This window comes from Sinohyriopsis cumingii, chromosome 9 (assembly GCF_028554795.1).
Source record: "Sinohyriopsis cumingii isolate HCF-2022 chromosome 9, ASM2855479v2, whole genome shotgun sequence".
NCBI lineage: Eukaryota > Metazoa > Mollusca > Bivalvia > Unionida > Unionidae > Sinohyriopsis > Sinohyriopsis cumingii.
Genome location: NC_142969.1, coordinates 105,616,649 through 105,688,737, shown reverse-complemented (window position 1 = coordinate 105,688,737; position 72,089 = coordinate 105,616,649). Strand labels below are relative to the sequence as shown.

Sequence of the window (72,089 nt, the reverse complement as noted above, 5' to 3'; positions counted from 1 at the left end):
CAAGCTTTCAGCGACAACCACTTTCTCCTCATCTGTACTCTTCTCAACTTTATTGAATATATCGGCCCCCGATTCTGTGCGACTAGTTGTGATGTCCATGCTCGTTTTTGGCTGACCTAATGCCTGAAGGGTTTCATGTTTCTTTGGGAACTGAGCAAATGATTTCAGAGCTTGTTCTGCGGCATCGTATTTGGCTTTCTTCTTTGATGAACCTGTACCTTCAAATGTTTGACCGTTCACTTCCACAGACATCACAAAAGTTGGTGCATGATCTGGTCCGGTCCGAGACACAAACTGGAACTCTAGTCCATTTTGAATTTCATTAAGTTGCATCAAGGCATTTTGGGAAAGTGGTGGTTCATTCGTCTTTTGCTTTTTGTTGCCAAAGAGTATGCTTTTCTCGTTAGAAAGCTTGCGCTTCAACAGCCCCAGCATTTTGTCTTCTTCAACCTCTGGACTCTCCGGATTTGTTACCGTGGCACCTAAGGGGAGAGAAGAGATTAAAAGAAATTGATATTTAGGTGTAACGATTCATAAATATGAACTGGTATCAGGATAGTGTTTGCAACAATAAATGCAAACTAAATGCATATAAATTGGGTTGAGAGGAAAAAAAAGAAAACCGAAGAACATTAAGTCACTTCATTTTTTTTAACAAGTTAGTTTTGTTTTCGTTGTTGTTGAATTTTCACCAGTGAATCATCATCAGTCTACTAGACAGAATTTTCCCTGATGAGCAAAACAAATTCACCATTCTCAATGACTAAACACCATAATTACTTAGAATCAGAATTGGCTTTGTCAAATAACAAGTGAATCATACGTTGAACACTTCTAACTTTTGATTACAACTTCGCATATGAAGAATCTTTTTACATTTAATAACAATGCCTAATCTTAACTTCCAATCCAACAGTAGCTGAGCCTATTGTTGTTTATAGCTGTGAGGAATACATTATATTGGCCATGTGTTTGTGCTGTTTGCATCTGGGTGCATGTTATACATGACAGAGTCCACAGGTCAATGATGTTTGCACCTAGGTAGATGTTATACATGGAACTGGTGATGAGTAAATTGCTGCGTTCACCTGGGTCATGTAACACATGGCGTAGGTCATGGGTCTATGTTGTTTTCACCTTGGTACATATTATACAATGCATCGGTTATCATTAGCGGTATTTGCACCTCACTTCATGTTTTCATTGCACAGGCCATGTTTCTATTGGTGTCTGCACCTGGGTACACGTTGTACATGGCATAAGCCGTCAGTCGGTTGCAATTTGCACCTGGATGCATGTATTAGTACGGACCATCTGGGAATGGCTTTTGCGCCAGGTGCGTGTTATATATGACATGGATCATGAGTCAAGTGTGATCTGCTCTTGCATTCGTGTTAGGCCATGCAGATATTAGTGTTTGCCCTGGGTTTGTGTTATAATTGGCATAAGCCACAAAGATATACTGTCTTGTAACTGGGTGCATGGCATTGTCATGGGTCTATGCTGTTTCAAGCTGGGCAATATTATAAATGGTAGAGGTTATGGGCATATGCTATTGGCACCTTGGTGCATGTCATACATTTCACAGGTTAGGTCTATTGGTGTTTGCACCTCACCTGTAATAATGTGGTATATGTCATAGGCCAATTGTCCCCCATTTATTGATAACATGCTTGGTTTTGTACAGAAAATATACAGATTTCCATACAATGCGAATGACAATCTATCTGCTCCATTGTATCGAAAACAATGAACTTCGGCCACAAAGCGAATCACGTGACCATTGAATGGAAACATTATCTTGTATGTTCTTGTACGGTGGATGGACATGCAAATGAAAATGCCCCATTGTGCCTTAGTACTCAATGTTTTGTTTCTTGTTGGTGGGTGGTGGTGGTGGAGGGTCAATTTTTGTGGGCATATTAATCGCAATAACAAAATTTCAGATTGCACAATTTTAATTTCGGACCAGCAAGACATTATAAAAAGTCTTCTGGTGAATACCCCATGTGGATATGACTTTCAGTTTTCAAGGAGTAACAACAAAAATATTTTCAAGATGGTTTGATTGCGTTAATTTATAAAGATTATTCTATTCTCTGGAAATGGCAGTATAAATAGTTTACACCATGCTATAAAAAAAGGTATCAAAGCTACGAAGATCAACCAGTAATGATCTGCTATCACATTAAAACAGTGTTTGTTTGGAGAAATACTAGACTGACGAACACATAAAAACACATATACGACGAGTGAGTTGGACGCAATCTGTCACGTCTACTGTAACGAACTGCATTGAAACAGAACCATAATGTCCCGTGGCGCCCGCCCGAAGAAGCAATCTGGATTTTTTAAATGTAGCTTTAACAATTTTTCAGTCATATCACTACGATGTCTGCAGTGTGACATTTTATAGTGATGTCTAGCACTCGGGCATCATGCCGCAGACATGTAGCACCATGTCCCACTCAGTCACTTTATCCTGACACCAGCCCGACCAGTCCTGAAACTAACCTCTTAATGCTGAGTGCTAAACGAGGCAGCTTTTAGTACTCGGTCGGGTTCGAACCGGCGACCTCCCGAATTTCAAGACGGACGCTCTAAACGCTAGGCCACCGGAGCGGTCCGAGTTTGAAGACTGAAAAGGAACTTAAGATTGTGGATATCAGCAACACAGCCTTGTAAGAATGATATCATTCTCTCGCCGAAGAAAGCAGGCAAGAAAATAAAACGGTCGTTTTGCATCAGGGATGAAAAATAATAATGATTAAAATGTATTTCTTAAATTTTCATAAAAGCATATGTTACAGCCTACAGGAAAATGAAAAAATGACGGTATATACACTTCCAATAAAGATGTAATCGAAGATTTATTAACAAATTCATATCTCCGTCATGATGAAAGATCAATCGAGACAGAAAGGTTTCATGATAAAATATAGACTAGAAAATGTTTCTTCATTATAAGAAATACCTGCTTAAATCCTATTTCAAAAAAGCCATCGATGAAATTGAACACTACAAAGGCTGATATAGCCGCTGTCGCCACAAGCAGTAGTGCCCTCTCTCTCTCTCTCTCTCTCTCTCTCTATATATATATACTTTGCCTTTCATCTCTGATATGGACTGACATGAAGACGGACTCTAAAGTGATCGCTGTTTCGAGCTTCAGCCAAGGCAGACTAGACAAAAATTACATCTAACGGATATTGGATTTCTAGAGCATAACCGTGAAACCAAATTTTAAGATGGAAGGTCGAATTATTGTAATTACGCCATTTGGGCTTTACACAAATCACTTTCTTTGGCATCCCGCGATCACTTGCTAAGAGATATCTGCTAAATTTTAACATTTGTGAAATATTAAAATTGACCTGTTTTACTACTACTGCTACTACTACTACTACTACTACTACTACACACACACAGCACGATAAAAGGACAGCTCCCCCGATTAATAGTTTCTACATGCTGCATACATTAATTGTATTGCTTTCAATAACGACAGTGTAGTCGTTGGGTTCATGTTGGAGTGTGTTCATATACGGAAGTTTATATTGTGCATAGGCAAGTAAATAGCTTTGCCCCAGTGGCGTCAATGGAGGGGGGGGGGGCGGATCGCACCAAAATGACTGTCTATATAATAATAAAAAAATTGTGTGTTGGCAGGAGGTCCATGGGGGTGACACCATGAGTTACCACACTGGGTGACACCAACCCTAGTGACGCCACTGCTTTGCCCATACATATTTTACACGTCTCTTCTATAGTCATGGTCGTTAGTTTACCCTCCAAGCCTCTAATTACAAAAACTGAATGATTTAGCAGGCATATTTTCTTTCCTGAAAAGAAGTTTAGGATCAAACTCTTCGCGTGCGTCATCCCTTAGGTATTGACCATTGGAATGAATACATCCGCTGAAAGACAGTAAAATGAAAACGCAACCTAGATCATGACTTGCATAGCGAGTATCTTTCTCCGAATTTCATTACATTACGGTATTTCCAATATTAATAGGAAACGTTGTTCATGTGAATATCTGGCACACAATATGGCCACATAAAACTACAATATCATAAGCACTGTCACTAACTTTAGGCCCACATAAGGCATTAATAACATTGGTACTGTCGCCAATATATATATATATATATATATATATATATATATATATATAGGAGAGAGAGAGAGAGATTTGTGTGAGAGAAATTATTTGATACTTACTCTCTTCAACAGGAACTATTATTTATTACGCATGAACCCGTTACATATAGGTATCTTTCGCAAAATCACAGGTCAAATGAACAGTTAGATATCACTTTGAAGTGAAACTGAAACTAGATTGTTGTTTCCGTAATTGCATTGACACCAAAACATATCGAAAAAACAATGAATAATTTATCAGGACGACCCGACTATCAGCTAGACGAGATATCCGCCTTTTTCAGCTTTTTATCAATAAATATTGATTAGGACATGAAAGTCGAAATACCTTCCTAAACTGGATAGTGATAGATAGTATGTAAATACAGACTAAGTGGAGTCACAATTGCTCAAGTATGGTAAAATAATTTCAGTATAAAAAACGAATCCGGTGAACATGCTATTATATGCTTTTACATGTCCTACATGTTTGTTTACGAGAGTGGTGTGCGAGCTTGTATATGTTTTCATTACATACATACATACATACATACATACATACATATGTTCATCACGTTCATAGGGGCGCCGAGTGGATTAAAGCGCTCACCGTTACAGATCACTGCCATCTCACCTCTGTATGCGTGTGTTAGTCTCGGATTCGGCCGATGTCGGTATGTGAGAAAACTTGCCAGTAGCTTCTCGTGGGTGGGTGGTTCTTTTGGGGTTTTCCCTGGTTCTTCCTTCCACCTTTTCTACTGGCCGCCTTCTATAGCCTATCTTGTGCTATACATACATACATACATACCTACATACATACATACATACATACATACTTTTGTTTTTAAGTTTTGACTTTGAACACCTGTCACATTCGTCAGACAGAGAATTACATACCTTCCAGCCACACAAATCCAATAAAAGTTTTGAATGAGGAACACAACCACAGAGTAAGAGGGTCTGAGAATTGAATACTCATTCCCCCACCCCCCATCACACATACCAAATAAAGCATGAGAAAAAAATAGTAAGGAATAGAATATTATGTAAATATAGACGATTGATCAAGTGTGGTAAATATGTTCATCATGAGAAATGACTCTGGTTTACGTATATATATATATAGAGAGAGAGAGAGAGAGAGAGAGAGAGAGAGATCCTTTAGATGGTGTATGGGTCACTTCTTATGTTTTTTTTAAAAGGGATATGGGCATCTGACGGGTTTATGGAAGTTTTATCGGATTTTAAAACGATGTTGATTCAAATGAATTCGCTGACTGTGATTTTAATTTCTATCACCTTAACTCCATATACCCACAAACTTGTTTGCAAATAAGCAGTTATCTTCCGTGGACCAAGCGATGTGTTTTGGTAAAGGTCGGTCATCACGCGTAGCTCGATTATTTTTTATAACTTCGTTCGTAACATGGCAGGTGTTATCGTTCGTTGGATACGATGGTTACGCAAAGTTCAGAAGAGACTCCATTGGTTTTGGCGCAAAAAATTGAAATATCCTCGGCTTTTTCCGTCACACCTTGAAGTTTTGAAAAGGCGCAAGAGATTGCTACTTCATGTCGTTGGTAAGAAATCAAATTTATTTTAATGTAGGCTGTATACTTGAAAATTGACATAGTATGTAAATAAAGAGATGTTTGAATATGCCTTGCTTTAGGGTCGAAAGATATAGACAGCTCTTATAAATAATTTGGAAGAATATTGCATGTATCTTGTACAATACTGTACTCTAATTTTGAGTCTAATGTCATGTGCAATGTGTATAGGTTACTTGAATTGGTTCACGGGGCCTCAGGTGGCAGGGCGTTGGCTTTTATAGATTACTCACACGTCATCTCATCTATGTGCGATATAGATTCTGGGCTCAGCTAACTTGGTTCATGAGAAACTCTGAAAGCTTGTCAGAAACAACACGTTGGTAGTTGGTTCTTGCCAGTTTATTCCTCCAATTATGCTGGCCATTATGCATAGTCTTTCATGTGCTGATGAATGACGTTAAAGCTAAAAACAGCAATTTCAATGGTTAACAATATTTTTGTTAATAAATACACAATGCTGAATAGACTTCCAAATATGCACAACTCGATTTTAAAGCTTTTTTTCCCCCTTCTAATGTCTTGTATAGGCCTAGACGTTCTTTAAACAACTTGTAACTGTGCACCTAATCGATATAGAGTGCATATAGATATTGTTGGCAGCCGTTCATGTTACTTTGGCAAAATCTGCAAGTATGTTTAACTGTTCTGCAAATCGTTTGTCTTTGAACATAACTCATTTTTTCACAGTTCAAGATAAGAAAAAATGCATGCAACACAAAAGGTTCTGATTAATACATTGGCCTATGGTCATTGGTCATTTACAATGGTTGTTTTCACAGACATCACGAATATGTAAGCAAATACCCACAAGGCAATGAGCGCGTATATTGCACCGCTATTTTGAGTCCCTAACAAACCTTTATCAACACGAGTCATCATGTATATTCAAGATAATGATTTAATTGTCACCGTTCAGGATAATGTGACTGGGTGGGACATTATGCTACATGCCTGGCATGATGCCCCAGTGCTAGACATCACTATAAACTGTCACACTGCAGACATCGTAGCAATATGACTGAATTTTGTTTAAAGCTACATGAAAACTCCAAATCACAAACACACACTGATTTAATTGTCAATTAGGATATTTACTTAATCGAAATGATACATAGATTATACGTGAAATTATGTGCCCCTATAGCACAAAAATAAAAATAAAACTTAAGTTATCTGGCCTATATCGAAAGACAGAAGAGTGAAGTTGAACCGTAATCGAGCATATTGCTATCAGATATAAATACAATTATTTTTTATACAAACAGACAATATTGTCTTTTCTTATATAAAAAAAACTGTGTGATGTCCCTAAGCATGTCATTCCTGAAAATGATCTTCGGGATACAATAACAGTTACGGAAATAAAATTTCATAGCATGTGTATTGTGCCAGAACTTTTATGTACAAATGCTTTTCGCAAACACGTGTATGTGCCAAAGACGGCTGACAAGCCAGTTTTAATAAGTAGGGACAAATATTTTATCTGTGGTGGAGATTATGGACTTAGAATGATATTGAATGTTAGCGATAACCGTTCAAAGAAACTTCGTCTTTGTTGGATAAAACCAGACTGGTCATAATAGCAGATACAGAATTAAAATCGATAGATACATGCTACTAAATTAAACTCTTAATAGCAACTTGTAACAGATCAAAATTTCACAGCGTTTCAAATCCGCATAGTGGTAAAGGCAACATTTCACACTAAGACATGAAAACTGAAAATCTCTTCACATATAAAATAAAAATGTAATACTTACCCCTATAACTCTAGAACAAAATGGAGAACATATACTCCTTGACAAGATCCCAACAGACCAATGTATCAGTCAGAAAAGAAATTTGCCTTAAATCTACAGGAGAATGAGTATTAGTAAGTGTAAAATACCCTTGCATACTGTGCTTTTTGTGTCTCTCGCTGCCATGACAAGATACATGCTAGTACAGTCAGTTAACTAGAAAAACAATTATCCACTTTGGTAATGTTATATACATGTACGACGAAAAATGATCAAATCTTTCTAAGGCGAAACCAAGTTATTTCTTGCCTTATTCTGTGAGATATATATATATATATATATATATTATAGTTTTTGCAGAAAATATTGATACCAGTTCATATAAAAAAAAAATACTTTTCATGATGGCAATATTCTTTTCATCCTTTTTTCTTTCTTCTTTATTTAGATAACAAGATAGAAAAACCTGAGGATGCAGAAGGTGAAGAAGACAAAATGAAGGGGTGTTTCAAGCGCCAACACTCTAATGAGGAAAATGACCCTTTTGGCAAGAAGAAGCAAAAGACATATGGACCAACAGTTCCCAAGAATGCCTTCATGCAACTCAATGAAATTAAACCTGGGCTTGAGTTCCAGTTTGTGTTTCAGACTGGACCAGTTCATGCACAAACTTTTATGATGTCCGTGGAAGTCAGTGGTCAAATATTTGAAGGTAAATGTTCATCAAAGAAGAAAGCCAAACTCAATGCCGCAGAACAAGCCCTCAAATCATTTGTTCAGTTCCCCAATGCTTATGATGCCCATCAGGCAATGGGTCAACAAATAACGAGCGTTTATTTCACAACTAATCTTGCAGAGTCAGGGGCCAATGTGTTGTTCAATAAATTTGAGAAGAGTCCCGATGAAGAGAAAACGGTTGTCAGCAGAAGCTTGAATGTAAATCCAAATGGCTCAAATCTTTCTCCAGGTCGCAAGTCCAAGGTGCCCAGACAGATGGTAAAAATCCACTGATGATTTTGAATGAACTACGTCCTGGTTTGAAGTATGCATTTGTGTCAGAAATTGGAGGATGCCATGACAACATTTTTGTAATGTCAGTAACTGTGCATAATGAGGTTTTTCAGGGCTCAGGTAGAAGCAAGAGGATGGCCAAAGGCAGAGCTGCTCAAGTGGCACTAACTAAAATCTTCAATTTGGAGTTCTCCTTTCCACCTGGTAGGTATCATTGTACATGTATTTAATGTGATTGCGAACACTGAATAATTCATATATATTTTACGGCTCTGGTGGCCTAGTGGTTAGAGCTTCCGCCTTGGATGCGGGAAGTCGCAGGTTTAAACCCAGGCTGATTAATTCCAAAGACTAAAAAAAAAATGGTACTAATAGCTGCCTCATTAGGCACTCAGCATTAAGAAATTAGTGTTAGGGCTGGTTGGCCTGGTGTCAGGATAATGTGACTGGGTGGGACATCATGTTACATGTCTGTGGCATGATGCCCCAGCGCTAGACAATACTATAAACATTGCAGACATTGTAGTGATATGACTGAAAATTTGTAAAGTTACATTTCATACCTGCCTGCTAAATGGTCCTGATTGTGTGAACTTTATCTTGAATTATTTATCTTCCATATATTTGACATGCACTTCTTGGGTTGAAATTTTTATCATTTTTGTCTGTGACAGCCATGTTTTGCATTTTAACAGACATAACTTTTAATATCTAATGATAGTTATTAATGTTTTGTGCGCAACTATCAAAGTTGTTTTTACATTGTAACCTAATCTTTTGTATTCTCATAATTTCTCTTGTGTATTGAAAGAAATCAGGATTCTTTTACATATATATTAAAGCCCATGATGCAATTGCATCATTCCGAAAAAAATATTTCCCAAGATAGTCATATTTTCCAACTTTATAATAATTAATAATATCTTTAAAGACAAGAATCATAACGTGTTATTCTGTTTCCGTGTTTCTAATCGTTTCATATAGTTTAGTCAGATGCAAATCATTTGGATACAGCTCTGTTGTCTTCACCATCCAATATCTGATACACCTTGACGGATGTAGCAATGCATTTTCAAATCCATGAACATCCTCCGTTAATTGCATATCTATCAGACTAGTGACACGCTATCATGGTTGTATTTTAGTGTCCTATCGACATGATCAATTGAAGTGCTCAACTTAACAACTTAAAAGAAACTTACATCATCTTCGTTTCTCACATCCAGTGAAGCTTTTTTTTTTATAAAAATCTATTCAGACAAATCCAGGTATACGTTTCCTCTGCATGGCCGATATCAATCCATGAATATTGTTAAATATTGTGTCGAATGTTCAGCTGATACTTTCATTATTTCACATTCAAATTTGGTAGGCGTAATATGGAATAGATGTTCAATGATTTCTATTTCATCCCTTTTCATTATGTTAAATAGTTCTAGTTCTATGGAACATGTTTCTTGAATCAATGTTTGCTTCCTCTTTGGTAGGTCATTTTATAAATCTAATCATTAAATCTAATTTAGTTATGACAAATCCGTGCTGTCAAAATTTCAGTTGATGCTCTTATTTATTCTTGGTTCAGTTTCATTAGAAAATCATATAAATCTTGATTCTTGCTTCTGTAGAACCTATATGCATTGATATATATATTTTTAAGTGAATTTGTTTCACGCCAGACAGCAATAAGAAAATTGCCCGTCCCCCATGTGAGCAGTAAGGCCATTCATTTTGTCACATTTCGCGGTGTATGTCACATTATGAATCGCGTTCCATAACCCCGCTTCTATAATAGATACATGGCCTATGCCATGTATAACACGAATCCATGAGCAGATGACGCTAGATAAAAACATGGCCTGTGCCATGTAAACATGCCGTCAGGTGCAAATACCGCTAATGATAATGATAACCACGAGCAGATGACGCTTGACCCATGACATATAACACATGCCTGGTGCAAAAAACCATTCCCAGATGATCTGTGCTATCTTTAACATACACCCAGGTGCAAATTACGATTGACTGATGGCTTATGCCATGTACAACATGCACTCTAGGTCCCAGATGCAAACACCAATAGATTCATGGCTTGTGCCATGTAAACGTGCTGTCAGGTGCAAATACCGCTAATGATAACTGCTGCATTGTATAATATGTAACAAGGTGAAAACAACATAGATCCATGATTTACACCATGTGTAACTTGACTCTGATGGAAACAATTGATTCATCACCAGTGCAATGAACAACATCTACCTAGGTGCAAAACACCATTGACCTGTGTACTCTGTCATGTATAATTTGCACCGGGATGCAAACAGCACAAACCCATGGCCTATGCAGTGTATTACATGCAGTTTGTTACAAGCAACAATAGGCTCAGCTACTGTGGGATTGGAAGTTAAGTTCTGGCATTGTTATTAAATGTAAAAAGTTCTGTCTAGTAGACTGATCATAATTCAACAACGAAAACAAAATTAACATGTTATTTTCAAGAGACATAATGTTCTTCAGTTTTCTTTTTTTTTGTGTACCTTAACTGATATACATTTAGTTTGCATTTATTGTTGCAAACAATATCGTTAATGCCAGTACATATTGATGAATCGTTACACCTCAATATCGCAGTTTCTTTTAATCTCTTTTTAGGTGCCACGGTAACAAATCCGGAGAGTCCAGAGGTTGAAGAAGACAAAATGCTGGGGCTTTTGAAGTGCAAGCTTTCTAACGAGAAAAACATACTCTTTGGCAACAAAAAGTAAAAGATGGATGAACCACCAGTTTCCCAAAATGCCGTGATGCAACTTAATGAAATTCAAAATGGACTTGAGTTCCAGTTTGTGTCTCAAACCGTACAGATCATGCACCAACTTTTGTGATGTCCGTGGAAGTTAACGGTCAAACATTTGAAGGTACAGGTTCATCAAAGAAGAAAGCCAAATACGATCCTGCAGAACAGACTCTCAAATCATTTGCTCAGTTCCCAAAGAAACATGAAATCCCTCAGGCATTAGGTCAGCCAAAAACGAGCATGGACATCACAACCAGTCTCACAGAATCGGGGTCCGATATATTAAATAAAGTTGAGAAGAGTACAGATGAGGAGAAAGTGGTTGTCACTGAAAGCTTGGCTGTAAATCCAAATAACTCAAATCTTTCACCAGGTTGCAGTTCCAGAGTGCCCAAACAGCCGGATAATAAAAATCCATCGAGGCTTCTAAATGAACTACGCCCAAGCTTGAAGTATGAGGTTGTGTCAGAAACTGGAGAAAGTCATGCCAAAACATTTGTAATGTCAGTGACCGTGGATAATGAGATTTTTCAGGGCTCAGGAAGAAACAAGAAGATGGCCAAAACTAGAGCGGCTCAAGTGGCACTAACCAAAATATTTAATCTCCTTCGCACCTGGTACGTTTATCTACTTTTTTTAAAGTGATTGCAAAAACTTCTACGCTTATTTACTTTTTTTTAAAGTGATTGCAAAAACTTTATGTATCATTTATATTTCCTCTTTTTTCGTCAAGTAAACTTGATATGTACACATTTATTGCTTAGTTTTTTAGGTGAAAAAAGTGAAATGTTTGATCTTGGAACTTCCTATCACTAGATGTATTTCTGATAGGAATTCAAATATTGTAAATAATGTGTGGCAGTGTATTACATTTTATGAACAACTTCAAGTTTGTTTTTTTTACATGGATTCTTGAAAGTTTAGTTTCTTAGCTTACATTCAGTTTATATGAAGTCAAGTTGATAGTAATTCTTGGCATGGATAGGCCACACAGGCAATTAAACTGGAAAGGGTCACGTTCAGAGAAGCTTGCATGACTCATCTTGGCTAAGCCTCATTCTGATCAGCAATGTACTTGTTAACTGACAAAAACACTATTAAACTAAGTCTTTGTTTTTGCAGAGTATTTGCTATAATGACATGCATGTAATTCGTTGGTATAATTAGTGAAAACTTGACAAAGATTTCTCCCAAAGCCTGCTCCAGAGAGATATATTTTTCTGTACATTTACATACCATGTCCCCACACGGGAATATGGGTGGAGGGTAGCATATAGTGCAATGAACTTATCAGTCCATCCATCATACATTTGATAATATTATTATCCCCAGGAGTCGTTAAGAGATCTTCATAAAAATTGGTATACTTATGTCATGTAAGTGTGGAGTATATCTTAAGATTTATCTTCATTTTTATTACAAATTGTGTCTGTCTGTCAATTTTGTTGAAGTACAATCTCCTGAACCTTTTGAGATATCATCATAAAAAAAAGTATGCCTTTGTATCATGACAAGACATTGCTTCAGATATCATCATGAGGGCTGGTATGCTTTTATATCATAACAAGACATTGTCTCATGTGAAATAAGATGGAATCTGATCAGCGATTTGAGGATTATTCCTTGGGCACTCACTTGCTGAAAATTCTTGAATGGCCCTGTATGTATGTGTAACATTCCAGAAAATCATGTTTGATTTAAAATCTAACCATATCAAACAGGAGAAGTAACTAAAGTTAGTGTTAATTTTTTTATATTTATGTTCTCAATAACAAACAATATTTTGTTTACTCCATTGATCAGAGACCATAAAAGTTTACTGGATTGCCTGTTGTCCATCGCCTGTTTATTGACTGTTTGTTCATCCGTTACCATACATTTGTGATCATGTACCTCTAAAACTACCGGGAACGTTGCCATGAGGACACACACACATTCCATGGTTTCGTTGGTCCTCTGTGAAAATGGTGTTGACGTGATATCTCCTGATCAGAGACTATATGAGTTTATCGGATTGCCTACTGTCCATCTGTCGTCTGTCCATTGTCCGATTCTTCATCCGTTAACATAAGTTTCTGATCATGTTCCTCTCAAACTACCCAGAATGTTGCCATGAGGACACACACACACTCATTCCATGTTATCATTGGTCCTCAATGAAAATGGTGATGCCTGGACATTCCATAGGGCCACCAAATTTCTATGTTGATCAGTGTTTCCCTTCACGCACATTTGTGCATCAGGGACGCAGGCTGGAGAAAATTGACGCACACATTTTGTTACCGTGCATTTTTTTTTTTTTTTTGACACAAAGGATTTTCATAATATCATCATGATTTATTTAATACCCAATGCATTGGACAATGGATGGCAGCGTATATACTTCGCTTATAGGCACTGACTGATTCCCCGCTTTGTTTGTTCCCTGCCTTGTGTTCCTCTATTCGTATAGCAAAGTGCAATGCAGGAAACATATCAAACAATGAACCAGACTAGCATAGGCAATGTTATGACGGAGTAGCTTCCCCTAATCTTGCGAGCTTCTCATGATTTCCATCGAGCTCAGCAAGCTGTTCTAGATATTTAACATCAAGCCTCGTTGCACTAGAAAGTGATCGCCAGATTAAAACGTCATGCATTAAAAACATTAGCGAAGAAAGTGAAAGAAGCAGAACACAAAAGAGTAACTGTGGATCTAACTTTAATGAAAAATGGAGAAAATTATTCCCTTGATTGGAATATTCATTATGATTACCGGTGTGACTTCTGATCGCGTGATTGCAAAGACTGCAAAAGTGAATAATCCTTTCGTGACAGGATTTTAGAATTTTTAAAAATAGGCCCTCGTTCTCCATAAGATATCTGGAGAACACATTATAACCTAAGACATTATTTCACAACATAGAAATCAGTAAACTTGCAAAGACAAAAGCATTATTTGGATTACAAAGTCAGCGGGTCATTGCAGATTTTGTTGGTTTTTAACTTTTACTGCAATAAAAGAAAGATCTTAAAGTTGAAGTATAACTTGTTATAAAGAAGATGAATCAGTATCCTCCTTGATATTTGGATAAATGTGTTCTAGGACAAAGTGCAATGAAACCTATGATAGTACACATTTGATGAAAGGCAGTAAATTAACTGCCATTTGGTTAAAAAGATTTATTTGGCTTATATGTAATGTGTTGGGCAATAATATTGTTGAGGAGACTGTTAAAAGTACGACTTTAAAAGAAAAATGAACTAATACAATTATTCTTTGAATGGACAATGCATTTGTTTGTTAATTGTGCATGTTGGTGTATTTGTATGTTGAGAGAGAGAGAGAGAGAGAGTATGTTGTGCAAGTTGCAATATCCTATTTAAAGCTGAAAAAGTATGAGTCGTATGAAAATTTGACAGTACATTTTTGACCACCCACCCCCCCTTTTTATTTGACCCCTAGTTTTGACACCTAGGTTTTTTTTGTACCCTCAATTTTACACCCCTGGGGGATACTCTGGTTGATATTTTTTCTCTTGTTACTATTCCTGAATTCTAGGTCGTATTAGCATACTGTATTCGCTGGGAGACTTATTGTGATGCAATGAAAATAGTGCCAATTTGACATTTAATATGGCCACCATTGCCTTATTTTCTGAATCTTGATATCCTTCACAAAAGGACATATCAACTTGCAAGTATCATAAAAAAAAATCTACCGATGGTGTCTAGTTGGCTCTGAATGAAAATGTTGCCGATTTAACCTCCAAGGTGGCCACCATGGCAGCTATCTTTACACTTGTGTTATAGCTACTTTTCCAGCATTGATTGTCATGCCAACTGGCTTTTTTCACCATAGCTTTTCTTTTTATGTCGAATTGATCCTAGATAAAAAAAAAAATAATGCCGATCAATGTTTGGCCACCATGGCATCCATCTTAAATATCTTGGCAACACCAGTTCTAAACAGAAAGTCATAATGACATGATGTTTTCACCAAAATACTTAATATGATGTCTAGTTGGATCCAAAAGATGGTGATGCTTTTACCTTCAATATGTCTGCTATCAGGCAATATTGAAATCTCTTACCACTCAAGATTTTCAAAGATGGTTCAGTACTCTGCAATTGACAGGTATAAACACTGCAGACATTGTAGCAATGTAACTGAAAATTGTTTAAAGCTACGTTATATATCCAAATCACACACACACACCTTCTAGCGTACGATGGATTAATCCTGCCTGTTGTAAGCTAAATCAGTTCATGAATGATGTGTATTTGACAAATTTTGTTTCTTCAAAAGGACAGCATTCAGACCACATGCCAAACGTGTGATCGGTCTAAATAGACTAACATATGACATTTGTCGTTGTCTGCGGAGCTAGCAGTGTTTATTCCCAACTATCTTTCAATGTAAATAGAATCAGGAATCTGACTGGATAAGTGACTTCAAACTGCAGTTAGTCTCGTAACAGAGCAGTAGATACTGGTTCAGCTTGCTATGTAAGTCAAAAGTTGATGTGCAACGAAGTGGATTAATGACCACTGTGTAACAAGCATGTATAAATTGCTGCATATGATTATAGACTCATTTTTATGCAGGTCTTGCTAGTTCCTAATATAATCTTACAATTATCATATTCATACATTACTGTTAAAATTATATTTCAGGCAAAGCACCAAACTTTGCAGTCAACTGGTGTCTTGGTGACTCGGGCTTGGAAGTGATCAACACTACGACTGGAAAAACAGAACAAGGTTCATCATCTCATCTATGTAAGCAAGCCATATTTAAGTGCTTCTTGAAACTCTATGGCCAACTGGTGTCTTTCATCAACCAGGATGCTGCCAAAAAGCTACCACTGTACTCCGAAGTCAAGGCCATGGCGACAGATTATCAGACAGCCAAACTGCAGCTATTTCAGGCTTCAAAAAATCTGGATTGGGAAAGTGGGTGAAGAAACCCATTGAGCAAGACAGTTTTCCAGAGGACCATTGTATAGCTGTTTAATTAAGAGCATTTTAAATTACAATTTACCGTGAGGTGTGTAATTATTTTACAGACTTTTAATACCAGTCTAGAGTCTGTTCATCTTTAGACTCAGGTGATACCCTTTAATGATGGTAGATAAGAAAGCATAAAAAGTTTCTGCAAAATGGACAACTTTGTTATAAACATAAACAGAAAAAATACAAGATCAACCACAAAAGTTACATGACTCCGATAAACGGGGATACAGAAGCAATTATGTAATTAGATTTTTCCCACTCCAAAAGAATAGTCCTACAAAGAGAAGTTAGGTCTTTGAGGCGAGACTTTACTGTTTTAAGAATATTCAAGCAACAGGACAAAACAAAACATGATCAACTTTGATTTTTATGATTTATTTATAAAATGTAATTTTTTATCTTTTAGTTCTTAGACTACAGGATCTTTTTTTTATTATAAAGCTTATGCATGAATTTTTTTTTACAAAAATTTCAGAATGCTGTTCATGACATTTCAGCTGAAATTTTTTTATATTATAATCAAGATTTGGAGAAGCTTCTGTTTTAATAGATAAATCATGTTTCCATCAATATTTTCATCTGTCAGTAATGATTCAGTAACTAATTTATGCTTTGAAAAATGTATTGCTTGAAACAAATATTTGTGAACAGAACATAAGTTATGTTGTATACGTTTATCATTGCAAATTATCATGATGCTTGATAAATCCTTTTGTTTCAAATTTGGTTAAATTCTCATTATTGATAAGATCATATCCTAGTAGCAACACACTGTGACCAATTTTCATATTAACCAGCTTTTGCAAATGATAATGTCATTCACCTAATTGAATGACCGAGAAAAATGCCAAAGTAACCAAACTGGCCCCGGGTAGTCACTGATTGTCCCTATAAAAGCACTGCTATTTTTTATTATTTTGATTGCTATCAATGACAGCACTTAATAATTTTCTATTGTGCATCCTGCATTCATTTATCCAAATGCGTTCATCAGTTATATATCAGAGACGTAGTAAAACATTTCTTCTTTTTCTGAGCTATTTTCTGTTCAGTATAATGATTGATTTGATGCTAAAATAAGTACTTATTTAATTGTGTTGATTGTGTCATAAATTTGACCTTGAAATGTGTTATTCTTCTGAACTAATTGTCGTTAGCAAATTTGCACTTGAACTCAGCAATAAAATAACCTGTCAGATTTTCCATTGCCGAAGTTGTTATTTTAATAATTAATTGCCATGCAAATATTATTCAGCCTTTGCCAATTGTTGCTGTTGCTGGTGCCAACATTTCTTTCCGGTTTCCAAACATTGTACAGTGAAACTCGCTCCGTTGTAACATGAATCTGGATAAAACATCACGGGGTGGCTATACATTTCTTTTATAAGTTTCACAATTTTTTTGAAGTGGTACAGTTTTGGTGCCAAAGTAAACAATAATTTTATTTAATACTTTGGCTTGATGTTTTGTATGTTTGAAGATAAAGATATGGGTAAAGGTGTTACAATTGTCTATTTGTGAAAGTTCATTTCAGTTGTATCAATGTCCAATGACTGCACGGCACTGTGATCTAGTGCATTTTTTCCGACCATTGTTAATATAATTATTTTTAAACTAGCAACAATAAAGGCATAAAGTTTCTTTGTATTTGTGCTCTGACAGTGCATCTGGTCTAAAATTGTTGCTTAATCCAGGATAAGCAATAAGTATTAGGTGTTTTTTCTGTCATTTGGCATAAACAGCCAAGCACCAACTAATATGATGGCCCAAAAAAGTTCCTCACGCAAATATATCAATTAATTTATCTACCTAATTGCAAATCATCAATACAAATTTCACTGCCTAAGTCTGTCAGAATGAGACACACTGTTGTATAAAGTGTATAAAATGAATACCTCAACTTGTCGGAAACTCTTCATACAATCAGTCAATCGGTGATTGTTGAATCATATAGTTCATTATCCATACCCACCCCCAAATGACCCTGTTTTTGTTTGCAATTATTCATGCTTCATTTAAAAAGGGCATATTTGCATCCAGGTTTGTATGGAAACTAAATTGTGTACAGACAATGGATAATGACCTAGCCATGTATACATGCTTACATACAGAACCTTAAATCTTGTCTTACATGGCTTTGGATGACTGATTTGATCTTGGATCCAAAATACATCATGATCTTTGCCGACATTACTTAATATGTTTACTTTGTCGCCCATATTTGACAAGGAATTTTTATGAATTTATTGTTTTTGGATGCAATCGGACAGTGACTACAGAATGCATCATGTATTGATAATTTATCTGTTTAGTTTATTCATGTAGGTACTAACCCATTGTTCTGTTAAAATTAAATGTTACATATGCAATCAGTGTGTTTTCCCTCATCTAATATGCATTAAGTTACAATGCCATTGAAGGATGTGACTATGCGCTCGCTTTATAGCCTTCCAACAACCAGTTATGGGATGCACATGCATAAAAGATGCTTAATAAATAAGGGGTCAAGAGACCAAAGATCAACTAACTCGAAGATTAATGAGTTTCACTTTAACATTTATTCAAAACTATGTTCCCTGACCAATATACGTTTATGGCTTGCACACATATTGATACAACAAGCTGTAAAGATCGGGATTTAAATGGTAATGGTAAAGTACACGTTAAGTCGTATAAGAAAATAATAGCTTCTGTTTAGTAGTTTCAGTTGAGAACTGCATACTTTGACCAATTCAAAGGTTGATGTCACGAAATATGTTGGTCAATATCTCAGTCATGACCTGCTAGTGTGTATATAGAAAAGTGATAATGCACACATTGCATATAATGTACCATTGGTGGTATTTTTGTATTTTGTCCTGCTTTAATCTCGCGTGTTTGGTAAATTTGTGGGCAGCAAATAACAGGATTTAGACAAATTGTTTTTATTTCTTCATAAATTATACATTCAAATGGACAAAACATAGTGTTACATTTAATAAACATTCATTGGTAATTTGTAATAAATTAAATATCTGAATCTTTATTTTAAAGGTAATGAGATAAATGGTTTTAAATAAAAAGCAATGAAGGCATTCAAAAGCATTCCAGTATCAATATAAGTTTCTCTGAATGCTTCAGCAATATGTCTTGATCATCTGAGCAACCAAAATCAGTCTTAGGGGTGACCATGCTCATAATTTGTCTTATCAATAATTAATTTAACGTCTTCATGATTCTGTCTGAGAAATAGTTCAGCTCAACCATGTAACAGTTGTATCATTGTAATATCAAGTAGTTTCTCTGTTTTGTCAATAAATATCTAAAGTTTCATTGAATTTGTTGTGTTCGTTGCTTACTGAAATGCTGTAAAGAAGCCGTTGTTTTATTGCCTATTATTACCGCCTTAGACTAATTTCACGTTCGGATTTAGTGCATACATAAATATTTGGGAATATGGTAATATTTGTTGCATACATTTTGAAGATTCCAGTTTCACAATTTATCAATTTGGTAACATTTTACAAAATATCACTCTGTTACAAAAAGATACAAACACTTGTATGGATATGAACATGTATTGTTGTCTCACCTGATGATAGGTAGATGTCATCTTTGCAATATTAGCGACAGAGTAAATTGTAGGGCTTTATGTTATGTTTTGAGTCAAAGAATTTGTAACTTGGATTCAGGCAAATTACTGTATCGAATGGGCAATAGATGTGAGACCACTTTCTATATCTATACAAACTTGACCATCTTACATTTCAGACCACTTCCATACAGTCTGACTCACTAGTTGTGACTGGGATGCTGTACATCAGTCTGATTCAGTAAGACATATTGGGGCAATTTTTCGTTCTTATTTGAGGTCCAAGTCAGGAAACACTCTTCAGTGTGATTCAATGTTATTATTTGGGGCAACTTTTTTCTGTCAAATTCAGTATGTTTAATTGGAACGTTTTGCCAGATATGACCAAAAATGCGAAGGCTATGATATCCAAACAACCTTGCTTTATTACACCGAGTTCATGATTTCACAATATGTTGTAAAATTATATAAATTGAGGAAATATATAACCAAAGAGAAGGTGATACAAATAAGAGTCACAACAAAACACAATATATATATATATATTAATAATATTAAGTTGGATCTTAAAAAGTGCTCTTTTTTCAGCGGTGGTTTTAATATCAGTTTGCAGCATGTTACAAAACACAAATCAATACTGAGGTATAATACATTTTTACCATATTTATTGTTGAACGATGGGACAACATAATCCCTGTAAGGTTGTAATTTTTTATTTGGAAGGCTGTGAAGTTATGGGGATATTGGACAAAAATGGTCCTTCTTATTAGCTCACCTGGCCTTAAGTTAAAATAGGGCGGTTGGCATGGGCCTGCATGCGACATGTCATCCATTGTGCATCATACAGAAACATTACAACCTGTGGCTGGCCTAGCCATAAGGCATTGTGATCCTATGATGCGTCCATTGTCCCTCTGTCAACATTTGCTTATTTTCAGTCTGATGGCAGTGATTTGATCCGGTTAAGATCAGATAAGGAGTAAAAGATTATATCATCAATATCTGGCAATAGTTCGAGTATGATCAAGATCTTTGCATATAAATGAGATCATCTTGCATTTCATTGGCTGAGCCTGTCACCACTTATGATAGTGATTGAGAACCATGCGTAACAATGAGGTCAATCTCCACCTGTTAACTGCGGTGTTACAAGTCTGGAGTCCATATGTTAAATCAATTTTAATAGTAATAGTAGGAAAATCTCCCTATAGATTACTATGCATCTGACTGATTTCAATAAAAAGACATATAGTTTGTTCGCAAGGCCTGCTCCTACATCCATACATACATTGTATGGAATTGAGCCAGAACGTAACTCCAGTCCATCAATGCTAATGAAGCAGAAATAGCTGGGACGACAGAAAAGCAAAATTTGTCTATCACAGATCAAGGAAGGAATTACACGCTATTCAGTACTGTGAAGTCCTTTTAAGAAGATAAGAAAGGGATCATTATGTATGATGGCTCAATATCGGAAAAGTACATCTTCGAAGGTTGTATGAACCAGCCGTGTGTTCATGCCCCCATGCTGTTCGGTATCTTCTTTTCCATCCTGTTCAAGTGTGCTTTTGGGTCAGCCACAGAAAGTGTAAATCAGACAGGAAGATTTCCAACCATAACAGACTTAAAGGCGACAATGAATGATCTTCAGCGACTCATACATCTTTACACAGACACACAGGCACTTTTGGTTCAGCATCAGCCTAAACAAGACATGGGTGACAGGGTGTGTCTGATCCTCCATCAATCAGCTTTCAGGACTCTGAGTTTCAGGTATTTCATGAATTCGTGTACTTGAAGTTAGTAATCACAAGCAATCCTTGCTTTGAGTGTGAACTTAATAGGTGCATCAGGAAGGCTGCCTCCACACACTCCAGACTGACAAAACGAATATAGCCCCATAGGCGAGCTAACAGAACACAACAACGTCCAAGAATAGAATGCTTGTGTGGTGATCACACTCCTATATTTGAGTAAATCTTGGGCTTTGCATACAGGCTCTTCCGTAATATTTCCTGGAGAAACAAAGTTTCCAATAGCACAGGGGTTGACAGTGTAGGAATCACAAGTATGTACACCCTTCTTTGGCAACAACACTTGCATTGGTTGGGCTACGTGTCAAGAATGGAGGACAGCCGCATTCCTAAGAACCTCTTTTTTGGGGAGCTGAACACAGGGAAAAGACTGACTGGAATACCTCATCTATAAAGATAAATGCAAGCGTGACCTAAGGCACATGGTATCAGAACAGATACTTAGGAAGAGGTTATCGAAGATAGGCATGTGTGGCAACATGAGGTACAAGAGGGACTCGCAAAATACGAGAAGGATCATATTCAGAAAGTATAAGAAAAAATGATCATAGAAAGGACTAGCACCAAGGAAAACACAACTACAGGACACAACAGTGCAACAACGGTGACAGAGACTGCTACACTCGCATTGAACTCTTTAGACACAATAAATACTGCCAATCAAATGTCAAAATCCATTGGCGCAGGATCCACAGTCTAGTCAGCCTGATGGATGCTTACACACACACACACTTACATATACATGTGTGTGTGTGTGCACCAAATTATGTGATATTCTCACAAAAACGTATTCACATTAGTGAAGGACAAACTTTGTGATCTAAAGTGCATTGAGTGCCGTATCTTTTCTGTACAGTTTCTAATGTTGCTAGAACACTGTAAAAAATCAGTTATGTCACGGTCATCGGTGTTCAGAGCAAAATGTTGTCATGAGTGATCATTTATTTATAACAATTACTTTTCTGATTTTCCAATGCTCCAACTGTAACATTTATTATAGCCGTTTACTGCAGTTGCTGTTTTCTTATAGTATGCTATACGAGTCTGCTGTACAATAGTGAATGCATGGAGAGTGCTAAATTTATAATTATGGATTTATTTATTTAGCGAACAAACAATGCAGCTGTACAAAATATCACTATGATCCATACATCTCTATAAGTGCACTATTGGCTTGTTGTGTAAATACACGAGACCTGGTTGGTGGCAGCTCATAGTAGATGATTTTTCAGCGTGGTCAGCTAAATCACGTCCCATGTTTTGAAGTATCATAAAAATGTTGGGCTTTTATTGAACGTAAAACCACTCGAAATGACAAGTTTGGCTTAGAATGTAATGGTGTTTTAAAAGATACTGACTCAGTGTCATTTATATTACATTCAAATTTGTTACATCTTTATTCTCATTTCACACTTTGATACTTTATGCTTCTTTTTTATATCGACCTCTGTCATTTTTCTGAGAACAAAACTTAGTTTTCTCAATATGTGCAAACATGAGGGGGTCTGGGCCCAGGGTAGCCGAGTGGTATAATGCATTAGCTTTAACAGATCACTGACATCTCACATCTGTCTGCATGGGTAGGAGTATCTGGCTTGGCCAATGTGAGTATGTGAGAAAGCTTGCTAGTAGTTTACGTTATGTCGATGGTTTGTCCTCCTCCTGACATACCGGCTGCCATGCATAGTCTGTCATGTTCTGGAAAATGGCAGTAAGCCCACAACAACGAATTCAAGTTTTAGTTTCACTGATGGTTTAATCAAATATAAGATATTAGTGTCCAAATTGTGATAATTTAGGTGCTATATCTTCAATTAAAAATATCTAAGAAAATAATTGTGACTGAATCATCATTTATTTTGTAAGTTTGAAACATATTATGACTTGAATATCCCCGTGAGAATGTCAATATATATTCCTTGGAGCCTGTCATACTTTTTTATCATTTCATGTCAGTGTCCTATCAGAGGCGCAAAATAATTATTAAAATAACCATTATCAGTTCTGGTCTTTTGGGAATTCAAATGCAAAGTGGTGGATTTTATTAGGAACTTGGGTTGTTTGTCTGGTAAGTAATATTAATAAATACTTATTTTCACCCAAAATGCCAATCATGCAAGACTAAATTGGAGACATTATCTAGGTACATATTGTATTTTCAGATTTACAAAATGGCAACAATGAAAAGGGATGAGATTTGTTTGTGGTGGTACATGGGTTTGTACTGTATCGCTAATATTTTCTATACAAGCTCTGTGGAAGTATATATTTGCAAAATAAATAATCGTGTGTTTGCGTAAAAAAAAAAGACCAGATGTTAAAATCTAACCAGAGCAGGAGATTTGAATTATAGTTGTTTTATTTTTAAAGTAATGACAAAAGATATATCTTCAAAAAAAGATTTTGGACAATGTAACATCCAGTCATAAGACGCTGCAGTTTTGTGTATGTTGATACCACAGACATGGCCGATAACATTCCAGTTGTGACTTTATGTCCTGGTATCATGGTACCAATTGTTTTTCTATATACATGTACCTCAATGCTAATGTTTTGTGAAATAAATATACTTTCTATCCTACCTCAGCATGCATGTCACACACTCATAGAGAACAATGCTAGATTGTCAATTTGACAAGGACAAAACCAGGTCCTCCATTGCATTTAAGAGAAACTACAACTCTTACATAATGCACCAGTCACAGCTAGTGTTGTTCTTTATTTCTGAATGCAATGTTCCTACACCTTAAGTTCCACCCACCTGGACTTGCACGACAGGACACAGAACACAATTAATTTTACTATATGTTCTCACATTTGTTTCTCAATACTGACCTTTCCACTGTGACAATCAATACAAATCATACGTTAATCTAAAATACCTTCAAAGGTGACTTCACGGTGGAGTTCTCGTCAAAGGTTGACCTGCATTTTTTTGAGAGGCTGGACTGTCAAAAGAGCAGCATGTAAACAGAACACAGATTTCACTTCCGGATCATCACCAAGGCCTTATTACTCACTGTGCACTGTTGCCAAAATACACACGGAACACCACACCCTGAGCTCATATTCTCAAGAATAAAGAATTACCTTTAAATCCCTACCAAAAATGCATAAATATAACTCTTCTATCACCATCAAAATGAGAGGAAAAAATGTTCTAAAAATAGACTAGAACTACATTCGTGGGTACTGAACTGGAAGTACTAATTGTGACCTGATTCCTGACAGACCCCATTTTTTACGCCAATTTTAGTGAAACTTTTATATTTGCATACCACACCTATTTCAACTTTATACATGAAGTCTTTTTTAGTTTCCTTGCAAACAAAACATGTGACACCTGTCAGAAAGTATGAAGTGCTGGTGTTCCACAGGGTGCAAGGTTTGGTTCAAGTGTTCTTGAGAAACCAAAACTAATTTTGCTATATCTTCCTTAATTATAGGAATTTTTAAATGCAGTAATAAAAAAAAAATACTTGTAATACAAGATAAGGCCTATCTGAAAATATGTTTGAAATTTAAAAATATTGATAAATTAAATTTTAATGGCAATTTTAAAAAAAACATTTAAATTTTAAAACCTAAATTTTATTGAAAAATTCCATTTTCATACAAGTTTTAAAACTCAGTTTGACAAATTTTATATAGAAAAGTTAAACTAATGAATTGTGTTTAAATCAAATGGTAGTTTTGGTCTGTACAACTGATAACATTTTTCCCAGGGGTAATGAAACAACATAGCTCATAGTGATTTTGGCAGCAAACCACAATCTGCCTGTCCAGATGCATATAGGTGTACACACTAAAGAAACAATGACAGGTGCTATGTTGCACATTTGTTGTGTCAGGTACTTGTGCAGTTTTTTTGTATAACTAATGTAGCACTCAAATTTAAAGTTCTAATGGGACCACTACCATGTTTTATAGCAAAAATGCATTCCATTTCAATGTTGATAACTACAAAAGGTGACACTGGGATATGAAAATAGTTTCTAGGGAGGCTCTATCTTACTGAAAAATGGTGCTAATCTCTCTCATGAAGACCTAAGCCATGTTATTGAGGTGCTATATATCAGTGTGGTGATATGAACTAATCTTGGTCACTTATGGCAGTACACTGCACATGTCCTTATGAAATCTTGTTATCTCCAATGGACTACTAGAGAGCTTCCAAGCTGATCCAACTCTAACACTTTGTTCCAGATACCACGCTTGACCTGAAAAGATACAACATGTTTCACTTAATTCTAGAAAACAGTAAGATGTAGGTCAATGAAGTTAAAATGTGTTAGATATGGTGATTTCAAAATAACATTAAGATTGCAAGCATGAGAAAGAATATTAGACTTGTCAGAGTGAACTCAAAAATGTGAAGTAATGGTCATGTATTAAAGTGATAAATTCATGCTAAAATATATGAGGTTTCTAGATGCATATTTAGCCATTTACAAGTTAAATAACTAATCAGGTAGACTATGTATCATACAGTTTAAGGCAATGTTGGGGTGGTGAGGTTTAATCAGTGGTGCAAACATTAGTACATACTAGTATACAGGAATGTCGAGTGACAATATACTAAATTATTGTTGTTGTTGTTATAGGGTTTAATGCCATTTTTCAGCACAAGATAGGCTATACAAGGCGGCCAGTATTAATGGTGGAGGAAGAACCCGGGAAAATCCCAGAAAGAACCACTGACCCACGAGAAGCTACCGGCAAGCTTTCTCATGTATCCACATTGGCTAAGTGCACAAAATTAAAATATATTACTATAAGCAGTCTTATTCATGAGGTAAATAACAATTTTGGATATTGCAGGTGAATACAGCCAAATGTGGCCACACAGATCAACTATAGGTACCAACAGATCCTATATAATCAACTAAATATGAAAATCTGGTCTCCAAAACTTGTAAACAAGGATGGAAATTTGCATATGTGGAACATATACAATGTACTTGTTAAGATCAATGTGCAAACATAATTCAAATGATCTGTTTGAACATTTATAGTGTATTTTTAAGAGTGTTGGTTACCAATTATTAATCTCATTGATTTAGTGGAAACAGATATCATCTGATGCTACAATACTGCACTCTGCCAAAGTACTAAATTGAAATATGTTACCATACAAAGGCATATTCATGATGAAAATAAAATTTTGGAATATTTTCATTGATTCACAGACAGAAATGTGCCTTACAGATTCACTATAAGTACAATGTCAGCCTATATGATGTGCTGAATGTGAACTTTGTATCCCAAACATACTAAAATATATGGATAATTGTTCATGTGGGATATGTAACCATGTTAAGATCAGTAGTTGTTAATGTGGTTATAGGGTTTAATGTCATTTTTCAGCACAAGATAGGCTATACATGGCGGCCAGTATTAATGGTGGAGGAAGAACCCGGAAAACACTCATAAAGAACCACTGACCCACAAGAAGCTACCCGCAAGCTTTCTCACATATCCACATTGGCTGACTCCGAGACTTGAACCCACACAGACAGAGGTGAGATGGCAGAGATCTGTGACAGAGAGTGCTTTAGACCAGTAGTACAAAGTTAAATTCAAATAATCTGTTTGAATATTTCTTATGCAATCTTTAGAGTGTCAGTTAACAAATATTATTAGTAATTAATAGTGCATAAAGCAAGATGGATCATCATAACATCATATAGGCCACAATGCAGCACTACACCAATCAACAGCTTAACCAAATGGAACAATAAAATGGAATGCATTTTGTGTTCAACTTTCATCATTTTGACATTTTCTTACATCCAAGGGTAAATATACCTGGGGAAAGTATATTTTATCCCTTTGACCTGTAATTCATTCTCAGACAGTTTAAAATAAGTTAGTAGAGAACTTGAGTAGGTTATAGTATAAAGTTTTCATCTCTGTCCTCTCACTAAATACCCTATAACTATGTTTATAAACAATTACCAAAGGCTATACAAGCATATATGTGTTACTGAGGAAGTGACCTCATCATAAACACATAAAAAGAAAATTAACTGCTTGGACCCCTAATAAATAGTTTAAATGGCCAATACAAAATATAATTTTTTCTTCGTGTATTTTAAATGAAGGTCTGATTTTGACTTACAAAGATATTTTCTCTGACAAGATAAAACTCCAACATTGGAGCTTGTATGAGGTGTAGCAATATATACAGGCTGATATCATTTAATATGATTCCAAAAAATATTATATATGTGCATTTGTTGGGGGGGGGATTATTTTATATAAACATTTTTAATTTCATTTAAACTTTTAACATAAAAATTATTTATTTTTAATTTCATTCTTATATTTTCAAAGTCAATATACATAACATATTCAAATTTCATGTCTCTATCATTGATAATAAAGATTTTATACCAATTTAAATTTTACTCCAATACTGCACTGACAGGACATAGAACCCAATTAATTTTACTATATGTTCTCTACATTTGTTTCTCAATACTGACCTTTCCACTGTATGACGATCAATACAAATCATATGTTAATCTAAAATACCTTCAAAGGTGACTTCACGGTGAAGTTCTTGTCAAAGGATGACCTGCATTTTTTTGAGAGGCTAGACTGTCAAAAGAGCAGCATGTAAACAGAACACAGATTTCACTTCCGGATCATCACTAGGCCTTATTACTCGCCGTGCACTGTCGCCGAAATACACACGGAACACCATACCCTGAGCTCATATTCTCAAGAATAAACAAGTACCTTTAAATCCCCTGCCCCCCCCCCCCAAGGCATAAATATAACTTTTCTATCACCACCAAATTGAGAGTGGAAAAAATGTTCTCTGGAAGTACTAATTGTGACATGATTCCAATTGGTACCGTTATACCTCCTATCGCTCTCCCAAAGTAGTCCATATTCTCTGACTTCCCTCCATTCTGTTAGGTCTCACTGGATAGTTTCGTATTTTGACACCACCACCCCGTATTTGTAAGGTAGAAGGCATGAATTTAATTATCACAAGCCTAACATTAATAAATTCATACATAAGCTAAATCTATAATGTGGTTTCGATTTACTTTGAATTAGGCTTGGAAATAGGTTGGCTTGTTGGTGACTGCCTGTCACCGATGAACATTGGAGATCAAATGCGTAACTCGAGCTGCAAATGAGCTGCCAACTTGGCTTACGTATTTATGTGTGTCTGCTACAGAGGTAAATATCTAAAAATCTAGATGGTTGAGGGGTGATTACAAGTATGCTAATTTATTATAGTACTAGTGAACTTTGTTCATGCATAAGGCACATACTGATTCTTTTAGCTGTCTTGTCACAGGAAAATATTCAAAATAGCTATTTCTTGTCAAAAATGAGTGTACAATTTAGGGGTTTGTGGCAGTGTTGGTTCAGTATAAAAACCACCAGTTGCATCAGGAATTAACCTGATTACCGCAGTCAAAATCTCACATGTATGCTTTCTAAAAAAAATCATTAGTTTGTTTTTATTTGTATCTTCAGTGTAAAATTATTCCCATTTTTCTGTAATTGGTAATTGTTGGATGAAAATTCACCAAATAAACTGTCATGTGAGACCTTACTCTTCAAGGTGGCAGGGTCCAATTTCATATATTGGCCCCTGGCAAATTTCTTAACTTCAGGCTATGGTGTTACTTTTTCAGCTATTATTGTTTACTATTTATAGATATGGATATATTTGTGAACTAGGTGTTTTGGGCTTGTGTTGTTCTTGAAATTGATGTCAGGCATGTACACCTTCCATAGTTGGTCTGCAGTATGTTGATAGTGAAATACCAATAGTTGGCTAGGAAGAAGAGCTAGCCTCCCATAGCAGTAGACACGTGGGTTCAAGGCAAGCCGAGTATCTCAAAAACGGCTTGGATGACAACTATTCTGAATTGCATCAAACTATTTAGTAGACAATGTTTTTCAAAATTTTCATCCAGGGAAAGGGCTTGCGTTTGCACTGTGAGCACTACATGCTGTCAGAAATGGCATTTGGATGTTAAAAATGCAGGTATAAAATAGGGGTTGGGGTGCATAAACCTCTTCTGCTATGAACTGCCATTGACTTCTCTGGTCAAGTGAATACTATTCTTATGCTTTGTTTTAATATAGGTATCTAAAAATATGGACCTTTTTGACCTCACTTGTGTATTTGATTTTTTATGATTGTTTATACTAGGTCGCTGATTGCGGCATTAAATTTGTACGTAAAAAACTGGACCCTGCCCCCTTAAGTGTACCATGTGAACAAAAGAAGTTCCAAATATAGTTCGCGAAGTCTCCGAAGTTTTTCGACGATTGCTGTCTCGACATGAAGGTTCCGATTGCAATATGTCGTGTTTATCATGTGACATTCACATGACTCGGGATAGTGGCTTACCGGTCGACAGCATCTTTTAGCAGCTAAATATTTTTGTTCGAAACAATGCTATCATTTCAGCGTTTATGTTTTTTGATGCCCTTTTTGTTAAAAACTACACTGAGCAACATTTACGTGCACAAATTTGAGCAAATTAATGAATATAATAGCAAACATCTTCAAGAAAACACTTTAGGAAGCCGATCCATGTACTACTCTACGGAGAAGGAAAATATCCTTTCTCGAATGCCAGTGACAGTAAGAAAGAAAATAGCAGATAGGAATCTCGGATTTAGGATCAATAAGTTGCATTCAGAAATCTTAAACACAGAACGCATTGGGGATGGAGAAGTTATCAATTATAAACCAGGGGACGCTGCTGAGACATTTATCATTTACACGTTAAATGGCATTATGAATTATTCATCTCAAAGTTATAAAAATACTTCATTTATATTTCATGTTTTTGATCCTGACTCTGGGTTTCTAGAGAACATGTGGACATCAGATGATGGTATAGAACCCTTGTTTAACTATGGATCGCCTGTCAATAACTATGTGTTTATTCCAAAATCTGCCCATGTGAATGAAAAGTATGGTGCAATATGGATGAAGCAAAGAGTCATGGAAGTGTTCGAGCAGCTTCAGAAAAGGTTGATAAAGCCAGTCTCCATCTTCTTCCACTCACCTTACTTTGCTGAAACAAATTAAAGAAAACTTCTAGCATTTATTTTCTTCTATTTAAACATAATAGGGAGGGAACACATTAGCTCAACTGATATAGAATATGATAGTTGGTTGCGAGTTCAAAACTAAATACTAATGGTCCATTTTGTGTACCTTTAAACGAGTTGCCTTAACTCAACCTAGCCTGATAGCTTGCGTAATGACTAATAAAACTTGCTGAAAAATGACAAGCCACAAGAAAAAAAAAAAAAAGAAAAAAATTGAAACAGTAAATTCTACATGTACAAATACATCTACATGCATGTACAAAATTATGAACATGTTCCTTCTGTACTTTCTAAGTGAGGTAGAAAAAAAAAAAGTTTGTTACACAGATTGTGGAACAGTAGATTTGATCTCTTCATTAAATATGTCTTACACTTTGGTGGGAATGGTGAAGGAACTATGTGTTAACGGGGATCTTATGTCTGCCATTGTTCCCACCAACCTAAAACCCTGGGTATTTCATACAATAATTTCAAATTTCACACCTGAAAATTTCTAAATTAATGCATGAAAATTTCACATTACACATGCATAATTTGATAAGAAATTTGCAATTAGAAAATTGTTTACAACAATTTGCCATAAAATGCCATCTTACAAGCAGTTAAAACTTGTACATGCATTTGTCATAACGAAATGCCACTTACAGCTAATAAAGAAACAGAATTAGTACAGAGATAAATTAACGATCTACTGTAAGTTTCATTCATCATGCACTGAAATCACCATACTGCTGCACAAAAAGAGTATCATCGTCAGTTTCCATACTTTTGAAATTTAAGTCGATTTTTTCATTTTCACTTGAAATGAAAAAATGCAGAAACCAATCAATCCATAAGTTATAGATTTCCAGGTAACTACTAAATACCCATCACCAATTTCAAGTTGCATATGGAAGATAAGTAAGATATATAACTGATGCAATTTAAAGAAAATATTACATGCTTCACCCATCACCAATTTCAAGTTGCATATGGAAGATAAGTGATATATATAACTGATGCCATTTAAAGAAAATATTACATGCTTCATTTATATTGGTTCCATTTATGTTTATGCTTGAACACACTTCATTGGTATATGCAAATTATCAAAAGGGAATCATTATGGGCATCACACAGGGATGTGCAGATAAAAACTGAGAATCCATTAATAATGCTATGCTTTTTTGATGCTAAACAACCAGTAATTTAGTGTTTTGCATCAAATATGACCACTGTTACTTAAAGCAGGAAATCCTTTAATTGATCAAAATCACTCAGCAGAATTTAAAAGAAAGCATCTCTGTGTGAGAAGCTTCTTATAGATTATAAAAATGATGTCAGTCCAGTGTCAGATGCTACTTAAATAAAAAAAAGGTCTTTAATAACTTCTTAAAATTTAATAGAATTTGACAGAAAGGATCAAAGCTTCAATGACTTTCCAGTTTGTACAAATGATGTCAATCAGCCTTCAAATATGGCCGTAATACTGAAAGTAAAAAGAAATATAAACAGCTTTAGCTGAGAAAACCTGACAGAATTTGAGCAACTTTGATGAAAAACATCCTGGCATTGAGACCTTTCATTACAGAACCAATGATGCCATTGTACCATCAAATGTAGATGAAGATGCCCAAATTTAGAGATATATTAAAACAATTGGTTTTACCAAATATGCTATCATTCAAACAGCCACTTTCACCAAATATCCAGTCATTAAAACAATGTTTTCACCTAATAAAAAATGCAGTCAGCAACATGGAAAGAAATTTCTACAAATACATGTAGCATTCTACTGACTTAGATTTCTTGTCTCATGTCTCATGCATTTTGTTCTCACATGGATGTGAGACTGATGAGCTATCTCAAGCCCACTTGGGTCATTTGTTTCATGTTAGTTCTTTGTTTGTCTGTTTTCAGTACAAAGAGAAGTAGATTTAATGATGTTTTTAAAAAAATCCATTTTTCAATCCTACCTATAAACGAACTTGGAAACTGTCTTCCCACTGTGTTTCAAGAGTGGCAGTGTATGGATCATTTGTGTGGACTAGATCAGGTCTTCATACAGATTCAAGGTAAATATCAGTGGACTTAGGTACCCTTATATATCCAGTTGTAAGTCAGATCCAGGCACAAACAAGAAAGCCCAGATCTGTCATTGCATAATGCACTGGAAGATCAGGGTCTGTGTTGTTTGCTGAACATGAGCAAGTATATGTGGCAATGGAAAGGTTAGGGTTTTTTATTCTCACTGTGAAACAAATCAAAAGCTTTGAGACTCATTTTTACAAGCATTGTTAGAGAATCTTTCACTTGGCGCTCATCATTCAGATGTTAATGTTAGGACTGGTTGGACTGGTGTCAGGATAATGTGACTGGGTGGGACATCATGCTGCATGTTGGTGGCTTGATGTCCCAGTGCTAGACATCACAATGAACTGTCACACTGCAGACATCATAGCAATATGACTTAAATTCTTTTAAAGCTATGTTAAAAATCAAAACACACCAACACACAGAATCTTTCCTCCAGCTTGAAACTTGATGTGGTGTCTTAGAAGTTGAGGTTGAGAGACTTTCTCCTGCTGTTTTTATTGGTAAAATAGAAGCCCTTTAATCTGATAATGCTATTCCTCATCCACAGATGGGGAAAAGACCGAATTATCAACCTGGAGGGTATTTTTAAGATAAATATAGAATCCCCAAGGAGACATCATACTTTAATTAATATTAACTTTTTGTATTTTTGTGCATTTAATTATTTTGAAGCTGACGAGAGCGCTAAAATTGAAATCTGGATTAACAAAATGAAAGCATGAAGTATAGGCATATACAATTTGTATGTTATTTATTTAATTTGGTGATCCACATGTAGTGCTAAAGGCAGACTTCTGTAAAAAAGATATTGAATACACATGCCATTAGGAGTGGAGGAAACTAACTGGTGTAACCTTCTTTTAATGAATCACTGATTCTTTGATTTTGAATTTTTTTTATAGTAACCTCCTGACAATGATTTTCTTATTCTAGGTTCTCAGTATCCCATTGTGCTAAAGAGACTGGATGCCCGTTATGACTGGCTTGCCTCCGCTGCTGTTGCCTTAGGAAACAAGTCACTTGAACTGCGTTTTGCTAATGATGGTTGTAAGACAAGTGAAGATGTTAAAGGCAGTGTGGCACTTGTAATGTGGGGCACCTGTTCCACCTCTGTAAAGGTAAAAGGATCACAAATTGTTAGAAGATTTTAACTTGAGGTAAATATCACACCGACACATGTGATTTGCCATCATCTCAGTGTGGCCATAAAATGGGAAGTGTTTTTGTAAAGTGAATAAAATGTAGTACATGTGCTATAGGCCTTTACATAAAGTTGTTATTACCCTTAGTTTTTTGGGAGGTGGCATACATTTTTGTACTTATGGGTAGTAACAGAAAATGAACATTAACAGAGAGAATGAAAAGTACCTCAGTGACTTGATACTGGTAATCTAAACTGTAAACAATTGGAACATTGTTTATGCAGACATAATCATTTTGTAACAGGGAGCAGACACAAGTTAATGTCTGTGCGCTAGATTGTGTCACTTTTAAACTGTACCATTGTTTTAATTTATTTTCGAAATTCTAGTGAATACCAGTAATATATATGGGCAAACTTCAACTACTCCAGGGCCAGCTTGCTTTGTAATAAGATAACCATTGTTTTCTATATCCTGCCCATAAGTTCAGACAATGAGTTTATTGCTCACTACCAGTTGTGTTTACTCACTACCTGGGATTCTATTTGTTTGCCATCTGCAATCATAATTGATACAAATGGGCATGGATGTTTGCAGGGTAAATAGCATACACAACATTAATTTAATTTATAATACTTTTTGACACCTATTCTGGTGAAGGTATTTTCAAATAAAGATTTTTATTTGTGAGATACTCCCATATAATTAACCTGGATATAATACAGACATTTTCTAAATATAAAGATATTATCTGTTGTGGCAGAATAGTGAGGAGAGAATTCCAACATTGCTTAAACTACTGAAAAGTAGGAAGCTTTACTTGCTTCTGTATTAGTTTTGAAAGATCTCTTTACTTTAGTTATTAATGCTTACTTAAGAAACCAAGCCTGACAGACTATCTCTCTCTCTCTCTCTCTCCTATGACTTTAGGTTTGAAGATGACATTAATTTTCAGTTTTATTTAATTTTCTTCAGTTACAATGAATACCCCAATATTATGCCACTCAGTTGAAAAAATAATTCAAACTGCATAATTTAATTTACCAAAATTTGTATACTTTTTCCATTCCATCTGGTCTTGGAAATATAGTTGGCCAATTATTTTCATTTGGTGGTGCTATCTTTCCATTAAAATATTGGGAAAAAATTCTTGTTTGGTCATTGTTGACATATATAAAGTTTGCTCTTGCATTTTTGCATTGTTTAATCCATATTTTTTGTACACAATTCTCAGCTGGAAACTTTGCACGGAAGCCTTCTTTCCCACAATTATTTTTCCACCATAATTATTACAAATGCAATAAAATCTTTCATATGACAGCATATCTCTTTATGATTACTGATCTTATTGTAATGACATAATCATGTTTGTTATTGATCACAATCACTCCTTCTACTTACTACCCAGAAGCACTACCTATATATTTATGCATGCTAAATAGTTCCATTTCAAGGGCAGATAACAATACTTTCCATAAAAGACTATAGATAGTATTATATCCAGAGTATTGTGAATTTAGTTATATTCCTTGAGTACTAATTAATGTGAATTGTATGGTTACTCCAAACTATGGATTTTATTGCCTTCTAAAAATTGCTTTTATGTTCAGTAGACACTCCTCCCATAGTGTTCTACATGGGATTTTGGAAGTTGCAGTTCAGGTAACTTCTTGCAAACAGCTGCAGTCCAGGTAGCAGTCCAAGCCATGAAAATAGAAATCCCTATAATGCTATCTTGCATAACTTTATGCATATATCGCCGATGCTCATTTGTTGAGAAGTAGTTAGTAGTAATATTTTTAAAATGAAACACTATGGCAGTTGAGAACATTGTGATTATTTCTGATGTTATGACTGTAACAAAGTTCCGTCACATTACCTTGCCATTCTTTATTTTTGTGTATAACTTGAAAAAAATCAAGGAATAGATTACGTATCTTTTCAACATTAACTTTTATAATTATAAGGTTTCCATTTCAAAACAATATGTTTACAAAGATGATAAAAAAAATAACCAACTGTTTTCACTTCATCTTTAAGTAACATAGTACACTCACCCTTTTCTTAAACAAAACTTTAAGGTTTATGTGCCCTTCTGTAATATTCAAGTTAGTTATTATAAAAGGATAATTCTTGGCAAAACAATATATTCACTAGAAGGTGTTGTGTGTACTGTATTGATGTCCAGTCTTCAAGGTCATGGTCACTGGTCAGTTTTTTAGATCTCAGTTATATTTTCCCCACTGCTGTCTAATATTAATTCAAGAAAAAATAATGAAATTTGGATTATTTATATATAATCACAGGGAAATGAGTCATTTTCCATATTTGGGGTCCAGGGTGAAGGTTAAAGGTCAATATTTTAATGTTTTTTATTTCTAGTTTATATGCATAAACTGTTGGCACACTGATGCTTCAGAATATAATGGCATCTCAAGTATTACACTTTAGGTTCTATCTGCAAGGTCTTGGTACCTGACACATTATTGAAATCTGTTTTCTACCATTTTTTTAATTAATTCATTTTGGGAAAGGGAAATAACACTTACCTGCTTAACTATATAACTCTGTTACAAAGGTCACAGTCACAATTCATGGTAACATCACCAAAGCAGTCTTGGGACAGAAATTCACTGAATATTTTAATTTGCCTGCCAAGGGTTGTGACAAATGCAGCTAGCTCTTTTTCAATGCCTTATGTCACAGTTGAAATTAGTTTATATTTTGTAATGAACTCAGAACCATATACATGGTTATATAATTCAGAATGTAGGGTTTGCTATTTTTATCAATTATATTTATTTTGTCTTTATATTCTCATTAAAACAGGTGCTAATGATGCAGAACAGTGGGGCTATTGGAGTCCTAGTGATGATGAACTCAAATCAGTCACTAGGGGAGTTAACCTGTGACCCAGACTGCTCTTTATCACTAAGCATACCAGCGGCATCAATTCCTTACTATGGAGACCTCTTAGAGTAAGTGGTTGTCATAATTAATCTGGATATTTTTGTGGCTAGATTCAAGTTAACTTGTGGCATAAATATTTATATTTCTGAATTACTCATTTGTTTCACTGCAAGTGAAACATTGCCTTTTACAGTTCTTATTGTTGTTGAGACCTGTATTAAGCTTCTGTTTTGTCAGTCCTGCTTTAAAGATAAACTATTACTGGGTTTTAGTTTAAATACATATGTATAGCAGTCAGGGTGAAATTAGAAAAGTCTTTCCACAACTTTATTTAATCCTGATTTGACTTTGTTTAATACTATTTCTGCAGTCAAAACATTATAATATACAGTTTAAGGTGTCCACCATTATTTGTTTTTAAAAAAATGTTTCATAATTTCTAATCTATAATATCTTTAAGCAGTTTAAATCTATGACATATTGTATGGTATATTTGGGTTTTGAATGAATCATTTATCTCTCTTTGCCTTATCATTTGTATTAATTTGTTTAAAATACCCAATCATGTCAGCTCTGGAATTCCAAGTTCCAATAGACAGTCTGGATAACCTTTATGTCTCATTAACTTGACTGCTGTTGTAGCTTCTTACATACATTTTATTGTTTGATAGTTTTTCTCATGTAAAACTATGTACAGAGGAACATTGCTGATCTGAATTTTGTTCATATGCAAGATGCATATTCAAGAAGAGATCTTTATTGGAACTGTATTTCAAACAAAACATTGTATCATTTTTTTGGAACTCTATTACAAGTAAGACATTGTAACAATTTACCTTATTGCAGGCATTATTGGCCCTTTATTGCAAGCAAGATATTGTATAATTTTATTTATACATTATTACATGCAAAACATTGTATAACTTTATTAACATGTTATTACCTGCAAGACAATGTATCACTTTATTAGCATGTTATTCCATGCAAGATACTGTATCACTGTCTTAACATGTTATTCCATGCTAGACATTGTATCACTTTATTAACAAGTTAATCCATGCAAGACATCATATCACTTTATTTACACATTATTCCATGCAAGACATTGTATCACTTTATTAACAGGTTATTACATGCAAGACATCATATCTCTTAATTTACACATTATTCCATGCAAGACATTGTATCACTTTATTAACATGTTAATACATGCAAGACATCATATCACCTTATTAACATGTTACTACATGCAAGACATTGTATCACTTTACTAACATGTTATTACATGCAAAACATTGTATCACTTTATTTACACTTATTGCAAGCAAGTTCTATCACATGATTGGCATTTTATTGTACACGAACATTTTTATCACTTTTCTGACACTTCATTGCAAGCAAAGCATTCTATCATTATCACATTATTTACAATATATTTTAATGTTGACACTATATTCCATTTTTGGCACTTTATTGCATGTAAGACATTGTATCATTTGTTTACACTTTATTGCATCTATGACATTCTATAACTTTGTTGGTTCTTTATTGAAATTGAGGCATTGTGTGGTATCACTTTTTTGGCATCATTGTCATGCCAACTACCTAGTATGACATAGAACAAGCATTGCTGTTGATAAAATACTTAGTTTGTAAAGTGTTACTGAACAGTGAACATAGTCTGATGATGAGTTGGGTTTTCAACTGTACACAAAATTTGTGTGTTTAGTTCCGAGTTAACGAAAAGAATAATTTTTATATGATACAAGAATATGGCAATGTGGTCAGGCAGAGACATTCATATACGTCAAATAAGTTCTTTCCTCTATCTCAGCACAGAAGTACAAATGTAGCTGTACTTATCATAGCATATGGAATTGTCTGTTGTCCATCATCCATCTCTTGATTAGTAAAAGTCTGTTTTAGCCAGTTTTTCTAACCAAATGCAGGATTGTCATAAAATTGTATCCACTCGTTTATCCAAATGTCTTGTTAATCCTGCATGAAAGTGATGCTGCTCAGATTTCTGGTATGACCACAACAGGGTTGTGGAGTTGACTTTATGATCACTTTGTGGAAGGTTAGACATGTAGACTAGCTAAAATGTGTGCTGTATACATTTTTAATTTTTCACTATGTTTTGTTTGTGAATTCTGGTACTAATCCACATGAATTTTGCCTATTTGTGACATGAACTTGAACCAGCTGCAGATCCTAGTTAGGGGGGCCCTGAGTGGCTGAGTGGTCTAAAGTGCTCTCAGTTATGAATCACTGCCACCTCTGTCTGCGTGGATTTGAGTCTTGGATTCGGCCAATGTGGGTATGTGAGAAAGCTTGCCAGTAGCTTCTCAAGGGTCAGTGGTTCTTTCTGGGGATTTCCCGGGTTCTTCCTCCACCATTAATACTGGCCGCCATGTATAGCCTATTGTGTGCTGAAAAATGGCATTAAACCCAACAACAACAACAACAAGATCCTAGTTAGGAGCAGAAATAATTGTACATTTTTCCTATAGTAAATTATTACAATTATGCATGTAATGCATAGAGTACACGTCTGATGCCCAGATTACACTTTTAAGATGCTCACACTATGCTTATACCTCTCTAGGGGTTGGCAGGTATGCAAAAAGGATCTCATGGATGTATAGTTTGTACTTGAAAGAAATGGTGCCAATCTGACATCTAAAAACTTGTTATTGCTGCTTATTCCAAACAGAAAGTCATACCAACACAGGATTTTCACAAGAAGAACTCTTCTTATTATATCTAGCTGGTCTTAAATTAAAATAATGCCAATCTGACATCCAGAATGGCCACCGTGGCAGCCAGTTTGAAAATCTTGTTATTTTTACTTCTCAATGGATAGTCACAATGACATGGGGTTTTCACAAAAGACTTCTGACGATGTCCAGTTGGTCCTACTTGAAGTTGATGCCAACCTTACATCCAGTATGGCCGCCATGGTAGCCATCTGAAAAATCTTGTTACAGCTGCTGAATGTCAGTCTTATCTGGAAATACATTATTGCCCTTTGAAGGACTCTTGTCATTTATAAAATACTACTCTCTTTTACTTTTCATAAATCAATTTTAGCTATATAGTATTTAAATGGGTCCCAGAATGAATGGGAATTTATGAAAGTTCAATCCAATGCATTTAAGAAAGCTCTGAGTAAAGATGCCAACAGGTACACAGGTTCTCGGGTATCCGCCTGTAAATAATAACCCAGGCAATAAAATGGACAACCAGGAACCCCTTTAAAAAACAAAAAAACCCAACAAGTTTACAGGTTCTGATTGAGACACAGAATAACGATTACAGTTCAAGGCATATGTCATGTACACATTTATTCATCATTATAGGGGTTTGTATCATTGCTTATATTGATAATTTACTTGTCATATATGTGCTATATAATAATACAAGGAAGGTCACTTTTTTCCTTTCTCGCAAGACCTATTTAAAAATCCGCACTGATATTTCAAGCTAGATCTCATGTAGCTTAATAAATTTAGTACTGATGCTTAGCTCAGGCATTCGGCTTTGTATGCCTACACAAAGTTTGGCTTACTATCATACCTGTAAGGAATGTGAGACCATTTTCCAATGCTACGTTGCCATGATCGTGCCTGCTTAATATGGAAGTGTAGCTTTGTGAATGGAATACTGCCCTCTCATTGGCCAAAGGAAAATTATGTATTAAACTTTATTTTTTGATTATTATATAGTACATATATAACTGTTTGTTATATTGGAAACAATGATACGAGCCCCTGTGACCTGTGTTCATCATTAGACCTACATCTTCTTGTTGATTACATTGTGACTGATTCAGATAGATTGCATATTTCAATACTCACTTCCTTGATCTAAAACGTATGCCGGTGCTTTGAAAGTTTAACTTTTAAACATTAGGTCAAGCCATCACACAAAACTGCAACTGTAAAATGTCATAAGAAATACAACAATACCACTACAAAGGTTTATGACAGTGTTTCTAATGAAAACCACCATGGTGTAATGGATCTCAGCATAACTTAATGAATATGGAGAAGTAAAGGACAGTAGCATCTGACATTTCTTTTTTCTATTTCCCAGAAAAATCTGAGCTCATGGAGCAAGATATACACTAATAAAAATTGGCAATCAAACTTAGCAAAATTGTTTGAAGCCCATCAATTTTCCTTGCCATAAAATTAATTTATGTCCATTGAGATCTCTGGGATAGATTTAATATAATAATAATTTAATTGCAGTTCACTTTTCTGACATTAATTTTTTAGAACTGCATGACTCTACACATTAATGAAACCAGAAGACATCAAAATGACTACAGTATTCTCACACCATCCTGTTTGTTTGTACTCTACTACCATATTTATTACCATATTTATAAACAGAAGGCATCAATCAATTATAAAATGCAAAAAACTGAGTGATTTCGTTCATTGATTTATAAGTTCTACCCTGATTGTTGCCAGGGGGTACCAAACACTGTCAACCAACAATAAAAAAAGGTTTCATTAGCAACGTGGTCACAATATTTGCAAGGGCCAGTCTTAATATTTTCAAGCAATAGATGTAATGTCGTATGTACGCGTAGTTGCTGTCACCATCTCTGATAATCTCAATTGTTTTTGTAAATTTTGCTATAAATCATCATCCATTGTCTCACCAATTGTACGCTGATGACATCCAAATATACATGTACTAATATGTGCAGTAGATAGCCCTTTAAAAGGTGTTTTTGTCCTACCAATATTAGAATCACATGTATGGATATATTACAAGTTTCAGTAATGTTTACATCTCATTTATGAGAGTTTCTTTTATTAAAAATAAAATGAAATATATGTCAGACTTGCATTTTTGAGTGCCTATTACATTTTAAGTGTACTTTATCTATTATGCTTTTCTAAATCATTTCAGGGGAAAATTAATGAATGTAACTTTCCAGAATACTCCATCAGACAATTTCTTCATTGCTATTGATACAGATGGAAGACTGGCAGAAGTTGGGTGGTTCCTGTATCCCACAATGCATTTCCTTGTATGGCAGGCTCAATGGTGAGTTATCTTGCTAATATATGTACAGTTGAACCCGGTTATGTCGCCTGCCTAGGGGTTTGCCAACCGATGATTGAGATAAACGAAAACCAATATGGCGGCAATATATTAACATGTGCTTGAAATTTCTTTATGTACATGATGTGCGTTAATAAATGAGAATGTACATGCACGTGTTTTTGGAGTCTTTTTTACACAACAGCGTTGCCGCGATTTGTTTGATGAAGCGATCGGCTTGCTATAAAAATGTACATACATGTTTGCTAACAACAAAAGCATATGTGCACCAACTAACAACAGAGATTTACCAGTATACAATACAAACCACCGTCGATTCTCGATACAAACCTTTATTATATTCTCCAACATTGCAAACACAAAGATCGCTCACAAAGTCACAAAAAACGTGCGGGGTGTAGTTCGTTTTTACAAAAAGCTAATCAGTGTCAAAATTAAATTCACGAGTCATTTCACTCTGACACAGCTCTGAAAAGTATCGTACACGCGGTTACTATGGTTTCTTTACAAATTCTAAAATGTTTTGTTGCATTTTGCCTTTAACAGTCTGCTTGAAAACAAATGCTTCAGTATTATTTATGCTGTCTAAAACAGTTTCATCTCCTACAAAAGAACCATACCGTCGAATTTTCTGTAGCATTTCTACCATCTCACCAGCTGAGGGAATTGGTTCCAAATCTTTGTCCGCATCTTCTTCATCTTCTTTGTCTTTGCCGCATGCAGATGTGCTTGCCTGTACTGACTGCACACTTGATACAATGTCTTCATCGGTGATCACGCCATCAGTAACGACATCTTTGTCGATTTCAATGCATTGCTTAGTCAAGTTTGTGGCTTCCTTTCGTTCTCCCTTTTAATTTATCCAGTCCAAATCCATGATTGTTTGTACAAATTAAATAACCAAAAAGTCTGTCGCCAAAAAAATCACCAGATGGGACATTTTTGTCGCCAATAAGGGAAAAAAAAATCGCAATTTGCGACATTGGCGAAGCCCAGGACGATCCCAGGCCCTGCATTGGATTGGTACATGTGGTAATTACTGAACACTTACCCAATTGTTTTTACAACTAGGAATGAAAATCGTGAAATGTGAATATCGACCGCAATAATCGTCCTTCAATATCACACACTGTACCGTTCGTTCGTGTTAAAAAATACTTAGATAAGACGCCCACTAATATAAGACGCACCCTGGGTGAGGGGTACGTAAAACTTTGTATAAGACACGTCTTATATACGCAAAAATACGGTAGTGAGATGGTGAAGTGGCATCGATAACTAACAGTTTCAAAAGCCGGCGATTGGTCATGGGGATCGAGATAACCGACGTTAAGTGGCAAATTTGGCCCTCTTTTGTGCTCGAGATATTAGGGTTCGGCGACATAAAAGAATCGACATAACCGATGAGAAAATGCTAAGACAAAGCGAGAATTTGGCGGTTCCACTTCAAAAACGTCGACTTAATAGGGTTGGCGAGTTAACCGAGGTCAAGACAAGTGGGTTCGACTGTACTTCAAAACATTCTTAATTTGAGTTTGATATTCAGGGTTATTTTGTTCACAAGATGAAATATGTCTCACTGATAATGCCTTCAGAAAGAAACCCTGTATATGCAAGATACAAATTTTCTTCTCTGTTTAGGTTACTGCATTTGTTATATTTTATGAAGCCAGTCTTTATTGTCATCAGTCTTACTGAATTCAGTGGTCATCATCATTATTGCCATCATGGTTTTAGTGATTTTGTTTTCATCATCATCTAAAATTTCTTTTGTTTTGATGCCCTTGATGGAGAAATTAAAAGTTTGATTTTGAAAATAGAGACATCCAATCATCAGCCCACAACTGTTCCCAGCACATTAATTAAATAATCATGGTTATGATTGAGAAGAACTTATAAGTTGTAAAACTTTTTTCCAGTTATTTTGCCTTGTATTCATATTTGTGATCTTCTTGGCAATAAAGTATGTTTAAACTAATTAGCATCAAAGTAAGTATGGGAAACAGGTATTTCACATCTCAGTAAATTACCAGTGATATTGGTGATGCAGGCTATTTGTGTCAGAATTCCATTGCTTTTTAGCGAAGCAAGAAATAAAAAAAACATTTTGCTCCTGTATTTGATGGAAAAGAGTGTTTTGGTTTCAGTCAGTAAGTCTTTATCAGACTTTGACACATAAAGCAAATAAATTAAAATTAAAATGCAAGATGGAATTAGACTTAAGAGCTTGAACTTCAAAAAGAAGGAAAATAAATGCAGTTGCAATTGGAGAAAGAGGAGAGAGACAAACAGATACAAATGCAGTTACAGAAAGAACAAATGCAGTTACAGAAAGAGGGACAACAAATGCAAATGTAGTTAGATAAGGAAGAAAGAGACAGAGAAATACAGTTACAGAAAGAACAAATGTGGTTACATAAAGAGGAGAAACAGGTGCGAATGTAGTTACAGTTGAATAAATAGGAGAGATAGACAAATGCAAATGCAAAGAGAGAAGGAAGAGAGGGAATATCAATTTAGAATAAAATAAATAGAACTGGCAGGTGAAAAGCACATTCCCACTTCACATACAAATTCAAGTTTTGATGTTACTAAGAGTAATAGGTTAGTACCCCCTTTTAGAGAAAAAGTAGACAAATATTTTCCTCATTTTGAAAAAAATTGCTGAAAATTTGAAATTGCCAAGGGAGCATTGGAATCTGTTATTACAATGTGTACTTACTGGTAAAGCTAGTAATATTTACCATTCACTGTCAGTACAGCAACGTGCTGACTATGATCTGGTTGAGGAATGCATCTTAAAGGGTTACGAGATAGTCCCAGAGGCTTATCATCTAAAATTCAGGAACTATAACAAAGGAACTGGACAAATTCATTTTAAATTTGCAAGAGAAAATGAGCAGTTATTTGATAGATGGTGTTTAGCCAAGAAAGTTTATCAAGATTATAAAAGTCTTAGGCAACTTGTATTATTTGCAGAGTTCAAGAACTATGTCCATCGTGACATTAAGACTTGTCTTGATGAGCATAAGATCAGAACCTTGGAAAATGCTGCTTGTGCCACTGACGAGTATTCCTTAGCTCATAAAGTTCCTTTTGTAGGCAAGTCTTCCACTCAGTAGTCTTCTGGTTAAAGGGTATTTCACCCAAATATGAGCCCTTCTAAATCTCAATCTGGCACTTAAATCAAGCTTCTGATAAGCTTGATCGAAAATCCTTGTCTCTTCCTACGTGTACCTATTGCAAGAAGAAAGGACACTATATTTCTGATTGCTACAAATTGAAAAATAAGCATCAGACTCTAGACAGACCTATTCCATATGCTCTTATTTCTAAGAGGTCAAGGCCATGGTCATGTATTGAAAGCAATACATTTATTGTGTCTAACAAACCCGTCTTTTTTTATTATGGAGAATTATGAACCATTCATTTCGAAGGGTTCTATATCACTCTTAGGTGATTCGGCTAATCCCATCCCTATTAAAATTTTAAGGGACACAGGAGCTTCTCGGAGTCTTTTATTACTATTTTGCCTTTTTCTGAGAATTCTTCTTCTAATGAGAGTGTTCTTACTCAGGGTTTAGAGTGCGGCTTTGTTGATGTTCCTCTCCAATGTGTAAATTTGTCATCAGATGTAGTCTCTGGTTCCATGGCAGTTGGAATTGTGTATTCTTTACCCATTAATGGCATTCATTTATTACTAGGCAACAACCCAACTGGAGATAAGGTTGTGGTTGATCCACTTGTTACTGACAAGCCTTGTTTGGATTAGATAGTCGATCCTATTGAAAAAAGAATTCCCTGATTTATACCCAGCTTGTACAGTTACTAGAGCTATGGCAAAGAAAGCTCTTGAGAATGATGTTGATCAAGAAAGTATTCCTTTAACTGACATATGTATTGGTCAGGCTTTTGGAGTTCACTATGTATACTTGTTCCGAAACTAGATAAAACTTTCCGTATGTGCAGTGATTATAGAAAGGTGAATGGTGTGACTAAAACAGATTCATTTCAATTACCAAGAATTGATGACTACATTTATAAAATCAGAAATGCCAAGTATGTGACCAAATTTGACCATCAGAAAGGATATTGGCAAATTCCACCGACAGAAAGAGCAAAGGAAATTTCGGTATTCATGACTCCAGATGAGCTTTATCAATATAAAGTGATGCTATTTTGGATGAAGGGTAAGCCAAGTACTTTTCAACATGTCATGAATATGATTACCTCTGGTCTAGATAATTCTGATACTTTGATGATATCATCATCTACAACGACACCTGGAAAGAACATTTAGCAACGATTCAGAAATTCTTTGACAGACTCACTGATGCAAATTTAACAATTAATTTATCAAAAAGTGAGTTCTGCCGTGCTAGTGTAACATTTCTAGGACATATCGTGGGACATGGACAAGTTAAACCGTCTTATAGATGCTAAGGGCAAGGCTATCTCTGAATTCCCTGTGCCTGTCAGTAAAATGCAACTGATGCAATTTTTAGGTAAGGCTGGATACTATCAGAAATTTTGTTCCAATTTTTCCTTAATTGCTGAACCCTTGACAAATGTATTGAGCAAAGAAAACAAGTTTCTTTGGACTGAAAAATGTCAGGAGGCTTTTGACAAGTTAAAGGCCATACTTAAGAGTGCACCAGTTCTTACAGCTCCAAATTTCAGTCAATTGTTCGAACTGTCTTTTGATGCAAGTGATGTTGGGTTTGGAGCAGTATTGATTCAAGAAGATAAAACTGGTGTTGATCATCCAGTGTGCTATTTTTCTAAGAAATTAAGTAAGCACTAAAGAAATTATTCAACAGTCGAGAAGGAATGTTTGGCATTACAACATATTGAAGTTTTACATTAGTTCACCTCCTTCTCTGATTATTGTGTTTATTGACCACAACTACCTTACTTTCATCGACAAGATGAAAAACAAAAATCAGAGATTATTAAGTTTGTTGTTACAGGAATATAATATTGGCATCAGACACATAAAGGGAAAAGACAATTTAATAGTGGACTATACGCTTTCTTGTGTATAGAAATATTATTTCATGTACAATTTGTGTAATTTATAAGAGTTCTTCTGATGTTATTTTTTTAAACCTCATATAATTAAATAAATTCTTTCTTTTTCTTTTATGGGGGGAAGTGTTATATATATTTGATTTAATTGTTTGTTTGTTAGTTTAAACAAAAAATGTAATTCTTTTACATGCTATTGTAATGTAACTTTGTTTACTGGATTTGATAGTGTCTAGAATAGAGTTCAGTTCCGACTGATTTGTTAAATATTTTTGACATAAAAAGACTTTATAGAGACATTGTATCTAATGCTGACCTAGTTCCTGACCTTGATTCAGAAACAGTGGCAGTTCTGGTAAACAGCCCTTTTTTGTTTCCTTTCCCAGAATAGGAACCATTGATTTCAGTTATGGCCATACTGGGAGTATGTAAAATGCTTCTATTTTGTTCTAGGACTTTTTAAAAAAAAGGACATCTATTTTTTAATTCTTGGATTAATTTTGGATTTGATTCGTAAAACTGTAAGTTCTTTTTCTCATTTTTACCTTTTTTTTCTAGGGAAATAAATTATTTGTTAAATTTTACAAAGCTTGTTGTCTTCACTCTCTTCTGTTTTGTAAGAGCCTAGATGAAGGATTGTAACAGATAAAGGATTAAGTACTTATTCGGCATATATTCTATGGATAAATGGTCATGGGCCACTGTTTCCTAAATGTTTTTATGTAATGACCTATACATGTGGATAGATATTTAACTAAGTTTAGCTCTATAAAATGAACCATAACCTTTAAACTCTTTGTGCTTTTGAACTGCTAGGACCCCTAGCCATGTAAAATATCCATTTTTTAAAAAGTTCAATATTCCGACAATTTACAGGCAAACATCCATAGTTGCAGTATGTATTTTTTTTACTCAAGTTCAACAGATATCTTACAGTGAAGAGTGTAGTCCCAGAAATGTTGTTGCATAGTGTTCTGGTAAATCAGGGTCTTTACTGTTTTTTACACTCACATTTTAGGCATAGACTCTGATCCACCAGCAGTAAGCCAGATCATCTTTCCCACTTCAAAGTGAAATGAAAATGAGGCATTCTGAATTTTGAGTCACTAGATGACCCTGTTAGCAAATTCAGTTCACTATGAAAATAAGGCATGCCAAATCACACTTTTCAGTTGGGATGAATGTCATAATCTTAATGGATTTCTATACTTGCTCAAGGGAGGTTATCAAGATGTATCTGTTTGAGGTATATCATTTGCAAGGGGGTTTAGTTTTACAGTATCTTCGTTAGACTGGTACCTGCAAAGTCTTGATATAGGTACAGACTGCAGGTTAATACTGCACCAGTTACCATATCTACCTGCATAAAAGTCAAGTCCAACTGCAAACAACATAGATCCTAATCCGCTTTTGTACTGATTACTTCTGACAAACTGCATAATCCCATAATAACTACCAGTGCATTATGTGATGGCAGATATTGCTCTGTGCAAGTTACAGTTGGACTTGACTTATAGGTGTGTATATATGGGGTATGACTGCAGATCTGGGTCTGTGATGCTTGCAGTTCATTGGTGAGTATAAATGGGTATATATGATAATTGGTCTCTTTCCTATAAATGTTTGCCCATGTAAGACAGTCATGTGGAAGTTGCTTATCCTACATGAGAGTTGTTACATAGAATTTGGGGGCTCATTAGGGATTTTAATCTGGGACCTCTTGCACCCCATGCGAGAATCATACCCCTAGACAACTATGAATGATGTGGTTATGTTTATGACCTCATCAACATTTGCAGTGCTTCTAGAACCATTTATGTGGGAAAGAAAATTTTGACAGTTTATGGAAAGAGCAATCCTTGCTTAAATCTTTATTATTGTTAACCAGATATTTTACACTCAATTCAAAGATCTATAAACTTTTTTAATAATATTCTGAATATTGCTGTAACTAGGTCCATATTAATAATCTTTTGTGCACCACTCTTTTTCAGTTAGAAATGAGATTAAAAATTGTTTATCATATGCATTGGCGTATATTGCAAAATTCCATTTGATAGTTCAAAATCATTGCAATAAATTGTTTCCTGCCTTAAAATTCTAATCTTCAAGCATGATTTTATCTATCCCACATCAGTGCATATGATGGATTTTGTTATTCTCCTTTTCCTATAAATACCAAAAATAATCAGTCTCTTAATATGACATTTGTTTTACAGGTTTGAGTATATGCAAAATCTGGAGCTGCAGCTGAACAATAAAAACAGAAAAGGTGATGCAGCATCAAGGGACATCCTGATCTTTAGTCAGCAAGTAATGCAGGGAGATAAGGGAGTAGTGGCCAATGTTAGTCTACCAACTATGAAAGGTCAGCATTACTCCTATTCTTGGAAGGGATATCAATCATACTTAAATGTTAGAATTAGGAATCTCTACCCTTTCATATTCATGCACATCTGCCCTGTCTGACTCTCACTTAATGACATGGTCATTTGAAAATCTTAATGAAGTTTTTAGCTACAGTTATTTTTTTTTCCTTTTCTTTTGTGACAAGATGAGTCCCAAACATTGGACTGGGTATAAATCATGCATTGACTGTAGAATTGAGTAGCTTTGCCCTTTAATGTTCATAAACCCCACCCCAACTCTCCTTGTGAAAGTTTCTTTTGTGTATGGTCATTTGTCCCAAGCCCTCTAAGGGATACCATGTGTTATATTCTTATAAGTCGAGTCCAACTGCAAGAAACGTAGACAATGATCTGCCAGCAGATCAGTGTCTGTATTGTTTCTTGTGCATACTACTCCAACAAACTGCATAGACCAGATCTGCTGCACATAATGCAATGGCAGATCTGGATCTGTGCAGTTGGACTCGACTTGTAAGCAAATATATACAGGAGATAGTGTACTTGTCCAGCAGAATCTCGAAGCTCTACTCTTATATAACCTTTCACCCCTGCCCTACTTCTGATTGACAGGTCAAGGTCAGTTGAAATGTAAACATATGATGCAGAGGAGCAGGCAAACTAGATCATTTCTGTGTGATTGGTCATGTTTAGATAAATAAGGGAGAATACTCCTAACAGTTCTCTCAAATTTTGTTGAATCTGAGTTTACCTCTCATGCCATCGCACTGTGAAAAAATTATTCTTATAGACTCTCTTGATATGTTTCTACATTTGCTGGGGTAGGGAGCAGTTGGTTGAAAAAAGCCATTGAGAGGATATCTCTTATTAGTAAGATTTAACATTGTTGGCTTTCAGAATAAATACTGTAGCCTGATAAATCATCCACCAAACCTGTATTAACCCTTTACCTAATAGAGCATAGTTACAAAGTTGTTACAAAGTGCAGCACGCTATAAATAGAACACCTGTTACGTATTCGACTCCATATGCATTGGCCTGCCTGTTAACTGTTAAGCGATGTAGTGTATGTTACGTCTAACAACAATTTTACCCATTTTATGTTTTTGGTTCACATCTATTATGTGTGGAAAAATTTAAGAGTAAAGTCCAATTGTTATAACTGTGTAATTATTTTTCACTGAAGAATTTTTTATGTGCTTTAAAATCTTGAGAGAACTCGTTCACCGTCAAGTCAGTGAGACCATGTGACCAACTGTAGCTGCCATTTCTCATACTCGAAATTTACAAGTTTTTTTGTCTGCGTCTACATTATTAAGTCATAATTGCTGCCTACATCAATATCAGAGCCTTTACCTAAGTTATTGAAGCTTTCATAGTTGTGATTCTAATTTTGAAAACTTCGTAAGTACTGAATGAAATCCGCAACCTCCATTTTAGAGAGTGTAGATTATGAACCAGTTAGTTTAAATAGCAGATATCGACCAGAGCATAAACAGTGACCATGTGATCTGATGTAATTGTCGTTTGCAGAAATGAATGTAGTATTTAATAGGGGGTTTTCCCCGAAGGTGGCACTACGGAAACCAGCTTAAAATGGCTGATGTTTACAGTAGACGTCAAAAGGTGCTTCTGTGGGAATAGAGTAGAGGCGTCAAAAGGCGCTTCCATGTGAATGGAGTAAAAGTATCCAAAGGCGCTTGCATGAGGTAAAGGGTTAATGCTGATGGACAGTGCAAGGTCTGATCTGACCGCGTCATAAAATCGTGTAATTGATGCAGACAGATGTTCACAACATCAGCATACAGCTTAGACATTCACCAACATAAATTGCAGATCTGGAGTTTCAGTTGGTTGGAGGGGTCTTTTGGCAATATCTGCAGCGTATTTCCAGAGCAAATCCTGTCTTTGGCAGTTTGTGAATTCATGTGGAATAGCATAGCTATACCTCCTGTCACCTTTACAGATTTTGTGGCTACATCTGGCTGTTCCATCAGAATCGGTGACCAGTCAGATGTACCTTTTGCTCATTCACTCGTTTGAAAGTTTTATTTGCTTTGGTCATGTGACTCAACATGTATTAACCTCCATTGTTTTTACTTTTTATCTAATAACATATCAAATGATCTGAATTAGAATCCACCGTGATTAGTAATTTGTAATATTCTTACCTGTTGTTTATAGATGCTTGCTTCCCATGTGCATATGACAGTCACATGACAAATACAGTGTTGATTTCAGTCAGAATACATGACTAAAGCATGGTAAGTGTCTAAAATGGTCATAGTTGTGCTGCAGACAGATTTGTCTGTGTCAGTTGCTTGATCTTATGAAGAGGTGAGATCAGATCTAAAACTGGCTATTAGTATTAGTGCAGGTTTGGGGGATGATTTATTTGATTAAATTGCTGTTGAAGTTACCATTATTGTTAACTACTTAGATACAGCAATAGGTATTATATGAGGGTAGTAGCACAGCACTTTCTCATTATAATTTTTGCCATGGAGTATACCACATCATAGTGAGACTGCCTTTTAATCAAATTTATTGTATATTGTACTCCCTCACTATAAGGTCTTTAATTATTACACAGCTCAGCTATTAGGTCATCATATTCATGACTGCCATTTCATTAAGGGGTAGTAAAGTTTGTCATGCATTTCCTTTAAAGACAGTCTCACTATAAAGTTGTATACTCTATAGATGCCATGTGCAATGTTGTAATGAGGGAGTACTGTATAAGTATTATGTACCTCATTGTGAGGCAGAAAACTATGGCTCCCATGGACACTGTTATAATGAGGGATTGCTGTATCATGTACTTCATTATAATGTGTTCTTACTATAAGACAGTATAGTACTCTTTGACTCCCATGGACACTGTTTGGTATTACTGCATCATCTACTTCATTATAAAGTCCATTTCACTATAAAGTGGTATACTCAATGGCTGCCATGGACAGTCTTATAATGAGGCAGTGATGTACTTAATTTTACAATTGCTAAATAAAATTGATTTCATGAACATACCCACCTCATAACAGATGAAGATGATGGCCCTATATTGAGGGTATGCTGTTTACAAATAAATTAAAAAGTATAAAAATCTGTTGCATGATAATTATTGGTTATTAGTAACAGAGGTGTTATAGTCTCACTCTACATCCCCATTTGTTTATACCCCCTACTGTTTTCAATAATGAAAACATTCAGTGTGATAAAAAGTGCACAGAACTAAGTCAATTGAATCATTGCTTTATAATTTCTAACCTGAATGTGACCAGAATGGCACTAATACTAGCATCACCTGCACCTTTCATGCTTAGTGGACTTTCCATACTAACACGGCACCATATTGCGTACACCATGGGCTAGTTTATTTCCATCAGACAACATAATGACATGGTTTATCCTATTCGGTAACTGCCAGATAATTCTGTAAATTACCATTACATTGAGAGTTTGGAATTATATCCCTTTGCACACATGAACATAAAAATTAAACTGCTTGTTAAATCCATGTGAAAGGCAAATTTGTTTTTGTCGTTCTTTTCCTTTGCTTGGTTTGACATTGTCCTTATCAGAAGCAGACGACATATGTATGTACATCTGTAATCATGCACACACCCCTTTGCTGGAAATTGACTTGTCCAGGAACTGGAAATGGATCTCGAGCATGTCCATCTATTATATTGAAAACTTCCGTTAAGTGTGAAACACTCAGACGATGACGGTGCTAGGGACACTCTACTCACAGTCAGGTTAGAAATTGTTAATCAATGAATGAATTGACTAAGATCCTTGCACTTTTTATCGCATTAAATGTTTCTATTATTGAAATAGATGGGGGGGGGTACAAACAAATGGGGATGTATAGTCAGACTATAACAACTTCAAATCAGGCCTCTTGTGTGCGCTAAAATCTCTTTGCCCAAAGTACTAAATGCACATAATGAAAATCTTTATAGTCCTTTTCACTAATGTCTGGTTAAATGCCAATATGTATTTGTAGAATAATTTTACAGATTGTTGAAGGAGACATTAAATAAGTCAAAATTTGGCTAAGTATTCTCAGTGAAGTTGGTTAACAAGTAATGTCTACTTGGCCAAATTTAGCTATTTGCTGCAAAGTTGCTCTTCACAAGTGTTGGTTTTACCTCATAGGAGGAAACTAAATTGTTTTAAAATTTATTCTTAGCCATAACTTGGCTTGTGTCTGCAATGCCTTTTAGTGTAACCCTCTTGTATGGCTGTTAGAAATCTGAGCATAATGTACATGTAACTGGGTACCCAACCGTAGTGAAAAACCGGGTCATTTAAAATTAATGACGAGTACCTATTCAGAAAAATAATTTGTCAACAACACTATCAAAATATCATATATGATCAGCAGTACGCTGGTCTGAGTTGCAGCTCCAGTCTATATTTAGGAGTAGGACCATCCATTATGCATCAGTGGCCCACTACTAAATGGCTGCTGCATGCTGGGCTATGTGAACGGCTTCACAGTTCAAAACAATACTAATATGTAGACTACGCATGTTAACTTATCACTTACTCATCAGTCAGCGAACAACCGACAAGCTGTGGCTGATTGCGACTGGGGGGAGGGCAGCAGGGCCAACTAATCTACTACTGCTATATGCACAGCTTATACTAAACGTGCATCGCTGTCACCAGATACAGTAAACAAAATTAAACATTGATCGATCCCATCAATGTCAAGACATGCATATATACATACATACATACACACATACATACATACATGCATACATACATGTGTGTATTTGAGAGGGGGGTAGATTTGAAGATTGAATATTGTAATCTTCCCAAACCTTTGACGGAAATTCTTCAGGTATTAGATGAACTATTACAATTATGGTGCTCTGGTGGCCTAGTGGTTGGAGCGTCCGCCTCAGAAGCTGGAGGTCGTGGGTTTAAACCCTGGCTGAGTCATACCAAAGACTTACAAAAATGGTACTAACAGCTGCCTCGCTAGGCATTCAGCATCAAGAGGTTAGTGTTAGGTATGGTTGGCATGGTGTCAGGATAATGTGACTGGGTGGGACATCATGCTACATGTCTGTGGCATAATGTCTCAGTGATAGACATCACTATAAACTGCCACACTGCAGACATTGTAGCAATATGACTGAAAAATTGTTAAAGCTATATTAAAAATCCTAATCACACACACACACACAATTTTGGTACAAATCTTTATATCATTGGCACGAGCAAGGTATGAAACAGTTTCTCTTCTCTTGCCTTCTTCACTGTCATTGTGATTATTAACGATGATGAATCTATAGTAAACAATATTGTATTCACAAGTTTTTCTTCTTTCTCATCCTCATATGTGATAAATGTAACATTCACTCTAATTTTCTTAATCCTTCACCACCACGTTTCTTACCTCATCATCATCAATGGTGTAACTATCAGATAAAGTATCATTTGTACCTCTCAGTATTACCATGAATGCTAAATATAAGTAATTTTTTTCATTTGTCATCTGCCTTTGCTCTCTCTCATCATCAGTAAATCATACAAGAATCATTTTGTTCTCTCTCACAACATCATTAATTGTAATGCATTGTATTGCTTATTGATTTTATCTGTCACAACTATTTTCTCTCTCTCTCTCTCTCACACACACACATCACCATCATCATCGATGGTTAATCAGTGTTATAAAGTATCAGCTTTTCTCCTTTCCTACTGTCTTTTTCTCTATATCATTTTCATCATCATCATAATAAATAGTAATCTCTCACACAAGTATCAATTTTCTTCTTCACTATCATTTTCTGTTTTCAAAAAACACCAGTACAAACAACAGATGATTTTTTACAAGGTGGCAGCCTCTAGAAAGTTGATCAAAAACATTTTTAAATCCAGCATCCGTCTTTAATATTTGAAGTGTGATGACGTCATCAACCGTTATTTCTACTATCTGAACTTTAACTACATATTTCTGTTCTGGAAATTTATAAAATTATAAAATGATACAATCTGAAATAAAAAGCAAGCTAAACATTTTATCTTGTGAAATTACTTTCATCATGTGATTCATCTGTGACTATAATGGTGAAAATAAAGGTTAATTCGTCGGATTGGATTCATGCGATGGTCGTCCAAGAGTTATGCATTGGTACGCCACTGTCTTTTGAATGTATATGTGTAGTTTTTCAGTCTTCATGCGATTCTGAAGCAATAAAACACGTGCAAGAAAAGTCAAATCCAGCAGAGGGTTGTGGTCATGCTTGCACTTCTTGTGTTCATTTATATTATCGATAAGGTGATTTCATGTTGTCAGCTTTCACCGTACTTTATTGATAAAACTTCAGACTCCTGTGGTATAACCCACAGGTATGACTCTTCAGAACTAAAGTCTGGCTAACGTCCATTTTCATAACATATACGTATGGCTCATTAGCAGTAAAAGTCAATTTTGGCTAAATGTTTGCTTGGCCAAATATTTACATAATTGTTATAAAAATTGAATAAAATGTGGGTAGACTGAATAATCTTTGATGTCTTTTTACAGAGTTAAGCTCTTTCAGGAAGTTTGAGCTAGTTATGTCCCTTTCCTGCCCAGGAGAGCGTGACACAACCTGTGCCCACTGGGATCACACTATTCAGGTGTTTGTTTGTTGCGATCCAGAGTCCCCACTATGTGGAATGGAGCTTGGAAGATGGATCAGTCCATTCAGAAGGTAGATCAGTTTACACGTTTTGGAAACTTTATATACCTGATTAACAATTAAGTTCATAGTGGTGCCTGCCACTGAACTACATTGCAGTACACATGACTCTTACTACATTGTATAATGTGCTATAAATAAAATAGAAACCCACCAGCTGACAGTATCCCAGTAAAACTGGCTTTGGAAAAGTGCACATTGTTATATGAATATTTGAATCTTTCAGACAGTTGTTAGTGCTTGTTGTTTCTCCTTTGAATATGTTCCCCAATTACATTAATGTTTGGAATATAAGCTCTACCACCTCCCAGATCAAGTCCTCTCAAAGATAAAAACTCTTTTTTTCTGTCAATATTTTGCAGACAAAGGGCAATAATCTTGCCCAATTACCTCCCCTTGCCACTGTTAGGCATTGCCAGTTTTAAAACTGGACAAAATACCAATGAGAATGCTTGCATAACAGCATGGTTAGAAGGGTCTTTAAGTTATATAATCAGGTTTGTTCTTGAAGAAACATAATTTGCTGGGAAAATGTGCATTCTTCTTTGAATATTTTTTCCAATCACATTACCATTCAGAGAATAGGTAACAGGAGGAGGGAATGCTGAATATTGTACCTATACATCGGCTACACATCAAGAAAAGAAAGATTTGATTCCCTGTGTGAACATTAATCTGCTGTCCAACTTAAAATAACACAGGCTTATGGTGATGTGAATGCTGTATCTGTTTAAGAAGATGATTACTGAAATCTTCTTTACCGTCAAAATTCACTGGTGAATCAGGTGAAGCTAAGAGTTGTTGTTGTTATGGGGTTTAACGCCATATTTCAGCACACGATAGGCTATGCATGGCGGCCAGTATTAATGGTGGAGGAAGAACCCTGGAAAACCCCGGGAAGAACCACAGACCCATGAGAAAGCTACTGGCGAGCTTTCTCACATACCCACGATACGGTGAAGCTAAGAGACTGTGGTGGTTTAATTGGGTCCAGTAGTTGACTGTGCCACAAGACCCATAAGATATGGTTTTGTCTCTGCAGAGTTAAATCCCTGAAAAAAAACCAGAGATGGTTGACTCTTCATTGAGCTACGTTAAAACCCAGGACAGATTCCATTTTGGAAACAGAGTGAGAGATTTTGGCCTATTCAAATCAAAATTGTCAGGTATGGTGACTGATATTTCTTCTGCATGGTGTCTAAATTTGTCAGATATGGATCAGTAGCCTTTGATAGTAATTGGTCCTAACTTTTTCTCCTTATGGAGGTAGAGATAAAACATGTTGCAGTATTAAGGCACTTAAAGGGATAATGTTATTGACTCAGTCCCTGAAAGCGATCAGAGTGGAGGGTCTTTTTGCTCTCAAGCTTCTCTCCATAACTGATGTCTAAATTCTTGCTCTTGCGGGCTCTCCCAACAAGAGCCAGGCATGAAGGAGAAGAAGGCCCAGGCACACGTGGAACACTTGCAACCTTTTCTGTTTGAGAAGATTCAGTTGGCCATAATCTTCCTATGTAGGTATATCACTAGATCAAGTAGATTGTTGACAAAGGACTTGTCCCATATGAGAGGGGACATCAGAATTATCTTGCATTTCTGACCCCTTATTTTCTGTATTATGTTTGGTACAATACTGTGGAGGGGGTAAGCAAATACCCAACTGATAGCGCATCCACACTCCAAGATTCTTAGACTGAAACCAGTGAGACAAAGATGAGCAACTTATATTTCCACTGTATCACAAAATTTATGATTATCAGACTTGCACAAAGTGCACATGTGCATTGAAAAGGTGATGAATGAAGGGACCTTTCTGTATGAATGACCTGCATTTTTCTAGAGAGAACATCAGCTAGGATATTGATTCATTGGGGAATGTGTCTGATTTTCATGTTGATCTGAAGTTCACAGCACAATGAAAAAACTACAAAACCAGCACACACGTCTTGTGATTTGTTGCCTTCCTGTTTCAGGATGTAAATGACAACTGTAGAGTTGTTTCACATAACCAGGAGGTAGATATGAGGAGGTAGATATGAGGAGGTAGATATGAAAAGGTAAATTACCAGGTTCCCATTGGTCACTTTCTTTATCAAAGTCCAACAACATGTGGACTCCCCAGCCATACTGGCGTCTGTACATATCATTACGTCTGGTTGGAATTTATCCATAGGAATTTTGAAAGTGAGTCAGCTATGGTTTTGCTTCTGACACGAGAAGGATCAAATCTCATTCATGATAGCAACCATTTTGTTGGTTGAGCTGGAAAAGGTGCGTCATTGAACCAGGAAAGTCATTTGTAACAGGCATGTAGCCCGGTGGAATAAAATCCACTACAGCACTGAGTAACATAAGGGTTGCAAGAAATTTCACATTGATATTCATGCCTTGTTTGAAATTGACTCTATGGGTTCAATGATCCACACAACACTGAGATTGATTATAACCTCCATACCCAGAAGGACAAAATACTGGGATGTGAGATGGTCGAGACAGAGTTTTCTTAGTTCACAAGAAAACCAAATGATTCAAAATGGATAGGTGATCATTTCTGCTCTTGAGAAGAATAGAGTTTAAGACATGTTTTTGGAGGAGTTTGTCTAGATATGCTGCCATTGGTTTAGAGAAATTCTACCAAAACATATGTTGATGTAATCCATAGTTTTGGTAAAGACCTAGGGCCTGTCGTTTAAACTGAATGGAAAGACTCAAAATTGGTAAATTTTGTTTGTGGTAAGCAAATCAAAGAACCTTTGCAACACCAGGTAAATAGGGAAATGAAAGGAGTCATCGGAAAGATCAGGAATGATGGCATAATGGAGCCAGAGCATGATGTGGTCACTAGATCTGAAAAATACCCAATGTACACAGACTTACCAGCCCAAATGCCCTGCTAAGACATGTGGTGGGACTTGTTCCCACTAGGCTGCCTAAAAATAGGGAACGGTCTGTCGCTGTATCTGAAAAACCTATGGAAACAAAAGAAAGGAAAAGGAAGAGGAAACATTTAACCTGAATAGAGAAATTTCATGGCCATCTCCTGTATCAGTTGAAACACATATTGATCAAATGCTGACATATCTAAATATGACTAAAATGTCTGTTTTTGATTCCCACAGATCTTCCAAAGATATAGCGGCAGAATGCTGTGTTTGTTTAATTTTAGGGGGATGGGCAGAAGCAGCCTCCACAAGGCGTGCAATAGATTCTGTATTTGGATGAATACTTAAGACATCCACACTGATCTCACATGATTTTCCCATCTTATCTTTGCCATTTGATGATTTTTGATGAACTGCAGACAAGGATGTCCTTTGACCACAAATTGCACACACTGCAAGGGAAAGAAGTACCCTTGATTTGAATTTACATTTGCCACATTTAGAAGACATATTTCACTGAAATGATAAAATATGAAACAGTAAATAAATTAACATGTCAGTGTGTTAATGATTCACTAACATTCTTTATTAACAGTGTGTGTAAACTAAATGCAGCTTGCATGAAAACTTTAAAAACAACATGCATCAATGATAGTAAGTCATAAAATTTAAAATAATAGTATGTACCACCTGTTTATGAATGAACATTAATTGAAATAAATCCAAAAGCCATTATGCATAGTTCACATTTAAAACAAATTTGACTTAGATTTAATGGGAAGTATCACATACTGTCCTGTTACATGCGAGAGAAGCGTAATAACTGGCAACAGCTAGTGGTGGCAAGTGGAGGTAATGGGCAAGAGTAATTGCCCTTTGTCTATATGATATAGACAAAAAAGATGAATTTCCTTCTTTTATTAGGGCTGGATTCAGGAGGTAGCAAGTTTATGTTGTTAATGTTAATGTGATTGGGAAACGTTTTTAAACGAGAAATGTCATGTTTTAACAAACTATGAAAATAAATGCACTCACCGTACATAACACCTTTTAATCATATGTGCAAGTTGACTCCAGCTTTCTGTACACCAAGCAACATGATCCAGATCTGCCATTGCATAATGTACCAGCAGATCTGGGTCTGAGCATTTTGTTAGGAGCCTTCAATACACCAAGCAACATAGACCTGATCTGCCATTGCATTAAGCATCTGCAGATCAGGGTCTGTTTTGTTTGCAGCTAGACCTCACTAAGAAGCAAGCATAGACAGCATCTTTAATAATTATATACAATCCATCAGTTGATGTCTTTGTCTTTTTTCTATCTTTACCAGACGAATTGGAATTTGGTTGTCAGATGTCTCGTCCCTACTGCCATTACTCGCTGGTCAGACATGTATGTTCACTATGAAAACAGCTCCCTGGGCAATGCCATGGATACCCTCACTATGGTTACGATTCAGTGAACCACAGTCAGAAGGTTAATCACATCAAACTTTATTATCTTTCTACAGTTGCTTATACATGCAATTAATATAATGAAAGTTTGAAGAAAACAAAAAACAAATTTTATAATTACAAAACAATTTTTTATTTTTAGATTGGCATTTAGCTAACCTTATAGCCACTGTTTTCCTTAGATGCCATACAAAGCTATGCATTTAGCTAACCTTATAGCCACTGTTTTCCTCAGATACCATACAATCCTTATAGCCACTGTTTTCCTCAGATACCATACAACGCTATGCATTTAGCTAACCTTATAGCCAGTTTTCCTCAGATACCATACAACACTATGCATTTAGCTAACCTTATAGCCACTGTTTTCCTCAGACACCATACAATGCTATGCATTTAGCTAACCTTATAGCCACTGTTTTCCTCAGATACCATACAACACTATGCATTTAGCTAACCTTATAGCCACTGTTTTCCTCAGATACCATACAATGCTATGCATTTAGCTAACCTTATAGCCACTGTTTTCCTCAGATACCATATAATTCTATGCACTTAGCTAACCTTATAGCCACTGTTTTCCTCAGATACCATACAACACTATGCATTTAGCTAACCTTATAGCCATTGTTTTCCTCAGATACCATACAACACTATGCATTTAGCTAACCTTATAGCCACTGTTTTCCTCAGATACCATACAACACTATGCATTTAGCTAACCTTATAGCCATTGTTTTCCTCAGATACCATACAACGCTATGCATTTAGCTAACCTTATAGCCACTGTTTTCCTCAGATGCCATACAACACTATGCATTTAGCTAACCTTATAGCCACTGTTTTCCTCAGATGCCATACAACGCTATGCATTTAGCTAACCGTATAGCCACTGTTTTCCTCAGATACCATACAACACTATGCATTTAGCTAACCTTATAGCCACTGTTTTCCTCAGATACCAAATAATTCTATGCACTTAGCTAACCTTATAGCCACTGTTTTCCTCAGATGCCATACAACACTATGCATTTAGCTAACCTTATAGCCACTGTTTTCCTCAGATACCATACAACACTATGCATTTAGCTAACCTTATAGGCACTGTTTTCCTCAGATGCCATACAATGCTATGCATTTAGCTAACCTTATAGCCACAGTTTTCCTCAGATACCATACAACACTATGCATTTAGCTAACCTTATAGCCACTGTTTTCCTCAGATGCCATACAACGCTATGCATTTAGCTAACCGTATAGCCACTGTTTTCCTCAGATACCATACAACACTATGCATTTAGCTAACCTTATAGCCACTGTTTTCCTCAGATACCATACAACGCTATGCATTTAGCTATTGCACAAAATTACAATTGAAAATCATCCTTGTTATGTTACAACTGAATGAAATCATCAGAATGATTGCAACAGTTGACCTGTTATTTACTCAAACTTGCATGTTTGGTTAAAAGAAATGTTTCTTTTTCTTAAATTTAGTGTCATATAAGTTACTTACATTTAGTAACACAAAGATGCTGTAACTTACTTATATTTAGTTACACCAAGATATTGTAAGTTACATCATATTCAGATTCATACCGATTTTGTTGAAGAAAGATATGGAACTAGAATTCATGAAAATTGAGAAATACAATTCAACTCAACAAGAAGTAACAATAAAACTGTTGAATTTTTCCATGTATTCAAATTTGAAAAGAGGTCACTTTAATAAAAAGTATTGCCGATCCAAAACATGTATGCAAATAAATACAGCATTATGCAGATTCTATTATCAGTTAAGAGAAGTAGTCTCCCCTAGCCTACATGCTGGGTGGAAAACAAGATAGGATAGTATCTCAGCAGTCAGAGTAAACTTCATGACATATATATTAATGGTTGGCCACTACTTGACATGACCTACACTCTCAGATTTTAGCCTAATATGAAAGGAAAAGATAGAATCCTGCAAAGAGGAAAATTATTTTACTTCTTTGTCATTGTAAGAATAAATTGCTACATTGTTTGTTTTTTATGTTATTTTCCAGGTCCAGGTAGTAATTATCCTGCAGAGATTTTGAGTCTGTATCAGCCCGGTGCAACTTTTGACAAGAACTACAATACACATTTTACACCAATGGAGTTCCATGTGCCAGAGGATGCAACACAGGTTTTATGTCTACAGTCAGTCACAAAGGGTAGTCATGATAGCTGATCTGGTCGAGTCAAGTTGTAATCCAAAAACTTGGTTTGATGTCTGCCCAGACCAAACCAGTTTGTTTGTTTCAGTATGTCCTTGGGAAAGGTGCTTTGGTTTGGTTCAGTGCTTTACAGCACAGCAACATGAGTAGTCCATTTAGTGTTGTGGAAACTGGAGTAAAGGGCTTTGACCAAGGACACTCCACGGTGTCGGACCCAGGCTGATCCAATGGTAGATTTTTTTAAAAAAAAACTCTTTTGATTGCGAGTCTGGCATGCTCACCAATGAAGGGAAGGTTGTTATTGTTGTGGGGTTTAACGCCATTTTTCAGCACACGATAGGCTATACATGGCGGCCAGTATTATTGGTGGAGGAAGAACCCGGGAAAACCCTGGAAAGAACCACCAACCCACGGGAAGCTACTGGCAAGCTTTCTCACATACCCACATTAGCTGAATCCGAGACTCGAACTGGCGCAGACTGAGGTGAGATGGCAGTGATCCGTAACGGAGAGTGCTTTAGACCACTCGGCCACTCGGGGCCATGAAGGGAAGGCACATAGCTCCTGTTTTCTTGGCATGATGAACCTATAATGTATTTAAAGTGTCATTAAAAACAGAAACAAAAGAAATAGCAATCACAAAATTAAAGCTTCTACCTTGTTATTAAAAGAATGGTTTCTACCATACCTCTGTGACTAACATTGTCTGTGGTTTCTACCATACCTCTATGACTAACATTGTCTGCAAGTCTTGAAAGGTTATTAGTAGTGGTATTGATGACATGGTTTAATGTTCCCAAAAAGTTCTTTTTATATTCTTTTTTTATTACTGAAAATAATCGTTTGAAGATTGTAACTGGATTCTGAGTAAACATGGTATGCAGATATGTAAAAGGCTTTTACGTGTATTTTACTTGAATTTTGTCTTTATTTGAAGGGTTGCATCTACCTGTCCTTCTACCGATTCTGTTGATGCATGTCCATCAGATTTGAAGTTGGAACTTAAAAAGAATTCTCCTATCTCACTTTTCTTTACGCTGGAACCTTTTCAGTTAATAGTCACTCATATGTATTCACATTTAGAAATGACCGAGGTTTCATTAGTACTACATTTCATTTAAGATCTTCTGCTGTTTGTATGAGATTGCTCCAGTGGCCTTGTGGTTAGAGCACCTCAGATGCATGAGGTCATGGGTTTGAACCACAGGTGAGTCATACCAATGACTTATAAAAATGGTACTAGCAGCTACCTCACTTGGTCAAGAGCGTTAAGAGATTAGTGTTAGGACTGGTCAGCCTGGTATGAGGATGATGTGACTGGGTTGGACATGATGATACATGTCTGTGGCACGATGTTCCAGTGCTAGACATCACTATAAATTGTCACACTGCAAACATAGTAGTGATATGACTGATTTTTTATATTAAAGCTACGTTAAAATTCCAAAACACACAGCACACAGACTGCTGTTTGTATGAATTCATCATGGTGGTGTTAGTTATTACGAGGGAACTCTGTATATATTTGTACCCTACCTGTGACAAATTTCTTGCATTTTCGTTGGTCAAACTGTTTTGTGTAGACTATACATGGTGAGTAGGGAAAATATGTGCTCATTGTGATATGCTGCCATAAATAATGTCAGGTTGGATAAAAATTGGCTCCAAATTTCTTGCTCTTGTATTAACACGGATATCTAATGAGATAATGTAATCTGGGGTAGTGTAGGTAATCAGTGTGGTAAATTCATTACAAGAAATATTTGTTATCTGGCATATAATGATCCAGAACCAGTATAAAACTTACCTGAGTTTGGCAGAAGTGTCTTGCCCAGTAAGTTCCCTAGTGACTCCATATCATTCCATATTGGGTCACTATCAAACTATCTAACTAGTAATACTTGTATTTCAGGTATACATATATGCTGTGATCACTGGTCATGGGAGTGATGAAAATGGCTGTGGAGAATTCTGTATTACCTCCCACCATTTCGGTGTGAATGGACACATCAACAACATAACCTTTAGTGATGCAGGTATAATCAGTTTATAATGCTTTTATATTTCCTCTCATTTCATCAACAGGCAAAATAAAGCTTTGTTTCATTTCCATCTTTTCCAGTTAGGATTATCCCTGGTTCAGTGATTAAAAGATTTTGACACACTGAGACTTTAAATCCTTGTATCTGATTGGCTGATTATTATATGTTTGATTATTTAGCCAATCAGACAGAAGAATTGTCAGTTGAGTCTGAGCTTGAAAATGTGCAGGTTTATTTTGTTTTATTAAATATTGCTAATCTAGTTCTGGTGGATTAGGTTATCTCTGGAGGGTGAGTGGCAGGAAAATAAATAAAACACATCAAATGCGCAAATGAAAAGGACAAGCACCCCAATTTTCTTGTTACGAGTCTAGGCTCTTACCAAAACTAACACAAAATAAGTGAAGACAAAAAGCTTTGTAATATTTAAAAATTATTTATTTCCCCAGAATATCAAGTGAAAAATGAGAAAATAGAACTTACAGTTTATGAATTAGATCCAAAAATAATCCAAGATTTAAAAAAAAGAAGTCTAGTAATAAAAAGTCCTGAATGAAACTGAATCCCTTTCGTGATGAAATTCAAAATGGAAGACAATGACATCTGTTGTAACCTGCAAAGTGCAGCAGTTTCAACAGTCTCTTGTTGAATCATAGAAAATATTATTCCAGTTTTTGAATTCTGTATAAAGTTTGATAAATGTCCTTGTCCAAGAATTCATTTAGAGCACTTTAGTATTTCCAGGGAAAATATTCGCTTGAAATTCAATAATTTGAAGAAAATAAAATCTCAGTGCAAACTGGTCACAACAACACAACTTAACATGTCAAAAGTTTAAAGCCCATTGACTACTTCTATACAAAACATTAGGTATAAGGCTAACTTAAGATACAAAACATTCCCAGATGGGGTCAAGAGTTCAACCTTCCAGAATAAATGGAAGTTTGTTACATGAACATTATCACTTAGTTCATGTATAACCTTAGCTCAACTTAACAATTCTTACTATGAGAAAGAATTTTTAGTGTTTTTTAAAAAGTTGTTTACCAAAACTGCCGCAGATTTTGAAACAAGGTCAGGAATACGGTCAGCATTAGATACAATGTCTTTATAAAGTTGTTTACATCAAAAATATTTTAAAAAGTCAGTCAGAACTGAACTCTCTTCTAGACAATATCAAATCCAGTAAACAACGTTACATTACAATAGCATGTAATAGAATTTATGAAAATTTTAAACAAATAATTAAATTAAATATACATAACACAAGTAATAAGGTTTCTAATATGAAGATATAATGCTAAGCTACTTGTTCTTTCAGCCCTTATTGACATGCATTTGATAGGGTAATTCAAGTAAAATGGTCTTTCAGCCCTTATTGACATGCATTTGATAGGGTAATTCAAGTAAAATGGTCTTTCAGCCCTTATTGACATGCATTTGATTGGGTAATTCAAGTAAAATGGTCTTTCAGCCCTTATTGAAATGCATTTGATAGGGTAATTCAAGTAAAATGGTCTTTCAGCCCTTATTGATATGCATTTGATTGGGTAATTCAAGTAAAATGGTCTTTCAGCCCTTATTGACATGCATTTGATAGGGTAATTCAAGTAAAATGGTCTTTCAGCCCTTATTGACATGCATTTGATTGGGTAATTCAAGTAAAATGGTCTTTCAGCCCTTATTGACATGCATTTGATTGGGTAATTCAAGTAAAATGGTCTTTCAGCCCTTATTGACATGCATTTGATAGGGTAATTCAAGTAAAATGGTCTTTCAGGCCTTATTGATATGGATTTGTTTGGGTAATTCAAGTAAAATGGTCTTTCAGCCCTTGTTGACATGCATTTGATAGGGTAATTCAAGTAAAATGGTCTTTCAGCCCTTATTGACACGCATTTGATAGGGTAATTCAAGTTAAATGGTCTTTCAGTCCATATTTACATGCATTTTTAATTCAAGCAAAATGGTCTTTCAGCCCTTATTGACATGCATTTGATTGGGTGATTTAAGTAAAATGGTCTTTCGGCCCTTATTGACGTGCATTTGATAGGGTAATTCAAGTAAAATGGTCTTTCGGCCTTTATTGATATGCAGGGCCCCGAGTGGCCAAATGGTCTAAAGCACTCTTCATTACGGATCACTGCCATCTCACTCAAGTAAAATGGTCTTTCAGCTGTTATTGTCATACATTCGAGTAAAATGGTCTTTGAGGCATAATTTTCATACATTCAAGTAAAATAGTTAATTTTTTAATCATTGGCTCCATAGTAGAACCACACTGTATCCTGAATTGTGTTAAAACAAAGTACATTATAATGAGAGAGAGATGTACAGTCAAGTCTGTCAGTAGTGGCAACTGTTGAGAGAAGGAAAATCTGACCTTTGTACACAAGTTACTGCCTTATAATGTTCATCTTTGAAATTGAATCAGTACCATTCAATATCACCATCATCATCATTACTATTATTATTACGTTATCAACATTGTTTTGTGAGCACTTCTGAGCAAAATTATAAAATATACATATATACGTTGTTCTCTTCCAGATTTATCGTCAGCACAAGATTACTGTGTCTTGTTCACTTTAATCCTTTCTATAAATTAAATCACCACTGACTTAAAACAATCAGTGATCAATTTTGTTTTGCGCATCATGACAAAAAAATATTTTCACTAGTGATTGACAGCTTTGACTGTAATACAATTGACTGACTCAGCCAACTTGTATAAATTAGGCTTGGAAACATCTGTTCACGCTTTCAAATCAGTTTCAAATTTGATATTTTTACACCTTTGAGTTACACTATCAACATGATTACAGTATAATGCAAGATAAGAAATTGTTGCACATTGATTCACGTGATAGTCCTTTATCTAAACAATGCTTTTCTCGTCAAACAAACATTATTTTGGATGGACTGAGCAGTTGCTGTAGATTTGCACCAGTGACTGCTCAAGACAAGAATCCATTATTTGGTCAGGAAACACTTGGAATCAGACCATTACCTACGGGACATTTATACAGAAAATTTGCCAGGGGGAAATTAGAATGACCACTGACTAAAGGTGACCATTAAGATGGATTTGGGTGTATATTATTCAACTACATTACCTGTACTGCACATTCACAAAAATAAAGTTTTCTTGACTAATGAGATGTTAGTATAGAGTAGTCTTTGAGCTGGAAGTATCCACAGAAGACTGCCAGGCTTTGTTGGGGAGACACTCAAATTTGCTCATGCTGGAACCAAGGATCAAACTCAAAATTGCACAATTACAAAGAAAGTTTGCTGCCACAGTGCAGCCCTTGCTAAGGCTAATTAATAGGTCTGATGTGAGTCATTAATTGTAAATTTAGGGCACATACTTTTATAATTACTATGTTCATAGAATACTTTGAACTTTTTAACTTTCTTGGGTATGAATTTTCAAGGTTTGCCATACAATGACATTTTCATTGGTATTTTGAAATTCTTGGTTTGGGCAAGATTTATTATTTTCACACATAAATACAAAAGTAAAATTATTAATTGGGTCTTTAAATTTGTTGTTGGTAACAACCTCATGATATGTGACCATGAATACTCCATTAAAATGGTGAATATACAATATATTGAATTCAAATCAGGTTGTGAATATAGGAGTTTTTTTAATATACTATAAAACAATGGAGCATTCATAACTTTTTTATCATGTGATAAGTTGGATTAAGCAATTATAGAAGAGTTTGGACATGGCATGTTTTTGTAACTTTTCTGTCTCATCCTTAAAGTATAAGCAAGAATAGGGATTACTTTTCCAAATGTGTCATTATTGTAAGGTTAGGTGTCAACATGAAGGTTTTGCATTTAACTCTGGTTCTGTGTTTTGAGACCCAATGTTATATTCATCTTGGAGCCTTTGGCAAACTAGGTCATGACATAGGTATGGGTCAAACTAGGTCATGACTAAAGCATGGGCAAAATTATCAATGACCTAGGCATAGTTAAAACTATATCATGACATAGGCATGGGCAAAACTAGGTCATGACCTAAGCATGGGCAAAATTATCAATGACCTAGGCCTGGTCAAAACTAGGTCATGACTAAAGCATGGGCAGAATTATCAATGACCTAGGCATGGTCAAAACTAGGTCATGACATAGGCATGGGCAAAACTAGGTCATGACTAAAGCATGGGCAAAATTATTAATGACCTAGGCATGGTCAAAACTAGGCCATGACTAAAGCATGGGCAAAATTATCAATGACCTAGGCATGGTCAAAACTAGGTCATGACATAGGCATGGACAAAACTAGGTCATGACCTAAGCATGGGCAAAAATTGATCATGACCTACTTTTCATGTTCCAATGATAAAATTAATTGAATTTTTCTGTTTTTCTGACAATGCTTTATGTTCATCATTAAGTTTGATGGGTTTATTCTTTTTAAAGGTCACCATGGGCAAAGCAGGGAACACTGACCTACAATTCTTTCTCTTTTGACAATATTAGTATTTTGGTTTATGCCATTCAGCAGAATTCTATTTTCCAGGTACTGCCCTAGGTTGTGCTGACCAGGTGCCCACTGGGGTGATACCCAATGAGCATGGCACATGGCTTTATGGGCGAGATGGCTGGTGTGATGGTCGAAATGTATTCCCATGGGTTATTGATGTGACGGATCAGTTGTTGCCATCAGGGGAGACAAATCTTATAAAGTATTTTGGATGGTTCAATGGGACTGATCCAGATCCACAACAAAATCCAGGAGAAATTATCATGTACTCATATCTAGTGTATTATAAAAGATATGTGCACGTTTATTGATTGTGTTTTTTCTGTTTTTAAATGAAAAAAGTAATTATATATTTTGTTATTTATCTTCAGAGAAAGAAAGCATGCATCACTCCACGTGACAGCAGCTAAATAGGCAGCAGTTTTAGCACTACCAGTAAAGATCTTGGTTTTTCTTTATCATGATAATTCCACAGACTTTCAAGAATTTTGGTTTTTCTATATTTTGATAATTTCCAAAAAAAATTGTCAGCTATAGTTTCTTTTCAGGGATTTTGGATAAGTTTCTCTATACCATGTTAATTCCCTAAACCTTAACAGATTTTGGTTTTAGTTTTTCTATATCGTGATAATTCTCCAACACCTTTAGAGGTTCAAATTTTAGTTTTTCTATAGTGTGATAATTCCCCAAACCTTCAAGTACTTTGGTTTTAGTTATTCTATATTTTGATAATCCTCAAACCTTAAAAGATTTTGGTCTACCTTATCTATATCATGGTATTCTCCAAACCTTCAGGAACTTTGGTTTTGGTTTTGGTTTCCCTATACTGGAATAATTCTCCAAACCTGCAGGAACTTTGGTCTTTGTGTTTCTATATCATGATTCTCCAAATGTTCAGGAGTTTGGTTTAAGTTTTTTCGTATTGTGTTAATTCCCCAAAACTTACAGGATTGTGATATCAGACATCAGTGAAAATTGTCCTTCAATTCTTTGCACTTCAAACCAGGTGACTGTAAGCCCCAAAGATGAAGGTGATTTTAAAAAGTTCAGTTTGTTTTCAGATAAAGATTCTGATGGATACTGCGGCAACCAATACATATCATGGTTATTTTCTTAAAACACCATGTTCCGATGACCATTCATTAGAAGAAGCAATAATATTATTTACATAACTACAATAACAAACAAAAAAAACATACAGGCAGTTAGATCAACAACTCGCTTTGGGCTGGTTTTTCAGGCCCAACTGTTTTGGTGTAAACCTACTGTGTGACCAGTTATTCAGAAGAAGGAGTAAAGACAATGTTAATTTCATGCTGGCCTTTGCAGTCACCATGATTTTTGCCCAGGACCAGCTAAAAAATGTTAGATCTGTTTTAATGATAAACCCATCCACATGACCATTTTGTGCATTTGTTGCAATATACCATATCTAAAATTATCCTATTTGTTTGTCTTATTTTATGTTTTTGTCACTGTTTGTTCGTTTGTTTTGTTTTCATTGTCCTGGTTTCTTTCTGTGTGTCCTTGTTACCACGATTTTTGACTATCCATCTGATGATGTCACCTATTACTGTCTGTAAGAATGAAGTTTCTGAATTTGTTTTACAGTTTTTGATTTTGTTCGGTAGTTTGTGCCACCTATTCCGTCTTTGACTTATGAAATTTGACTGTGAATGTTAGCGAGTCGGTATTCACCAGTCCCTATTAATGGACCTCTCAAATCTTTGAAATGTTCATCCACCAAGTCATTTAAATAAAATGTATCTACTGTCAGAGGATTCTATTTCCACTCTATAATTTATTTTAACGCATGGTTAATGGACTTGCAATTGTTGTTTGTCCCTTCGTCGTCAGTCAATTCCAGTCATGTTGGTCCATTTACCTAGGTCAGCAACTGTTTTCTCAGTCGTGACTAAAAATAGTCAATAAAGTATGAAGAAACTTCCCAATAGAAAGTTTCAAAATTATCACGTTTCTCTTGTGTCGTCAGTGTCTAAAATTCCTCCAAATCCAAACTAGATTTAAGTTCTTTTTGTCAATGGCATTGCCATTAAGTAATGATCTAAATTGACGGTCGAATTTTTAAATTGTCGATCTGGAAAGGGCATAAGGGAGATAACTGAATTACTCTAACCGGTTCAAGATGGCCGCTATCGACTAACAGGCTTGATGCAGCTGTTCCGTTTTTTGTGCCGTTTTCATGATATTTGTGCTTGTTGCCTGTCTTTGTCTGTTATTGTGTTCATTATGTATTAGCTGTTCAGTTCGTATGTGTTTCTTCATCTCCTTGTTTTGGAAATGAGAACAATTAGACTTTTTCTCAGCTGATTTGCTCCACTGCTACAACTTCCATTTGAACAAACCGCCATCACGTGATACTCGCCAGTCAACCCGTTTATGTTATGATAAACCCTCATTAATTGCTTTAAATGACCACTTCTTGGCTCTCCACACTAAATTGTGCTCTAGACTAATCGAACTGAGACTACATTCATCATTACCTAAATGTAAACAGAAGCGAAAAAACAAACGTTGTTTCAAAGGTGGCAGGCGTAGAACAGGAAGAAGAATTCCAGTTATCTCCCTTCTTCCCTTTCCGGATCAACATTTTAAAAATTTGACCATTAATTTAGATAACCTAATTCAAATCCCTATTAATTCATCAACCTTCGTGTCAACTATCCAAGAGATACCTCTGCGTATTTCATTTTTCAATGCCCATTCAGTAGGACCATCGGAAAAGCACACAAAAATAGTTAACAATGACCAGAATATTGACGTCTTTTTCCTGACAGAAACATGGCTAAAAACATCAGGCGATGAGCCCAAGTGTGCAGATCTAACACCCACTGTTTACTCCATGAATTCGTTCCCCCGTAACTCTCGCGGAGATGCAATTGCTGTCATCAG

At 35.6% G+C, this 72,089-nt stretch overlaps 3 protein-coding genes and 1 pseudogene across 6 annotated transcripts in view; 3 read left to right on the top strand and 1 right to left on the bottom strand.

Moving 5' to 3' along the window:
- Nucleotides 1-28,320, bottom strand: part of LOC149792418 (double-stranded RNA-specific editase 1-like) — a 39,406-nt gene extending 11,086 nt beyond the window's left edge. The window contains exons 1-2 of one of the 3 annotated variants that reach the window (XM_089970993.1): nucleotides 28,215-28,320; nucleotides 1-482 (exon numbers count right to left, since the gene is read on the bottom strand). The exon at nucleotides 1-482 is cut by the window's left edge and continues 286 nt beyond it. In XM_089970993.1, the coding sequence (XP_089827119.1) occupies nucleotides 1-435 (435 nt within the window). In that variant the 5' untranslated portion in view covers nucleotides 436-482; nucleotides 28,215-28,320. Of the gene's footprint in view, nucleotides 483-4,224; nucleotides 4,352-4,705; nucleotides 4,807-28,214 lie in introns of those variants that run through there. The other 2 variants (XM_089970990.1, XM_089970991.1) reach the window with 2 other exon arrangements.
- Nucleotides 7,620-11,268, top strand: LOC149792420 (double-stranded RNA-specific editase 1-like). The gene is made up of 4 exons (XM_089969570.1): nucleotides 7,620-7,629; nucleotides 7,944-8,491; nucleotides 8,620-8,710; nucleotides 11,156-11,268. Exons 1-4 carry the CDS (start codon nucleotides 7,620-7,622, stop codon nucleotides 11,266-11,268), a joined length of 762 nt encoding a protein of 253 aa, XP_089825696.1.
- LOC149792419 (double-stranded RNA-specific editase 1-like) lies at nucleotides 8,574-19,604 on the top strand (annotated as a pseudogene). The gene is made up of 3 exons (XR_016423559.1): nucleotides 8,574-8,710; nucleotides 11,156-11,914; nucleotides 15,954-19,604. The product of XR_016423559.1 is annotated as a double-stranded RNA-specific editase 1-like (transcript).
- Nucleotides 28,321-30,054: 1,734 nt separating the features above from the next.
- LOC149792417 (uncharacterized) lies at nucleotides 30,055-70,617 on the top strand. Its single transcript, XM_089970989.1, has 11 exons — nucleotides 30,055-30,695; nucleotides 32,676-32,830; nucleotides 33,786-33,970; nucleotides 36,824-36,972; nucleotides 41,834-41,971; nucleotides 49,237-49,385; nucleotides 55,937-56,105; nucleotides 60,309-60,454; nucleotides 62,478-62,599; nucleotides 64,543-64,666; nucleotides 69,213-70,617. The coding sequence occupies exons 1-11, from the start codon at nucleotides 30,109-30,111 to the stop codon at nucleotides 69,485-69,487; spliced, it is 2,199 nt and encodes a 732-aa protein (XP_089827115.1). The 5' UTR covers nucleotides 30,055-30,108; the 3' UTR covers nucleotides 69,488-70,617.
- Nucleotides 70,618-72,089: the final 1,472 nt, after the last annotated feature.

Bases quoted from the DNA above. Each gene is read 5' to 3' on its own strand.
- LOC149792420 (XM_089969570.1), top strand. The intron at 8,492-8,619 runs GTAAAAATCCAC...GAGGTTTTTCAG, and splicing joins CCAAGGTGCCCAGACAGATG to GGCTCAGGTAGAAGCAAGAG. The intron at 8,711-11,155 runs GTAGGTATCATT...ATCTCTTTTTAG, and splicing joins GGAGTTCTCCTTTCCACCTG to GTGCCACGGTAACAAATCCG.
- LOC149792417 (XM_089970989.1), top strand. From the start codon at position 30,109: ATGCTATCATTTCAGCGTTTATGTTTTTTGATGCCCTTTTTGTTAAAA. The intron at 30,696-32,675 runs GTTGATAAAGCC...GTCTGTTTTCAG, and splicing joins TTCGAGCAGCTTCAGAAAAG to TACAAAGAGAAGTAGATTTA. The intron at 33,971-36,823 runs GTAAAAGGATCA...TCATTAAAACAG, and splicing joins CCTGTTCCACCTCTGTAAAG to GTGCTAATGATGCAGAACAG.